Source organism: Hippoglossus stenolepis, chromosome 5, assembly GCF_022539355.2.
Source record: "Hippoglossus stenolepis isolate QCI-W04-F060 chromosome 5, HSTE1.2, whole genome shotgun sequence".
Classification (NCBI taxonomy): domain Eukaryota; kingdom Metazoa; phylum Chordata; class Actinopteri; order Pleuronectiformes; family Pleuronectidae; genus Hippoglossus; species Hippoglossus stenolepis.
Window position 1 is genome coordinate 11,364,813 of NC_061487.1, and position 60,539 is coordinate 11,425,351.

The following is a 60,539-nucleotide window of genomic DNA, read 5'->3' on the forward strand; positions in this document are numbered from 1 at the left end:
CCAAAAATGACGCCCCCTCATTTCAGCTTCACGGCTCGATTTTCCTTTCACTGTTCTATGATTGGATGTGTGTGTTTGTCGGCTGATTTTTTTGTCACTGCACTCGACAGATTTAGTGCTGAAAGACCTATTTGTTATATGACAAAAAAATGCCTTTAGAATCACACTCTTAAAAACAATTTGTTTAAGAGTGTGTCTAAAAAGGTTATGATTTAATTATATGACCGACGAAAACTAAACTTCACCTTTTCAAACACACCATCCCACCAGTGGAACACTTTTGCCAGGGTTGCTCTACTTTAGGTGTGTTTTGGTCTCTGCTGCACTCAGTCTTCACTCGGCCGTCACTAATTATACATTGTTTGAAAGCATGAAGTGTCCGGATTCTATAGTGAATGGTCTGTAAATAGTCTGTATTTTTATAGCAGCTTTTCTAGTCTTGATGACCACTCAAAGCGCTTTACAGTCCAGTTTATTGCCATTCACAGATTCATACGGTGCATCTATGGGCAGCACTTTTTCTATGACACTTCGGCATGCAGATGGGGAAGACTGGGATCAAACCGTTGATCTTCTGGGTAGAGGACGAATGTTCTACAGCCACATCCGCTATCTTCACAAAACATTTCACTTTGTGCAAATGTTTTTTACACAAAAGGTGCAAACTATAGCCCTGTATTTCCGTTTTTATGCTGAAAAAATAGACCGGAAATAACCCAAATAATAAATATCCCCTTTAAATTATGCTACTTCCATGTTTGTGTGTCTAACTTTTTTCAGTATCACATTCTGACTTATCTCTTTCAAAGGAGCTGGAGGTAATGGATGCAATGAAAAGGCATGAAGAACGGAAACCTTTTTTTGGGGGGGTACATCATTTTTAGGCTTGCGCACAGAAATTGGTGTCTGGTAACTGTTTACTGGAATATCTCAAAACTGAGAGACACTTTTATTATTTGAAATTAGCAACAGAAAAGGATTTGCCAAATAATAATTTTTCAAATAATGATTGGATTATTTTATTTTATAAGTAAATGAACAAACATTTACAATAGTTTCTTATTCATATTTGATAGTAAAAGTCAGCACACTAATTTATAAATAAATTATAATCGTAAGTGGTATTGGTTTACAAGATATAGCCCACTGCACTTGCACTGGCACGTGGACTGTTGTTTTACAGCTATGGTTGGATCTTTGAATATGTGTGTCTGTGTGTGTGGGTGTGTGTGTTAAGTAATCTAATGAAGAGACATGTACTTTTACAGTTTTAGTTTGGCAACAGAAAATTATTTGACAAATAATAATTTTCATATGACGTTTTGAAGTAAAAAATACTAAACATTCCCAATTTGTTTACATCTCAAATGTGACGTTTCGCTGCTACTCTTGGTCGTTTTGTCGTATGCGATAGTAAAACTGAATATCTTCACCTTGTTACTTTGGGCCTTAGGTAAATAATCAGCACATTAATCTATAAATAAATTATAAAGATAACTTAGCACTCAGCAAGCGGACAGCATCTCAGAATCACACTAACGGTTTCACGAATGTGTGCGTGAGAATACAGGAAGGAAAAAAAAGGGAGTGATGGGTTTTCTTCAGGCCTCTGAGGTGTGTAACAACTCGTAGGGAATGACAGAGGTAAGTGGGGCTCTCCTGGGACTGGGGATTAGTGTGGAACCCTTACCTTAGCCCTGTGAATCACTGCTAATGGCTTACGCGAGAGGGTAGTACAGAGGTAGACACATTTAGATTGAGACTTCCAGTTCTGTAACACTGCACACTGCAGCATATTTCTCCTGTTAGTGCGCCGCAGAAACGCCTAAGACAACTTAGTGCACAGTGGATGGTTTAAGTCCCCCCCAACCAAAATGAGCGTACACCAGCAGATCCTTAAAAATTTATTGAAGTTAATGTAAGATGAAATCATAAGTGATATAAGAAGAAAAAAAATAACCCTTGCATAGATCACAGACCATGCCTTTGTCATCATCAGACAAACTGAACACATTGTAGCATAATCCTCAGTAAACACAACATGATGGATCAGATAACACAATCAGAGTTTGGTTTTCGTGTGCATGAAAAGAAGAAGAGTTCAACAGTCCCTTTGCAAGTTTTTCTCCAAAAAACGTCCCTACCAGTGATTTAAATGTGCGTTCTCGACAGAAAAAGACAAACTCAGCCATCGCACATTAAACACAGACCAGATCTTCTCACTTGAAGTCACCTTTGGCGAGAGAGGTACACAACAACAATCCCGACATTTGATCCCGTCCAGTGCCTCCTCAGCAGGCAGAGAGCAGTCCAGCATCACGACCTTCAGCAAACAAGAAATGCCTTAAAAAACCAATGTGGTACAGACAAGGGTGTGTGGCACAGGCCCTGTTTGGACATGACAGGCATGTTTCTCACAACACGGTATCACTACAGTCTAGACTGAGATAGGAATGGGGGGGCGAAATGTCACTGGAGCGAGCGCTTCAGTCGTAGAATAGAGATAGAGTTTGAGAAACTATAGCCCTTGATGTCCTCGCTCACATTCAGAGCCTAAGCGAGCACAAGCTGAACATCCGCACACGCTGGGCACGGCTCGGATGCCCAGCGTCGTCTTGGTGATGAGGTCGGTGCTAAGGTGCTTTTTAAGAAATCCTGCGGAGGACACGTTTCACGACACAACTCCTGAACAGGGCCTTTTACACAAAGCCTTGGTGCAGATGAAAGCAAGGGTTTCTTTTCTTTTTTTTGTTTTGAAATGATGCAACTGTTTTATAGTTGATCCACAGTTTGAAAAGCTCATGCAGTCTTCCGTCGACCATGCAGTTTTTTGTGATCAGTAGGTTCCTGTAGAGATACTTTAAAGCAGTAGGTTCAGCAAGAGACTGGAAACAATGGGAACATGGTGTTTGAATGAATCCTCTATTTTTTTTTATCTAGAAACCAAAAAGAAAAACCATTTGTATTTTTTAGTACACTTATAGTCCATATCATTTATTGTATAACAATTGATCATAATACAGTAGTTTCATTATCATGGCTTGCCAGTGGAACAAACTATCTTTGATATATTCCAGTGTATGGCATGTTCTTCCTAAATCAGTCATGTTACAGTGCCACCAAAAAAAAAAAAAAAAGGAAAATAAAAACACACATTAAAGTTGTTTTTCATACATAATTGCAGTATATAGTGGTTACTGTTCTCTATCTTATTGTAGCTAAATTGCATTTTGTTCTCGTTTTTTCTCAGTTTAAATGAATGTCATTTTTTCTTAGATCTTCTCGCTTTTGTTTCTTTGCAGAAGCGTAACATCTGACAGTAACTTCAAAGAAATGAATATGTAAAAACAATTTAGGCACCTTCTCTGACGTTCACTCGTGCGGCCGTTCAGTCCAGTGAACCGATAATAGATCCTCTCTAAGTGCATTATGGGCCGTTCCTTTGGGACTTCGTTACAAGGTTCGGCCTTTGTTCCTATAACTGCAAAAACGACTGGAGTCTGACTTGCGGGGTTCATGGGGACTGCCACTATTACAAAGCTTTTGTTTTGATTTTTTTTCCCGTGATTCTCCTAACAAAAAGTCGGCCTTCTACACTTTAACCCCGTTGACCTTACAAAAATCACAGAGCAGAGAGCAAGAGGTTGGTACATAAACAGCCCTGTTGTGAGTATCTGTCAAGTGATCACAGTTCCTCTGACATTCAAAATAGATTTGTTTTTCATTACATATATATTTATTTATTTTTTTTTACAAAAAAGCGTCTAAGAAACTGGTTATTCTGTTAATCTATTGCTGTTAAAGAATGCATGTTTCTTTTTTTGGGTAATTTAATGCATAGCACCATCCGTACATGCCCTCACAGCGGGAAAGCAACAGCGCTGCAAATGTGAGGGGTGTCATATCTATTTTCTTCACCTCATGTGAGCTGTGGCATGCAGGACATGTTACACATATCACCTACTTTCCAGCATCAGTCATCCGAGATGACCAAGGCCAACAATTTCCTGATAGCTGCATTTATGAGTCGACTATAATTATCTTGAATCACCCTATATATATGTATATCTATGCAGACACAGATATATATAGTATCAAATATATGGTATTGGGTGTTATTGGCGTCCTTCTGTATGAGAAACTCTACACAAGCTGAAGATCCCTGACACAGATGTGTCTTTTTTTGCTCCTGTGATAAGATACTGACATTGAGCAAGGCTCTTAAATTGTTACCTCGCCTGAGGCAGACACCCTTCAGCCGTACAGTACAAAGATCAGTTTCAAATGAAATTATAAACAGTTCCCTATACTAACCAACCACCAATAACAAAAACCGTCAGGAACAAGAATCACAGAGTCTCGTCGAAAACAATTAATGAAAGCTTCAGATAATATGTGATGGTGACAGGACAACGATGGTGGTCCTGCAGTAGCACCACAAAAGATAGCCATTGCACCAACAGAAACGACTATGACATTCAAGTAGCACTGCAGCAGAGCTTTGTTTTTCACAGGACCTTGTCAGGAGATTGCTAAATCTAAAACAAAAAGGGCGTACGGTACAAAATCTTACCGTCGTTAGAATGAATTTGTCTTAATACTGAGTGTAGATTGATGTACAGTAGCTGGAGATTTTCAAGTAGTTGTTACAATTTGTCCCCGTCTATATCTGCAGTCAGCCTGTTTGGGACAATGTGCTGAGAAACAACACACTACGTGTGAGCAAGCACGGTGACAAGGAAAGAAAATCTAACTAGCAAAAAAAAAAAGACTTAGGCAACAGAACGAAATGACTGTGCAAAAAGTCGGGCTGCGCTTTGGATTGCACGATGACAGATTTAAAAACTACATCAAACTTCCATCTACTCTCTCTCCCACACGTGTTGAAACATAACACAGTGACTTTATACACCACTGTTTCAAAGAAAGCAACATATAAAACAGGCAACCTCGCTTAACTCTCTAATGATGAATGTTCTGATTGTGCGTAGCTTTAAGTGAACAAAAGGAGCAGGATTCGGGTACACTATTTGTCCTAAGTGCTTGTGTAAAAAGGCTATGCTTTGGGACTCTCACATTCAATATTGCATGACTGCTGTTTACACTTAAGGTTCCATTTTGCATTATGGTATAGGAAGCCCTGCATTGAAGCTTGCAGCTCTGCAGCAAGTTTGCAATGACCTCGCTGAGGTAGAGACCCTGAAAGGATGCATGGTGCACAAACAAAAAAAAACAACAGACATGAATAAAAGATGCTGAAAACCGATGGATATTCCCTTTTGACTTGAATTGGTAAACATGCAGAGTACAATACATTGCTGCTTAAGGGCATAATTAAGTGCATGAAAACTGGGTTGTGCATGACAGCTATGGATCATCTATTTTTTACATTTTTGACCACAATCAGCTTCTAATTCCACCTTGCTTATCTGGCATCATTAACATCCTAACCAACAGTGTTTCCACACTTAAACAGAAGGTGAACCAGCTCCGCTCAACCTCACAAATACCATTGTACACAGAGGCACTTTCACTGGTCCTGTTGGTAAAAGGGATAAAGGCACTAGCAACTAATGTCAGAAGAATTCTCAATGATATGAAGTTGAATGTGGTGATGATCTTTTTTGAGTGGATTCCAAACAAAAATGCACTAAAATTTGAAATGGAGATGGAAGCATGACTAATAATTTTCTTCTTCGTAGAAGGTCCATGCACTGCACTATTGATGTAATACTGTAATTGGTGCTTATTTATGAATATATGCATTTTTGATAATATTTATTCCGTTTCTTTGTCTACTTTTAAAATTAGAAACTCTGCATCCTCAGGGTGGGTTCGGATATATTCGATCGCAATTCAGAAACATCCAGAATTTGATTTCCGTAGTTTCCCTGACAATAGGGCACTGCAGAGTGCCTGAATTGCAACAAGCTGTATACTCATGTCATGCATTAAATATACCAGGATACAAAAGTACCTTAGTCAATAGACCATAATGCAGGTTAATTTTTTCATGCTATGATCTCATTTTATGTACTGTTCCCTTAAGATTTAACATTCAGTTTCTATACTTCTAAATGAGTAGCATTTCAAATGAAAAACTCATCCAGTGCACTCGGTATGAAAACAGATGAGAAGGGGAGGTGGATGGAGGCAGGTATCCAAAAGAACATCCTTTCCATTACGTGAGATATGTCACATGCATGCCGATATCAAAATGGAAAGTCTCTAATCATGCTTGTGTGAAGCTCACTTTATCATTGTGCTGTGTTGCATCTAAAGGGCATGACATTGAATCACTTGGTGATATCACATTTACAGCCACTGCTGGAAAACAGCAGCATTGCGGATGTCCGTGAAGCGAGTAGATCACCATCTGTTTACATCCAAACAAGAAGAGATCAGTCTTCCTCCTATAAGGTGCTTTGCTGAATAGTAGATCCAGTGTAGGAAGAGAGGAGGGAGGAGGGCGTGTGTGAAGAGGAAAGGGGGGGTCACCTAACTTCTTGGCGCTTACCACTTGACTGCAGATGCTTGCATGTCTCTGCAGACGTTTCTGGTGCATTGTGCAACTTGCTGTAATGTTATCTGTACTCCATGCATAAGATTTTAATTGTCACGCTGTCGTCTGATAAGACAGTGTGTGTTCTGCATCCTCCAGGGAGCCGTTTATATGCGCAGTAATCGATGGTTTCTTTTTGATAAACCTATATAGTTGTAGGATCAGAGGAATTAATTATTCTAACTACCTGTCATACACTCTAACAGCTTTGTTTTTTCTGTTTCCTTTCTATTTAGCTGAGCATAGTTGTAGGCCTAATGCCATAGAGCGCTTTGAGGAGGTAAATGAAGCATTCCTAACTGATGGTCTACTCCACAGTCCAATAGAGATCCCAAAGTTTCTAACTAGTGTCTAAACATCTGTAAGCAGCTTGCTTTTATTTACACAGTTTTGGTTGGCTATAGTGCAATTGCCAGTTCTGAGATTTGCCTCCCTAAAGTTGTCGATGCTATTGTTTATGTCTCCATCAATCTCCATGTACTCCGACTTGCTGACAGTGGATGAACTGCGGCGACTGGAATTGGTTTCGGAGGGGAGGTTGGGATTGCTGACATTGAGCAGCTGGGCCTGCTCTTCTCCTTCTGTCTCCCTGTGGTAGAAGTAGTTGAAGTTGGACACAATGACAGGCACTGGGAGTGCGATTGTCAACACTCCAGCGATGGCGCACAGAGATCCTACAATCTTGCCTCCTATAGTAACCGGGACCATGTCCCCATAGCCCACAGTTGTCATAGACACAACGGCCCACCAAAATGCATCTGGGATGCTGCCAAATTGGGTTCCCTCCTCCTCTGCCTCTGCAAAGAAGACAGCGCTTGAGAACAAGATGACTCCAATGAACAGAAAGAAGATCAGCAATCCCAGCTCTCGCATGCTGGCCTTGAGGGTCTGCCCCAAAATCTGAAGTCCTTTGGAGTGTCGTGACAGCTTGAAGATCCTGAACACCCTGACCAGACGGATCACCCTGAGTATGGCCAGAGAGGTTGCCTGCTCCCCCATCCCCTCGTTGTCGGGATCCTCAGCCAGCTCAGTGCCAAGTGTGATGAAGTAAGGGATGATAGCCACAATGTCGATCATGTTCATCATGTTCTTGAAGAAGGCCGGTTTACTTGGGCACGCCAGAAAACGTACTATCAACTCAAAGGAGAACCAGATTATGCAGAGTGTCTCAATGAGAAAGAAGGGGTCAGTAAGGATATTTGGCTTGATATAAATAGTAGTGTTCCCCACTATTCGAATTGTTACATCCTCTTTCAGCATTGGTAAAGTCTCTAAACAAAATATGACGATTGAAATCAGGATCACCATCACAGACACAATGGCGATCCCTCTGGCGGGGCCCGAGCTTTCTGGATGCTCAAAGAGGAGCCACATCTGACGCTGGAACTCCCTCTCAGGCAAAGGCCGCACTTCCTCCCTGATGAAACCCTCATCCTCACGAAACCTCTCCATCGCGTCCACTCCCAGCTCATAAAACTTGATTTCCTCTGAGAACATATCCAAAGGGACGTTCACTGGTCTTCTCAGCCGACCCCCTGACTGGTAGTAGTAGAGGATGGCATCAAAGCTGGGGCGGTTTCTGTCAAAGAAGTACTCATTTCTCAGAGGGTCAAAGTACCGCATCCGCTTTTTGGGGTTGCCTAGCAACGTTTCTGGAAACTGGGAGAGAGTTTTCAACTGTGTCTCAAACCGGAGACCCGCTATGTTGATCACCACCCTCTCGCAGCATTCGTGGTCATTATGGTCTGGGGGGTAGGTGTCCTGAGGGTGACCAGGGACAGCCGAGGTCTCGTCCATGTTATCTCCTGCTACAACGGTCATTTTTGTAGGAGGAGGAGGTGAAGACGAGGAAGAGGAGGAGGAGTTGTGTTGGGTTTTCGGTTAGTCTGACTGAGCAGGCATTCAGGTTCGGGGGGAAATTTTCCACTCCTCAGCTTCCCACACCCCTTAAATTGTTGGAGACGTCCCCAGGTACAAGGGGGTTGGTTGGCTGCTCTGCCTCAGTGCGGCTCCACTGCGGTTCTCGCTGACTTGACCATTGCTGCTCTCCAGTGCATCTGCTGCTGTTGTTACTGCTGCCTCTGTCACCCAGAGAGAGAGAGAGAGGGAGGGAGAGACAGAGGGAGAGGGAGGAAATAATGGGATGAAACTGCCAAGATATTTGCTGGCTCAGCATTTTCTGCAGTTTATTTATTTATCCGTTTACTTCTATCAGCCCACATTTAGTGCAACCACCCGATAGTGTATGTAAAATATATTATTCCGAGGATCAATTTGTCATATTTCTACAATATAGGTATTTACAATCTTTTAATTTGGGAGTTCACGAATGTTTTGATCTATATTGTATTTTACACATGATCTTTAAATTCCTTTACTTAATGGCTGTGGCATTCTCTGCTACATTCCTTTGACATTTCTGTATAGATTTTTACTTAAGTTTGTCATATGTGTTTGTGTTTTAAAGGAGCATAGCAGTGATTTATCCTATGCCACTCTCTCCAGTCTGACGCATAATATACTGGCATTATAGCAACTGATGTTTCTATATGCGCAAAGCCTTTAGGCCTAATGCAGGGTAAAATACTCACATCTCATCTTAAGAAAGAGGGAGAACATTAGAATAGTAGTAAATCATCTTTACATTAACAGCGGCTGTCAATTCAAATAATCCATGATGGCTACATTGTGTAAGTCAGCAGTTCTCACCGTGGGTTGATCTTGGAAGGTCTTGAATGCGTCTCATCCTCGGGTAATATCATCCAACAGCAGGACACCAGTGGGTATCATGTGGCAACTTTACATTGCACCTTCCGAGGAGAAAAGCCTAGAGCCTCACTGTGGTCATCATCACCATCCCGTGTCCCGTCAAAGTGCCCTCATAGGTCTGAACGCCTTGTGAGAAATCAGGCAAGTCTATAATGAGGAAAGCCTGAGATGGAAATGCAGCGAGAAGAGAAGGGTTGCAAAGCTGCAGCAGCGTCCGTAAAGTTGCTCGCTTGGCGGCACGGTGGTGTGAGCAGCTTTACAGTAGAGGCTGTACCGCAGGAGAAAATCTTGCGCAGCAGTTCAGGGGGGGAGAGATACATTATGGGGCAACAAGCGAGCCCTTGACATTTCCAGACATCACTGCATCAGCAGAAATCTGCTGCCTCCTGCGAGTATGGACGCGATGACGAGCTGGAGTGTGTTTCTCGGAGAGCGGAATTTTACGCATCCCCCCCCCCAAAAAAAAAAAACGGAGAGTGGAGAGACGAGTCAAGTGCAGCAGCAGCGAGGTCCAAATGTTTTCTCCAGAATGTCAAGCATGTTGTGATGTGCATTTTACATGCAAGTGCAAGGGAGGTGAGGGGAAAAGAGAGGAGGGGAGAGGAGAGGAGAGGAAAGGAGGAGAGGGGAGGGCAGCAGCAGGAGGAGGAGGAGGAGGAGTTGGAGGGTTTCGACGCAATGCAGACCGGCTCTACTAAAGCACGCCGACTCAACTTCTCCACACACACCACAAAAACAAGAGCGCCCGCGCAGTGCCAGCTCTGGCGCAATGGACCGCAAAGAGAGACAGGAGCTCTGAATCATACACTGGGCAGCATCTGAGACCATCTGCCAATCACAGACCAGTCTATTGTCGATCAGTAAGGGAAGAAATCATCACCTTGTCATCATATCACTCCTGAATGATCGTTGGATGTGTCAAGGACCGATGTGCGCTACAGTCATTCAGTATTTTTTATATACTAATGAGCAGTAAATCAAGGGGTAACAAGCCAAGTGCCTCTAGAGAACCTAACCAAGTGCAGTAAAATCCTAACCGTGCAATATTATCATGTGCAATGTTATAATGTGCAATATAACTGAGCACACATACTCATATGTGTTATATACATGTCATACTATGAATTCCTTGTCTTCTCTGTATCTATTTATCAGACTATAATGTGTCTATACTTGTCTGTGAGTTGTGTTATACCATTTGTACCACTGGGATACTTAATTGTACACCATGCAACAACAATAAAGGCATTGCATTTTTTTTTTAATCGTCCACATTGTGTCCGCAGGTCAGCTTGTCAGTGCAGGTCTGTGCTCATGTCTGTGCTCACTTTATGATGCTGACTAAGTTATCACATCCTCTCAGCCATTAACCTGCTACATTTGGCCCCAGAAGACACATTTGGAACGATTGCAAGGAATGTTACAAATACTGATCTGTATGTTTTTGACTTCAAGCCGTGAAGCTATAGGAAATGAGTGAAAATAACATAACATAAATAACATAAACGGTGGTTTAGAATGTACTTTCTCCAAACAGGCCATGGATATAAACCACAACATTAGAACCTGTCACCTGTCTTAATGCTGTGAGTTGGAATTTAGTAGACTATCCTCTGCAGAGGCCGGATCACTTTCAGCACCACGGACAGCGCAGATGATTGGGTCACCTCAGGAAACCACAATTCAGTAAAACTCGAGAACATACGCACATTATAACAGTAAAAATAAAATCATGGTAGTGTTTGGTTTATCATGGCCTTACGACAGTGAGCTGAACTAACTCAGAACAAACGTTGTCTGACTTTCTAAAAAACACATTCCAGATCAAAATCAGGTGATCAGACCTCTGTCTTATTTGTTAAAATGTTCCTCCTCCATTCCTCACAATGACATTTTATTAACTTAATTGTTTTAGTGGCAAGACGACCTTGCCTCTGCCACCACCGAGCACCAACAGCGATATACATCAGTGTGTTGAACTAATCAATGTGCATGGACTTGAACTGACTTGCTGTTTCTCTGAGTCTTATCCATTTCATTGGGATCATGAAAAAATAACGAGGGGTATGTTCTCTGATCCATCATTTATTTATAAAAAGAATTAAGTTAAGTTCACATACATGTTTAAATTAGAAAAATAAATATTTTATTACATTTAAAATTCACAATGCATGTGCGTCATGCAGACATTGCACTATAATGCTTTTGTTGTATACAGCGAGCTGCAGTGTAAGCTGAATGATTGTAACAACACAGAAGCAGGTTGCGGCTCCAACTTTGCATTGTAAGCTGCATAAGAAAAGAGGAAGTTCAGAAGTTTTACAAAACAACATTATGTACACAAGGCCTTTTATACAGCTACAAAAAGAGCGTGGTCATTTTAAAAGCCTACACAAAAGAATGTCGTTTTTTTCTATGGCTGATACACAAAATGTCCACTGCGGCAGACTAAACTTTTCCCAAGGGTTTCCACTGTGAGGTCTCTGTAGGCTACATCACTGGCAATGCAAGAATAATCCATGAGAAAATGATCCAGTGTTTCGGAGGAGAGGAGAATGCCCCACTAGTATTTTAAGCGAACAACAAGCTTCACTTAATCGCCTCTTGCCTCCTGGAAGTAAGCAGAAAACAAAACTCACTATGTTGACATTGGGGGGTGAGAGAAAGCAGTCAGATATCCGAGCTTAGATCACCATCACAGGCATCCGAATGCATACTTAGTCAAAGAGCATGGCCTCAGGAGGCTTAAGCCAGAATTCCGAGCAGGCAAGCTGCAACAGAGCAAAGATATTCCAGTTTATGTCTTAATTTTGCACTCTGAGCTTCCTGAGCTGTCTGCAGGGATGTGTTTCATCCACAGAGTGGCGCTCAGAGCTCATTTATTCTGACCACTGGCGGCACATTACAAGCTCCAAGAAAGAAAAAAAAAATGGGCTGCAGATGACGTAGTATTTTTAGACATGTGAGACTTGTTATATTTAGAGGAAATCTATCATGTGATAACGAGATATGTGTATTTTTATTATGGGTCATTGGTGTCTTCATTATGAAAAACAGACCATAAACCTGAACGCAGTATCCTGAGTGTTAGAGCCTCGTTTAAGGCAACAACCTGCAAGTTGATGCAGAGGCAAACAACCTAATTTAAGAAGGTTTCTATCCGAAATCGAAGCGGTTTTACTAACTTTGACCGCACGATACTTAAGTGCAAATTAGGTTTTCATCGTTCCAATTATGCCAGGACGCCATGCTGCGTAATAGAAGAAGCTACTAGTGTTTATGTACAAGGACACACTGGGCACGAACACATCGGAGGCTTGAACGCAGCAGGACAAGAGAGTTGAACAAGTGCCAGTGTGCTCATGCACATGGCAGCAGCCACCTATCCACAGTGCACACGGCGCAACCCCGACACACAGTTAATGGAAATGTGTCTTAGTTCGCCATGCGCTGCAGTGTGGAGCGTTGGATGCCTCGTGCGTCATTGGCACTTTTACGCACGCCTGGTCTGTCCTCTCCTACTCTTCTCAATGCTTTGGGATCATGTAGTTCATATTGACATTTCTTTATGGGTAAACAAATAAAAAAAACACCTGCCCCTGTCACGTATGGAGGCGTGTGATGGCTACATTTTACTGCTGCAGGCCCAATTTAAATAATCCATCTGTTTTATTGCGTGCCTCATGGGTTCCCACATGTTTTTATTTAAGGTTTCCCGAGTATAATATTTAAGTCCACAGCTTCCCTCTGCATGTTTCCACTAGTCGCTCCAATATGAGAAATATGTGAGAAGTGGAGGAATGATTTTCTCATACGGTGAATTAAGATAACGTGAATTCCTCATGAAGGTATTTGTAAAAACGAATTTCTGAGGCTCCACGTTTGGAGACCACTGTAGACAGCATGCGTAAAAGCACCAGGAGCATCCGTCGTGGAGAAGCATTAACTGCGTGTCTACTGGAAGACAAAAAAAAACACATTTTCTTTATACAACTGTCAGTTTCCCCGTGTATGTCTCGAGTGGGTTTATCTTTGGATGTGCCGGAGGGTCCAGGTCGTCGCTCTCCTGAAAGGACTCAGTTTTGGAGAGCGACTGGATACTTTTGTTTGAATCACACTCAACAAATGAGGGCTGTTGCTGATGCCCACAGGTCACGTGCACGAACTGAACGTTTTCCTCCTCCTCCTTTTCTCTGTGGTAGAAATAATTGAAATTGGACACTATAACTGGGACCGGTAAAGCAATAGTGAGTACTCCAGCGATTGCGCACAAAGATCCAACGACTTTCCCCCAAATGGTGGAGGGACACATGTCTCCATAACCAACCGTGGTCATTGTCACCACAGCCCACCAGAACGCATCAGGTATACTTGTAAATTCAGATTCGGGGTCTTCTGCTTCTGCGAAATAAACAGAACTGGAGAATAAGACCACGCCGATGAGAAGGAAGAATATGAGCAGCCCCAGCTCCCTGAGGCTGGCGTGGAGCGTCTGGCCGAGGATCTGGAGGCCCTTGGAGTGCCGGGAGAGTTTAAAAATCCTGAAAACGCGGACCAGACGGATGACCCTTAGTATGGCCAGAGACGCAGCCTGCTGACTGCTGCCCTGATGCTCTGCGAGATCCAGGCCCAGGGTGATGAAGTACGGAGCTATGGCCACAACATCGATGAGGTTCATGAGGTTTTTAAAGAAAGCTGCTTTGCTGGGACACGAAAGGAACCTCATGGTGAATTCAAAAGAGAACCACACGATGCAAAGGGTCTCAATCACGAAAAACGGGTCTGTGAATGGGCTGGGCACTTTACCTTGTGCGCTTCCATTAGCCGTGTTGCTGTTGTCCGGCTGTGGAGGGACGTCTCTGAACTCGGGTAGTGTCTCCAAGCAGAATATAACAATGGATATCAAAATAACCATAACTGACACGATGGCAATTATCCGTGCAGGTCCTGAACTCTCTGGATACTCGAAGAGGAGCCAGAACTGGCGCTGGTACTCGTTGTTGGGCAGCGTCTGGTCCTCCTCCCTCGCCAAGCCCTCGTCCTCTTTGAAAAGGTCCACGGCCTCATCCTCGAGTTCATAAAACTTGATTTCCTCCAGGAAAATGTCCACAGGCACGCTCACGGGCCTCCGCAGCCGCCCACCCGACTGGTAATAATAGAGGATGGCGTCAAAGCTCGGCCTGTTCCTGTCAAAGAAGTACTCGTTTCTCAGCGGGTCGAAGAAGCGCATCCTTTTGCGCGGGTCTCCCAGGAGCGTGGCCGGGAAGCGGGAGAGGGTCTTTAGCTGCGTCTCAAAGCGCAGACCTGAGATGTTGATGAACACCCTCTCGCTGCACTCCTGGTCCGCCGGCTCCAAGTCGGCAGCATCTTGCAACAAAGGAGTAACGACCACAGTCTCGTCGTGGTTCTCCTGGGACACCACAGTCATCTTTTTACCCCTCCGAGGGTAAACCCCTCACTCACCTCCTCGGTGTCTCCCTCTTGCCCTTTAGCCCGTGCGTCCTCCCGGCTCTCTTTCTCATGTAGCCGCCCCAGATTCAGGTCTTTTTTGCTCCACCGAGTCTGTCGATAATCCAAAGTCGTTGCTCCGTTGTTGATTTACACCGTCCTTTAGTCAGATTAGTGCCTCTGAACTGTCAACTTTCAATGGTGCAGACAGATCTCCACTTGCATAAGCAATACCGATGGCTGGAGATGGCTATCATATTCACACCATTTTAAACTCCAAAGCCCTCCCCAAGTTGGAAGACCAGATGACACTTGCTGCTGCTGCTGTCCCTCTCACACTCACTCACTTCGATGTAGCACTGCAGTGTTTTCCAAGTGACCATGTCGCCTTACAAGTGTATTATTTTAAAATCCAACTGCAAGTTATTAATACTTTAAATAAAATTCGCTTTTAAAAAGTCCTCAATCCTTGTTTTGTTCAGAGAGAGTTCAAATATGTTTTCAGATCCAGAGTCTGCTCCGAAATGAAGAGTCTCACCCTGCAGGTCCCTCATTCATGAAATCATGGGGCTATTCCTGTCACAAGGGGAACCTCCAGGACGCAGCGTCTACTTTGGGTCACAGCCCACAGATTTAGAAACAGTACAAGAGAACATGATAAACATATATTATATAAGCATATATTTTGGTTCTTTTCCCAAGTATTAAATGCATCTTGAAATAGATACGATGAAATGACTTGAGTGTTCTGAGGCTCAGAGCAGCCTGTGACCAGGGTCCCTTCTGGACCTGGCCAGTGGAAACTGCTGGTTTGACTGACACTTGAGTAGCCAGAGAGGATAGTGTCTTCAGGAAGCCTCAGCCAAAATAACATTCACTGGTCATCGCACTTAAAGGGATCAATTGTACAACCTGGAACACATGGACCCCCATAAGACAAGTGACCTGGCCTTGGGGTCACAGAGGTGTAAAAAAAAAAAACAGCTGCAGTTATTTCTAGTCTTATTAGTCCTTTTCAGACTCTGCTGCTAAGACAAATTTGAAAGTGTCAACTATTAGTCACATTAGAGTTTAATTATTTTTCTTCTCTTTAAGATTCAATGCTAATATGTCTAAAAGATGTGGCCCCAGTGTGCAGGGTCAAGTTATATGTGCGCCGCAGCATTGTGGTCTTTTTATAGGTCAGTTTATTCCACCTTCATTGCCTTCATAAAGCTGTAGGCTGTCACTTACGTCAGTCACGTCAGTTGTAGACACAGGAGAACAACAATAATAGCACGAGGGTGCTAATCAGTGTTACTTAAACCAACTAGTACGGTTTGCATTATTACACAGACGAGGGTGATCATTGGCGAGTACAAGCTGCCATCACTAACTTTCAGGGCAGAGAGAAGGTTTTTTTGCAATCAGGTTAAAAAGCACTGCTTCCCAAAGGAGCACATTTTTATGGTCCTTCCATCACTGAACAAAGGGTTGGATTCCAGAGTCAAATGTCAGTGTCAGGACACGGTGCCGCCTGCTGTTAATTTGTTAGCATATAGCGTTCAGCAAATGACTGTCTGGGTCAAGCCAAGGTGTCAGGCCTCGACTGTATCCAAGGAAACAAACAATAACAAACAAGCTGAGGAATGGACATGTGACTCGCATACATCAGTCAAAGTGAAAGAGAGGAATATAAGATGTCATGGTCTACAATGGCCTCCCTCTGTCACCTCTAGTTATTATATTATTATTATCTTAAATTCAGCAGTATTTCAATCCCATCTTTGTATTTACAACAGCCTTACTTCAGCACAATATTCACGTCATCTCATTTGATCATTTGATAACAGAATTGCAATATTTACTACTTTGTATACTCTGCTGCCACGTGCACGTTTCCACCATCCATCCATTTCTCTTGACATGTACAGTACATGTCAAGAGAAATGTATACTCTGCTGCCACGTGCACGTTTCCACCATCCATCCATTTCTCTTGACATGTTCAGTACATGCTCACTTAAACAGTGACCGCATGTACTGAGACGTAGCCTGGGAGACACATGCCATAAAAGCCTGCAGGGTGCATGAATGCTGACAGCGAGGAACCTCCCATCGTTATTAATGGCTCGACCTATGAATGCAGGAGACCCCCATGGTAACAAGACACTGTGCGTTCACTCACAGCGAGGAAAACATCTGCTTTCTCATCATTCTTCAGAACGAGAGAAAATCAGTGACTGACATTGATTTAATATCTGACTTAATCTTGGTTTAATCTTCAGAACTGTTTAATGTGTGATTAATGATGTTATTTTTATATTTTGAGATAATTGCGTTAACTTGATTACTCAGTTTTTACTTATGTAGTGTCTTTGAGTATTGTTAAAAGCTCTATCTACTCAAAATATATTATTATCATTATCATTATTATTGTTATTCGTTGCGATATTGTCACAATAAACACTCCCCTTAGTCAAGACGATCTCTGTCACAATAGCATGATGAAATCAATGATGTCAATAAAATAATTATTTATAACATATATAATTGTTCTAATAATAAACAGTTATCACAGTGCCTTGATATTCACAAACACATAAACCTTGTATCTTTAGAACCAGCCAAGGTTTATTACCATTTTTATTATGGAAAAATTCATTGACCCTATGATTTGACTGGATTATACATTGCCATTATATCAATTTAATAATTAGTTATATTATGACAATTTAAAATCTAATAATAAACAATTATCCCAATGTTGTGACATTATTTGTTTAGAAGGAGACAATTTGTAACATTTTAAGATGAAAAACATTCATTGTTTTTCAAATTTTATAGAAAATAAGGACAAAACCTCATCTACGGACAAGTTTTCTTTTTGATTATGATTTGATTTGTATGATTTGACTGGTTAATAACTCAAAATATTAATTTTAAAAAATGTGTTTAAATATATTCTTATAATTCCAAATTCTAATAATGACCTTAATGTGATATTTTAAAACACAATAACTTTATTTCTTTAGAAGCAGCCAATATTTTTTTGACCCTTTTCATTAAGTGAACTTCATCCTCTCGAGCTCATCTTTGTCTAAATATAGACAGGATGAGGTTCCTTCCCAACCCATTACACCGTGAAGTAACCACACCACCAACTTGTGTCAGTGACTCCCTTTGGCTTTCACCTCCTCCAGATCCCCAGGCCAAGTATTTGCAAAGTGTGTGTGTGTGTGTGTGTTTGTGTGAGTGTGTGTATTACTGCAAGTGTGTATCAGGCATTGTTATTAGTGTAATTGGTGAATGAACACATGTGCATATCATGTTTGTGTGAGAGTGTGTTATCCATTGAGACAGTTTTTTTAAAGGTCAGCAACACTAGTCAACAGCTCCTTCAGATCACATCATTCTAGTGCCAACTACTCTGCTCGAAATGAAATAGGGGGTAACTGACCCAGTCTGAGGTGCACTCCGGTGATGACAGCGTCTCAGACACTGGAATGAGTCTATTGAGGTGAAGCTAAATCCGGCATGCCTCGGATTCAAGATGCTTCACATAAAGTTTCAAGATGAAGAAGAATCACTTGCGGTAAATTCTAATAACATTTTACCAAAAGCAAAGGACGGAGGTGGAAAAATAAATAATCGAGACTGGTTTAAACTATGTATTAGCTTTATTATATTTACAGTACATGATTTGTACATCAATGTGTTTATGCTTCAATTTGTCAGGAATTCAGTTCAGTTTGATCGATTAGCCAAGAACAGACAGGATTAGGTCATTGATTACCAATTTCTCTCCTGATTTTCGGTAAAGTTTCTATACCAGGGCTGCAGGTAATGATTATGATTAAGTAACAATAAATAATAGGTACTAGATCATCTAAACATCTAAAAAACCTTCACATTAAACTACATTTAATCTGGTTTTAATCTTAACACTATAACATGGCTCATACTGAATTTACCGATAATGATATGTATATTTGACAGTTTTAAAACTACATTAGTGATTTCAACTGATAGTAATTTTGTTTTATAAAAGTGTAGCCTACATCAACAAATATTTTTTTAAATGAGTCTTTATATTTGGTCGATTTCTTTTTACCTTGACACGTACATTTTTGAGTTGAAACGTGAACTTGCCAGAGCTGTGTGCATATGTGTATTTTCTGTATTGCAGCTTTTTTAATTAACTGATAAAGTCAATAATACAAATATGTTTGCAATAGGCTTAACTTGTATCACCTTTGGTAGAGTACAGCATAACTGAATACCTAGATTTGTTTTGACCTCAAATGATCAATGCTGAAGATCTTTGCTTTCGCTGTGACGATGATGCTGAGTCAGTGAAACAGTGACAAAGTCTTCCTCTCTGTGTGGATCACAGTTTATCTTGTAGTCTCAGTGAGGAGTGTGTGCAGCTGCAACTAATTAATAGTGTGAAAGTTTTGGCCTAATGGAGTCTAAGCTGTGATTATGCTGTCCCCCCATTGCCCGCTCTGCACACGGTCTCCTCACCCAGAGGTGTCTGAACCCAGGGCTTCCACTCTTGAAAGCAGACACTTCCTGGGTTTTGATAGCCACCAATTTTAGCCCGCTATCATCTTAACTTGAAGTTCATGCTGTTGCTGATAGGTAACAGGGCATGCAGCAAGAGATGAAACTGGATACCTCCGATCCGGAGAGCAGGGCAGGAATTACCTCCCATCCCACACCTCCCTCGGATTATCATTTCACCCCTTGATCAAGCCTTTCCCTTTTTTAGTAGACTGCGTCGTCCGCCATCCAGGCCGGGGGCAGTTGCAGGGGGATCAGTTCGCAGAAGAACCACACGTGGGTTATTAATCAAAGATGACTTCAAAGGTCTCAAAGTTTCATTTTGTTGATAACTTTGTTCATGTGATTCAGTGACGTGCGGGTGACTTTTTCAGATTGGCATGCAGAGCTGGAGAACCAACCCCCTGTGTAAAAACGAGTGCAATGTCAACTGATCTTCGTAGTCAAGTGCAGTTTGAGAAGCACACGTGTCTATACCTAGCTACAGCGAATCAGCAGTTCAAATCACAGGATTGTCCACGATGCACATGTGCAAACGTCTAAAAAATGCTGCCCTCTCATCTTCACCAGGCCCAGCCACGCCCACAAAAATGGCAGGAATGTTAGGTGGTAGTTGGCTGCTAGTCAACCTAGCTTCCAAAGATAGTAGTCTACTGCTGCCACCAGGGGGCACTACATTTAAAGATGAATGCAAATAGGCAACATCAAATCTTTTATGGGGCCGAACCATAGATTTAGTATAATAACAGATGTTAAGAGAGGTATCTCTTCCACTCAGGTTTCGCTCCCACTTAGTTTCTGCTTTGACTGGTCAAACACTGAACGCTGTGCTTGTTCTGTCATGACGCCACTGACTGTGTTGGCATTTGGTTGAACAGCCGCCACCGGGCTGATTGAGTTTCTGTTGACCTGTATCAGGCTAATGTGTGTGGAGTCATACCACTGTTTTTTCAAAAGAAAAATAATAGCGAATTACATGGGTTTACTCTCCACACTGAGATTTACACCCATTTACTGTAGTTACTGTAAGAAATGGAAACCTTTGCAATTGATTTCTATTACACGTCTGTAATGGTGTTAACAAAAAAAGGTAGTGTTGATTTTACTTGCCTCTTATTTGAGCGTCTCTTTACTAGGCTAAATTTTGCTGCTATAGGCCAAAGTAACCACCCACTATTTATAAGCACTCTTGATGTCTAAGAACAGTTCAACTCACAATCTGGTCACCAGCTCAATGTCGTGTATATATATATATATATATACATTTGGATTTTGCTGGACTGAAAAAATCCCTGTTCAACAACCCACCTACCAAACACAAGTTCAGCCCGAGAATCTTAGAAAGGATAATTGATACAATATCTGCTGACACTCGTTCTTGCAGGTCTATGCTTCACTCATGACTGTTTTTTATTCTTGGCAAGAAGTTGAAGACTTTACAGCCAAATTATTAAAAAAAACATTGTGACTGTAAAAACAATTTCAAAAATCATTTGAATATGTGCAGGTTTTCCACTTTCTGATTATTTTCTTTATAGTAAGAGTCATATTGACACTAGCTTTTACAAGGCCTCACTTGTTCTTTAAGCTCAGTTTACTCAGTGTTAACTCCAACGTTTTTTTGTCTGTCACCTGCCATGTCTCCACATGTTACAGGGAGCTCTACAACGTAAACAGACTGCTGAACCGTGATATTAGGTCAGGCTGTGGCTGGTGCCGACCATCTGGACAGCAAATTGTTGCCACGTGTCTGATAGCGTTTCTCGATGCCTGGGCGTCTTGATATACTTTTACCTTGACCCTACTTATAAATACATCTCTCTCTACATCCATGTCCTCACAAACAAGGCCAATGCAAACCACGGAGGCCTATTTTCTTTCCTGTGTCTGTAAATTTGTTTTTATTTATTTATTCTCAACTGCTGCTGCCGCTGGGGAATTCCGTTATTCTGCAGCCTACTTTAATTCTAACAAGACAGTTTGTTTTTGAGCACCGACGATATGTTGATTCCTCATTCACCTTGCTGCTAAACTGGTTTTAAGATGACGACAACTCATACTGACTTGATCTATATATGGAGGATGCTGTTGCCATAATGAATTTCATACATTTCTTCATCCTTCAACCTACTTTCATGCAACAGTTATCTTCCATATGCCCCCTACATTTCAGCCAAAACTAATAAAAAGTTTTGGGGAATATTTGAGATGAAGCTTTAATGTGTTTAATATTTCATTTTCAGCCTATATTCCTTTTGGAGAGGTCATGTGCTTCAACTGCGGTGAATATAGCCCATTAAAATAGGCCCATAGATCTGTATTAAGAATTTATTCTCTTGTTTGTGTCTGTGTAGAAGCTGTATTTTCAGCTTTCACCATAGCTGTAATTTAATCCAGCTCAAGAGCAACCCTCTGCCGTGGAACCTCAGAGACTCCTATAAATAAACAGGCAACGCTCCTTCAACACTTGCCTATATGGCACATGGAATGATTAGCTCATGGCAGGAGACCTCTGATCTTACAGTGTGTAGCCACAACTATTTTCTGTCAGCTATGTGCATTGCTCAACTCCTGGAGTTTGTCAAGAATGTGGTCTCCTAGGAATTCACAAAATTTTGTCAGCCTATACTGTATGTTGGCCTTATATAGATTCTTTAATGAATGTTACATTTTTTAAATTAATTACAATAAAAACACCTCGATGTAATTGCAATTGCTTTGAATTGCAGTTGAGCGGAGGTATAAAGTGGTACAATATGAAAATACTCAAGTACACAAACCTCAAATGTAATAGTACTTTAATGTTCTGCCATTGGCTTTTAGTTGACATGGCCAACATGATTATCCCATTTGATTCACATGTCTGGTCATCTAATTTTTCTATCTCTACATTTGTTTCTAAGAACTCTGGATCTTTACATGTCATGCTGGATTTTCTACATTAGCCATTTGTCCTTTGCTGTTTTGTGTTTTGTCTTGTAGCAAGCTTGTATTACCTTGAAGTCTTAAACCATATGTCTACTGGAAGAATTAAGAACCAAAAGAGGAGCTACATGTGTCATGCTAAAAGAGGCTAGATTTGTAGCTATTAGTTTAATTATAATGATATAAAGTTTTGGCTAACCTACATGCTAACGACCCATGGAGTTTTAAGAGTTAACAATTGACCGTTAACATTCCCGGTATAAATCAAATGGTTAAGAATTCAATCAAGTGACCCCCTGTTGTTTTGATGGATCAGCCTATTTTTTTGAACACTTAAACAAACTTTCAGCATTTTCATTTTGTTGCTGTGATTGGGTGAAACAGCGCCCCCTCTGGATTACATTTTTAGGATTTTGATTATCTGGCGAGTTGTTATAATTTCGTCCAGTTTTTGTATTGATAAGATGGTTTTCATATATGGAAATGCTAAACTATAGCTAATACTACGGTATCTGAGATAACTATATGCACCCTGCAAATCAAGAAAACACATGCAAATAGAAAAAACGTGCAAATTAAGAAAACAATTTCATCAATTTGACAACACATGCGCTGCAAAAAGTCACAACAAGTGCAAATACAGAAACGCCAGGGGACCCAAAGATGTGATGAACCTGACTCTAGTTCATAATAGTTAAGGTGGGCTAGTTTTGGAGTCATACACACAATACATGATATGATACACAATGTTTAAGATTTAATGGTTACATATACAAAGGATAATCGTACCTCTGGTTTCCATACACCCGCTTTTTAGGTTTTGTGTCACGTTAATCCAGTGCTATTGTCTGTACATCCACAAGTAGATTAGAGAAAACGGGAACTGCCAGTATAATTCGGCGCACTTAATTTCCCATAAATAATTATCGGCTTAAAATGGTTGTAGTCCTCCGCTCAACTCACTGAATCCACACCATCAATAGAACAATTTACTCTCAAGAGTCTCTGAAGAAAAAGTACGAGAGTCAAACCAGGCAACACTAGAGGTCACCGTCTACAGCCAGGTGATGTTGATTTGTGTCTTTAAATCACCAAACTCGTCTCTTTCGATTCTGGGAAAGTTACGTTAATATCGTCTCACGCCAATGGAACTACTGAACGTTAGGTAGCAGCCAATTAGTACGAGTTTCCTAGCTTTTCTTTGACTAAACATTACTAGCGGTGTTGAGCTAACAGTGTTAAGCTAACGTGTTACGCCAACAGCGACGATTAGCTTTAGCCTTTAGCGCCAACCACTGCTGCATGTACCAAATGATATTGAAAAGAAAGAGAGCTGGGTAATGTCAGTGCAGTCGTTTGTGGCTGAAATGTTTTGTGAACACCTCTCCGCCATGACTGGGACAGTGGTCTTCAGGTACAGGTAGGTGAGACAGACAATCTCCCAATGCTAATAAGTATTCAGCTTTAATAATTGACCTTATAACAAAAACTTGGTATGCAGTGCTGTATTTGTAAATACCATAATCGTCATATTTGTGTTTTGAAGTGAACATACACTTACCAATCACTTTATTAGGAACACACATGCAACTGCTTATGCCTGCAATTTCCCATTCAACCAATCACGTGGCAGCAGTGCAATATACAGGTCAGGATTTGATCTGTTTGTGCATTTTGTTTCATTTTCATCTGAGCACGATTAAGATTAAGATCTAAACGTCATGGAGCAGTTGAATAAGTCAGACATGTGATCTTTGTGTGATACTAGTACTTCTAACTCTTTGTTTTATCTAGCAGACTGGCCTCACCGCTGCTTGCTTGTGTTTGCTTGCTCTGTGAATTACCCTGGGTTGTTACTGGTAGGAAATGTGCTATACAAATAAATCTGCTTTGCCTTATACTTTTTTGCACCACTGCTAATACGTATTCTTAATAATAATAGGGATGCAGCTGAGGATTATTCTTGATTATTTTGAATATTTTTATAGACAGATTTTTTGATCAAGGAAATAGTCTGCAGATTAATCATTAGTTGTTTAGTCGATAAAATGTTTAGATAAAAAATTGTATTTACAGATTCCCTAAGGCTACATCTATATCTTAATTTTCCAAATTAATCTAATCAATAGTCCAAAACCCCAAAGCACATAATGGAGGCTGACATCTGAGAATATTTGTACTTCTTGTTTGAAAAATGACTGAAACTGTTAATCAGTGGAGTACAATGTTCTGAGTCACCATGTCAAGAGGACTGACCCTTTTACAAAAACTTGAACTTAAAATGTATTTAGATCTATTAAACTCAAACGTTTACTTTCTTTATTGAGAAAGTCCAATATTGGGACGTAAACAGATTCTTCACTCTTGCTGATCAAGTATAATATCTAATTAAAAACGGTGGCTGCCATCCTCATCATCTTGATTATTTTCGATCCGTGTGAAAAGGCTGCTTCATGTAGTGGCTGCATAGAGATAGGCCACCGGGTAATTGAATTACATTCTGGCAGGAGCTACAGTGTAGATGTTCTCGACATTAAAGTAATTTTTATTCTGTGTCATCTGAGGGGTTTCATGACTCAGCATTATCGTTGGCAAACACTGACTTAAGGATCATTTTACTCTCCTGACGAACATGCTGACTAGAGAAACTTTTGTTGTATGACATCCACAAAGTATTTTGCATTTGATATGAAGATGCTAGAGTAAGTACAAAATGCTGCTATACCATCACCTTAAAATTCCCTGGACAAAATGTTTGATAGAATGAAAACCCAGAAATCCTTTTTGTTGTTTTATTTGTAATGAGTGTCACAGAAGTCACACATAAGTTCAGTGACAGTGATTCTTGTCAAAAATGAAATAGCAGCAAGAGCGTAAAGGTGACGGTGGAGTTGCACATCACCTAATAATGTATTATGTGATTATTGATTTAATATTAACTGATTATAGCTTGAGTTAAAAAGTGAAACTTACTTAAATATCAGCTTCTCCTATGCTAACACAAATTGTATGTTATCAAACTCTCAGAAGATAATAGAGCCCTGCTTGATTGATTTTCTATGAAAAGCAGGTAGAGAGAAGCACATGAGAGCAAGGTTCAAAATAAAAGAACTGTGATTGGATACGGTGGAAAATCACAGGGCTGTAACCTGCCGCACATCTCTAAATAAACAAGTCAAGAGTCTTGTTTTGACAGCACATATTTTCATGGTGATCGACAAGCATTGGTCTGCCCACAAACACCAGTTTCTGGCAGCTGTTAGTGGCCCCTAGTGGTAATGTAGTAGTACTGTAATGTGCTAATAGATACAGTGAATGTGTGTTGAGGTTTCAAAGTAAAATTCAACCAATATTTTGTTGGTAAAAAGTGCATAATTAACATTGGGCAACTCAGTTGAGGTGTCTGAGAAAACATTTCATTTACAGTATTTATGAGACGAATATCTTTTATAGTTTTTTCGTTTGCGTCACTTGCTTTGTTCAGAGGTCGCAGATTGATCTCTTCACTCTGAAGTTTACATTCAGTGAGATAGAGGAGCAAGAGGAGAGCATGTGTGCTTTATTGCTTCACTATATCCAACATGCTGATGGGCTACGACCGCTCTGTACGAGTCCGGCCAGCTGCCCTTGCTGTACGCTAAGGAGAAGGCCAAAAGTCAGGGGGCTACAGAGGGAGGGGCGGGTGGTCTCCTATTACTGCAGTGGCTGCCAGAACTCAGCCAACCTTGTTATTCTCTTTCTGAATCCCTCCGCTTTCTGACTTCACACCTGCTACACAGCTCCCCAATTACACCTCGCCTCTGCAAACTTTACACCTACAGGTGTGGGTTTATCTGGTGTGTGTGTGCTGTTGTGTGTTTGTGTTACTGTAATGACCCCCCCCAATGGATAGCCACCAGCTCATGGGGATTAAGCAAATTTTTAAAGCAGGAGTTATCACTAAAACACTGTTTGTCATTTCTCAGATTTTCATTTGATTCGATAAAGAGCATATGATCCACCCACTAGTCAATAGGTTATTGGATGATGTTACGTCATACTGGGTAAAGTTTGAATAAATAGTTGATAAATTAATTAGTTGAATGAAGAACAGCAGTGACTACTAATAATCAGATGCTGTTTTATGTTGTTTTTCTAGCAAAAAGGATCAATATTGTGAGGATTTGCTGTTTTGTTGTCTTATGTGATCGCAATTTGAATATCACACAACTTTTTGCATTTTAGCGATGGTTCATTTATTAATTACTAAATAATACAAAACAGAGAAAGCGTTGAACCAAATTTACCTATAAATAATAATAACTTCATGAAAATGTAAGTAAAAAAATTTTAAAAAATCCAATAACAGCTGTAATTAGTAGAGAACTCTTATATTTCGTAAATTACAGTTATGACTCTCAGAGTTCCTGCATTGTAATCAGAATTTGTCTGATTGGTCTTCACAATGTCTTTACATGTACATTTAGTTGCTGTATGGTGTTCACCGCCGGCAGATTTATAATCACAACAAATCGGACCCATTCAGTACCTTTTCTTCAATTGACACTCAGCAATTTGAATAATAAATGAATACCTTTGCATGAATACCCTGAATTTGCAGTGAAACAATAATAATCACACGGTTAGAGATCAAAACCTTGTAATTTCATCCAGTGTGAGTTACTGAGTCGTCCCCTTTGATGGCTTACTTAAACAGCATAAACCGGTGGTTTTTCATTACTAGTTATGTGGTGTCATACTAGTGCATCGTGCTGTGTGGCTCATATTTAATGGCCACCCTCTGCCAAAGTAACAAAACCTGCTGAATGATTTGATGCATCTTGGAAGTATGACTGCCCTGTGACAGTTTATTTGTCATATGAGCAGGTGTGATGGACAAAACACGGCTCTATTCAGTGTTTAATTTGAAAAATCTTTTTAAAACAAAGTTCCCTCTCACCCACATTTTAGCCAGCAAATCATTCCATCAAGTCATATAAACCTCTGTTACTGTAACAGTACAGTTCAAGTATAGTTAATTTTCTACATGCTGCATCTTAATGGATATTTATTTCATTATTTGTATTTATTTGAGAGAATATTTATTTAGTTATTTTACTTATGTCAAAAGACATGTTTTTCAAAAGACAGAAAACCTCAGCATTAATTAAATGGTCATTATATTATTCCAGTTTTGCATTACAGTGAACTTACATAGTTTCCCTTTAAATATATTTCGGACATTTTGATAATTCCTGCTACATTTTGCAGAGGATAGTTAATGTCTTCATAAAAGTCTTAAAAAAACACCAATTTATTCTTCAAAAAAGGAAAAGTTGTCCCTAATGATGTAAAGGAAATGAGCTGAATTTAAAAACTGTCTGTGGTGATGCTGATGACCTGCGGCTGCACTCTGTTCTTGTTACAACTGAAGAGCCAGGCTGCCCTCCTGTGGCGGTAGCGCTTAGAAAGCAGCACATAGAGCACAGGGTTGACACAGGGGTGCAGGTATTGGAGCAAAGTACAGATAAAGTAGAACATCTCCCAAGCCTGTCCATGACGATACAGTCCCATGTATACACACAGCTCCAACACGTAACCAGGCAGCCAGCACACTGAGAAGGTGGCAGCAGCCAAGAACACCAGGACGGAGGCTCGGCGGGTGTTCCTGGCACTGGACACTGACATTACAGGGCTCTTGTGGAGGAAAAGACCCAGGCGGACATAGTTGAAGGCAATGACCAGCATCGGAACAAAGTAGTAAAGTACAAACTGGCTTAGGACCACTTGGTAATGGTGCTCATGAATGGTTGGAAGGCAGAAGGAGAAGTTTGCCAGGCCTGGGCTCAAGCTCTCTTTGGTGGCAAACATTCGCAGTGGCAGGCTGATGAAGAAGCTAAGGGCCCAGACCAGGACAAACATGAGAATGACCAGGTCCATGTTGGGTGGCTGGTACGGGTTGGTGATGATCATGGCACGGGTCATGGAGACGGCACACAGTGAATAGGTGCTGGCCGCCAGGCTAAAAGCGAGCAGGAACTGGTAGACCTTGCAGGAGGTGTCGCCCAGAGGCCAGGAGTGGCTGACCGCAGAGTGCAGGGTGAAGGGGATGAGCAGGAGGGTGAGGAAGTCGGCCAGAGTCATGCTGAGGAGGAGGATGTCAAGGCGGTTCTTGCGTAGAGTGTTGTACTTTGCAAACAGGGAAAAGACCAGCAGGTTGGCACAGAGCCCAATGCCCAGGATCACTCCACAGGTACAGGCAAAGATCAGTCCATAAGTGTTAGGGATAGCCATTTTATCTGGAGCTTCACATCACCCTTTTGAGGGAGAAAAATTAATTACTTTTCATTGTCATTATTTGTTTGTTGATTCATTTAACAGGGACAGTGCACTTGTTGTTAGCTGAACTTGTGTTAGCCAAGAGGCTTTTCATCTAGTCCCTGAACAGATGTTACCCAAATGAAACTGAAAAAGAATCAAATTTAAACTGCTAATTCAATTATTATATGCATATGGTAATATTCATGTAAATATAAACATTCAGGACACCATTGTATTACATTGACAGGTGCTATCTAAAACATGCAACACAGCACCTCGTAATAAAACCTAACAAACAAATAAAATGAGGGAATTCAGTGGACTAAAAGACATCGTTGGTTTCTTATTGTAATTTTATTAGCAAAAACTCCTCACGTTTACTGGTTGCAGCTTTGTCTTTGGGTTGTGGATTTTTAAAGGAAAACATGTGGAGACATAATCTTGGGCTCATAATGTTTTTTTTCTTACAAATTTACAAAAATTAAATGAGAAAATAATCAGTTGATTCATAATGAAAATGACCATTACTCCTAGTAAAACAGGAGAATTACACAATATCATTAAATACTTTGCAAGGCAAACATTACATAACAATATGCTTATGAACAAAATGTCTTTTGATTATTATTCTGACTCAACTTGCAGCTTTTTTCAGCTATATTGATTTAACATTAGAAACAAATTAATAGCATTATAAAATGGCAGCACTTCTATTATTTTGACAAACTCACCACTGTCTTTCGTCAAAGCATCGTCCTCTAGCTCATGTTTGTGAGTGGACTACCCTCATAATGTAAACAGGAGTGTCCTCTTTTACTGGTGTCCATCCTGTTAAACTGGACTGAAGCAGGCAGAGGTGGCAGCCTCTCAGGGCTCATTACAAAGTGTGATTACTGAATGTGGAGGGAGGAAAGGCAAACATCACTCGCGTCAAATTGATTCTGGTTGACTAGGTTTAAAGAGAAACGGCCTCTCACCTGCTGCTGAGACAACTGTGACGTGCATCACCTGCCTGTTTTGGGATTATTGTCAGAGGATGTATTTGGATGTTTAGTTCTTGAGTCATTGTAAAACTCTCCTACCCCCTCAATGGAAATAGTTCATGAAATCAACATCCCTATCCTTGCCTCAGATTGACTTCTGCTGGGTCTCCTTTCATGCACAGGGAAATCCTTCCATCCAGGATGCAGCGGCGTCCTCTAGTCTTTGATCAGTCCAATAAAAAACGCATGCAATTTCACTCCCCTGGCTACCCATGGCCACCCAAATCAAATTCTAGTCACTCATACTTGCCTATACAGACTGACTTCTGGGTCTGCACCCATGTACTTGACCTCAGTCATACAGGTGTAATGCTCCTTCTCAGCCACTGCGTTCCTCTAAGAAACATCCTTTCACCATCCCTACACACAAGGAAATCATAGTCCAGACTGTTCTTGTTTGTGGTTCCCCAGTTGTGGAAGGAACTACTAAATCAGTACTTCCCCTAGGATTTTTTTTCAGGCCTGGTGGTACTCGCCACATAAAAAGACAGAATCGTGAGGCGCATAGAGCGGAAAAAAGGAGGTGCTGAAACTTTACTTTTAATAAAAATAATCACAGAAATAGTTAATTGCATAAAAATAAGCTGTGTAAGCTATGACCTTTGCAAAAATGCCTCATCGTGAACAGAGTAAGTTTGATTCATTGCTGCACCATGGCATCATTATTTCATTGGCATTATTGTTTTGTGTTGTTATTGAAATATATTTTTGGGCCTGGCAGCCTGCTAGTCACCATAGGGGCAACCTGACCTGCTTGAGCTCATCTCTCCTGAGAGCACCTCCTCTCCTAACACCCCAACATTCCTTACTTGCACTTACTGTACACTTCTTTACCTAATCTCCTGCACTTTGCCGTATTGAACAGATTCAGTATAAGTTCTTAATTCAGTGTTTCTACTGTACTGAAGCTTTAGTGTTGTCCCTCAGTTGTTTGTCACTTTGGATAAAAGCATCTGCCAAATGAGTAAAAGTAAATAAAAGTTGGTCACGCTCCACAGAAAAAAGATTCCGTCCATTGATTCATTCTGTGTTCCTCCCCTGCTCTGAAGATATTAATGTCTCTGTCCATTGTTGGATTGATTTCTTCGGTGTGAGCTGCAGGCTCCTGGCGGCAGCTTTATCAGGCTTTCCACAGCATTTATGATTATGTCAGCTAATGGCCTATGGTGTACACTGCTGCTCTTAGCACAGGATATAGCAGACGCTGATGCATTTGCTAACCCCTCCATTACCAGTTTCTGTGCCATCCAGTCGGCAGCTGTTAAAAATGCCACATGTTCTCAAGTGGGACATTAACAGCTGCACTGTGTTCTGCTTTTGCCGAAAAGTCAACAAAAACATAATTTTTGCAACCCATACAAATAAGGTTACAGGTCATGATAAAATATACAAGACTGTAGCACAAAAACTAAAAGGAGGTTGACTTGCTGAGTTCTAAAGTATCTATACAAATCAAGCAATTTGAAGGGGTCATATTGGGCTCTTACAAATTATGGGTTTTCTTTATATTGTACTGACCAACCAAATGAAAATAATCATCAGATTATCAATAATGAAATTACAATTTCAATCCTAGTCCCCTCCATATAGCAACTTCAGGTTTGTACAATTAAAATAGACTGTAGACAAGTAAGCACTCTATTGGCCCTGTGATGGGCTGGCGACCTGTCAAGGACGTACCCCTCCACCTGCCCAATGTCAGCTAGGATTGGTTCTCGTCCCCTAAAACCCTTTAAGAATAAGGGTTATAGATAATGAATGAATGGACTAACAGAGAAGTACTACTCAAATTTTGGATGAAGGAGGGCAAGTTACACCTGAGACCACTAGTGCTTAAAATATGCACTCATAGGACAATAAGTTTTGTACTTGTCATAAATGATAAAGTGCATCACATTCATTTGACAGATGCTTTTTACCGACACTCATTGGGAGCAATTCAGGATTCAGTCTGGAGAGGAACCATCAGCTGCCCCATCAATGATTGATCCTCTTTACCAGATACGCCACGTCATATAAATGGTTTGACTTAATGAGATAGGACTGGTGAACAAAGACACCACAAATCAAAAATATTTCTAATGGCTACATTTTTAATGTTTTTATAACTGGAAACATGTACAGTATGTTCTCAGTGCAAGTGAAGAACATGAAATGAATCTGACGGTCCCTGACTGGGGCTAATTCTATAAAAATATAACCTATGATGCAGAATGATGAGAATGGGTTTGATGAAGCATCCAATAAGTTACAAGTCCATGAGGGATTTAAGGAGGGAGAGGAAAGCACGTCCATCAAAACAGAAACATCAAAATAAAACGCAACCACAAAAGAACATTTACAGGATATAACTAAAGTGCATTATGGAATTTAGTCAGCAGCACCATGATACATTCACAAAATAAATATACACTTTCAAAGTGAAATAAATTATGTCAGCACAGTTCAAACAGATGTATTAAATGAACAGTTTGTAACTGTAAGTCCATGATAGTCAACGGAGCCGAACTAAAGTAGACCACTCAGCATCCAGATGTTTGAAGAAACATTATATTCAGGCAATAAATACTTCCTTCTATGCTCTACCTGTGCACACTGTTTAGAGATTATAACATACTGTGTGCTTTGTTTTGAATTTAGTCAGGGCTAAAGAGGCGTGAAAATTATCCAAATAAATATGGACCTAAGAAGATGTTACGATGAAACTCCAGGATGTATGGGATGAGATTGCTTTAAAATGGTACACAGATAGCAAATATTATCATACAAGCACAGCCCCGGGCTCCTTATATGACTGTTACTGAGTCCGCTGTGGTTCCAGTCTGTCAGACCTCAGTCCAGCTGGAGTAGTGTCAGTATCTTAGTGCAGTACCATATAAAGGCTATTAGGAGTCTCTGAACCAAGCTACTGCATCCTTCATGGTTCCTTTGTTGTGATTGTGGTAGACCGTGCCCGCCTCCGCCTCTTGTCATTCTCCCTGCGCCGGCCTAACCTCACCTTTTTTTTCCGTTTTGTGGCCACTTTTAGTGGCTGGTCCTTATAAGCCAGTTCCTTGTTGGTCTCCTGGGGCAAGTTTGGGCCCTCTTTGTCCAGCCTGAATCTGTCAGGCAGGTTTTTGGTGGCCCCTGGGGGCTTTTGGTGTAGAGCATTCCCACTGAAGGTTTGGCTCGGAGTTCTACTTTGCACAGGTGGTGCTTGCTCATCGGCCGTGTGCACCTCCTCCAGCAGCTCCTGCAGCCACATGCGACGCTTGAACTCCTGCAAGGATCGGCCCTTGTCATGCATCAGCTGGGCGTGACTCACTGATCTCCTCCTTTAAACAAAGAAAGTCATCATGAGCATCATAAATGAGTTAAAATTCATAGAAAACATTTTTTCGTAGTCTGTTACAAATCTGCTGTGATATCTGTTCTGTAATTTCTAAATTCTGTCTGTGATACAATCAAATTAGTAATTTCTGAATTTTCCTATTTTAGATTTTTGTCCCTTGTTGTCTTATCATGCCAGACTGTGGAGTTGAGTTTATGTGTGGAGCAGTTAGGCTCCATTAAAGCTCACAGTACAGTAGGTGGCAGCATTAACAAGTTTCTGAGAGCCATCCGGAGTCTGAGCTTAAGACCCTCGAACAAGCCAGAGCTGAAACAGCAAAAAACCTCCTGTATCCTACTCAATCTATTCAGATCTGTTGTTTTGATTTCTAAATCAGGAAATAGGAATTTATTTGTGTATGCTTAACTAGCTTCTAAATATTCCTTCATTTTCACAATCCCATATTGCATACAATTCATTTATTTGTTTATGCTTTTTAAAATCAATGTTAAAAAATAACTCACGTTCTGCTACTAAGTGCATCAACTGGTCTCCCATCAAGAGTCACTGGGGAGCACAGCAAGAACACAGCCAGACTCCACTGATGAAGCAGGACTATTGAACACATCCTTAAGCCAAAGATCTGAAGAACACAAGTAACATTATATTAGTCACTTTTTTTTAATAAAGCAAATTTAATTAATCCAAATTTTGGTTTATGAATTGATACTAAATTCTTTAGTCATTTATTAGTTTATGTTGCTTGTGTAAAAACAACAGTTCCTGAGTAGGTAAGATTTCTCAGGTGGCATAAACAGTTAAGAAGAGAGTTGGACTTACATGATGTAAATTGGTACAGTGAAAATCCACTAAAAGCTCAGTCGGCACGCTCTTTAGAGATGATCTTGTTGCAAAAATTAATTTACAAATCATTCAGAAAAATTACTCAGCCAAATGCAATTTGGCCAGTTCAAAACTTGTGTCCAGATCCATTGGTGTGAAGACAGCCTGGGGAAATCCCCCCGTCAGTGTGCTCCATTCATTTGCCTCCCAACAGTGTGTGTTGAGCTATTTATTTCTCCTCAGCGTCCCAATTAAAAGAGGGATAAAGATAGAAACCAGTAGCACATGAGCTGCAGAGCTGCAACTCCTCTCAGTCCTCAGCGGTAGTCTCACGGGCTCGTTCAGTCCAGCACTGTGAGCGAGCCTGTGTGAGAGAGGCACTGAGAGAAAGCCAAACTCCTCTTTGGGTGAAGATGCAGGCACTACCTTCGCTTGTACCCATTAACTCCAGTCCCAACACCCTCCCAGAACTCCCAACCCTCGCCTCTCTCCCCACAACCCCTCAACATACACCTGCTGTGACAAGAAGGTGGCGCCCACGCAGCATCCAATCCAACCTATAACAAAGAGCATATTTACCATGGGCTTGGAAATTTTGGGATTTTTAATCTATTTCAAATTGCAGCAGTGTCTACTTGAAGTGTATGAATAACTCATTTGGAGGTCAGAAATGACAGGTGTGCACCAATGGAGGTAATCATTGGTTACCAAGCAGAGAGTGTACAGTATGAGGGGAGGGGCAGGGTTACTCCAAAGTAAACAGCCAGGCCAACCACTTTCCCAGGGGAGAATGACCATAACCTCAGAGAAACCTAACCCACAGCCTCTCACTGCAGACCTTTCAGTTCACCTCCACTCTGCCTCAGCAAACCAGCTAACCACCGAATGGTTACAGTGGGCTCTGAGGTATCTCTGATATTCGGCTAATAAGGAAAGTGGAGAGCTTTGCATTGAGGCAGCCGTACACAATCCCGAGTTCACTGTATGTTCAGGCACTGAGCCCAATATTTAAAGGGCCACTATGTAGGATTTAGAGGGATCTATTGGCAGAAATAAAATAGAATTAATAGTTATGTTTTAATTTGTGTATAATCACTTGAAACTAAGAATTGTTGTCTTTTTGGTATTTTAGAATGACCCCTTCATATGAGGAGGGGCCTCATCCACCATGTCGCCCCACCATGTTTCTACAGTAGTGCACGACGGACAAAGTAAAATCTTACAGGCGCGGAAAGTAAAGGGGCGAGAGGAAGGGTATTGGGTTGGTTGCAATCTGCAACCTCACCACTAGATACCACTAAGACCTATAAATGGGACATTTCAAGAATTCAGCTGTGAATGTAACACATGTGCTAAAGGTCGTGGTCTAATGTAAGAGGTGACTCTGGAGCTACAAGTGAATGTATTTTTAGTATCACATTGATTGACAGAATACTACTTAACAAGTGTAGTAGTATATGTAACAAAGGGATGGCTGAATTTGTTTTTCTTGTAAAGCTTTACAGTTGAACATGGTTAAAAAATTTGCTGAATTACCTCACTAGTAGTTTTGCATATATCCCATATAAAGTTTTTTTTTAATATTTAAATTTAAATTGTGATTTTAATCTGGCAGTTCGCCCTGCACTTTATATTGTAATTGTATTGCTAAAATGGGAAATATGATTTTAATTTTGTTGTAACTTGATCAACGTAGAAATAAAATACTTAGTTTGTTGTCATATTGTACATTTTACGTGGAATATATGAGACAAGAAACTGAACTGAGGTGAATTTGTGACAGACATTTGTTCATAACTAACAAAAGAGGCTGTACCTGGACACAGCAGTGCTTTGAGCAAAGTGCTAACATCAACATGCACACAATAACACTACTAACACGCTGTGAAACTGATGTCTAATACAAGACTCTGCCAATGTTTGAACTTATAAGTGAAGCCCATAAACTCTGCATGTTGTTCCACCTGAGGAACTCTGGGATCTTGACTCACACAGTTGGCCAGGTCTTTCCACAGCTCTCAGAGTGAGATGAATGAGTTGGTTCAAAGGGATCTCTGCCTAAATTATAATTGGACTTGAATGAAAAATAACAATTAATATGAAAATGGGTATTAGTGTATGTGTGCTCAGGTTTTGCAGGAGTCTGTGGTTTTAGTCTGTTTAGGTTCGGAAGCAGCTTGTTCTCAACCCAGTGTAAAGTTCCTGTGATTCATTTCTGAGTCATGACCCCACTTTTGGAAAACAATAGAACAACATGTGTTAATGAAGTTAGCACATGTTGTTGTGTATTTATTATGTCTCTGTACAAAATACCACAGGTTTTCCGCATGGTCTTAAAGTAAAAAAGTCTTAAATGTCTTAAATTTATAAAAAATATAATGCAGTAGGTATTGAATATGTTTAGGTAGCTCTTATTATGGTCAATTGGATTAAGAGGACTTAACCTCTCTATGTCTAATTATGTTAATGTTCATTTAACGCTTCTTACGTCACACTTAATAGTTAGTTTAATAATAAAAAGTTTTGTTTGTTTGTTTTTAGAAAAATGCTTTGGTGGCATGCATAGTTTGTAATGTTTCCATATGTTGCAGCTCTTAGATACAGATATTAGCACGCTGTAATAAAACTGCTAACAAGACCAACATTGAACTGATAGTCGACACCTCAGTCAGAATTTATTTCAGTACACTCCACTTAACTGTGGGAAAGACGATTGACACCTATTGTCTCAGCCTGTATTTAAGGGGAAAACGTGTTGTTTCCAGGCTTTTTCTCTACTCTTCATCTTATCTTTATTTACAGGGAAGTATTCTGGGACTCAGATATTCCTTCACATCCATGGAATTTGACAAAGGTCATAAATAACATTCATTATGCTCTTAAAAAGTCTGAAATTTAACTTGTTGAGACCAGCAGAAACCCTTTACAACTACCATCTATACTTATACTTTATACCTACACTCAATCTGCATTTCTCATTATCTATTATTCCTTATGTAGCTCAGTGTTTGTCTGTCTCTTGGTCAATCACAGATCAATATATTCTAAATATCCCCCCAGGGTGAATTGTGATCCCCCTTTTGATCCCCTGACTTTTCACATGTTTTTTTTTTTAGAATTTGTATTAATTCATTTTGTACCAAGGGTTTAGTGCTATAGAATGTTAACATGCTAACAAGCCAATCTAAAAATAGTGAACACGTTAAACATTAAACCTTCTAGATGTCAGCATGTTAGCATTGTCATTGTGGCCGTGTTAGCATGCTCATCTCAAACAATACTGCAGCCTCACAGAGATGGAGCTGCAGCCATGTACCTTTTTTCCATTTATTTTATTTATTTTTTAAACTATTGAATCTCTTTTTTAAAATCTTAGGTAAACATTGAAATAGATAAATGTTTCCACTGTAATATGAAAACACTGTGTCTTTGTCTATTTTAGGGATTTATTATAACCTTGTGTGCTGATCAAGATGAATACAGTCCATTCAAAGACCTGAGTCACTTCTGTGGTTACTGTACCTTCTCGCACTGTTTTACAGGATGGAATTACTTGCATTTCTCCTCATGAATAAAGCTCATAAATTATTTGTGTGAGCTGTGATGAGTAGTAGAATCACTTCAGGCGAGACTGCAGAGCAGTTGGTGGTAAATTACTTAAGAGAGGGCTCAGTATTTTACAAGCAGTCATGATTCAATACTGCAAGGGGTCCAGAAGGGGTTTGGGGTTGGGACAAATATATGGCAGACCCCCCTGCTGTCTCCAAAACTCAGCTTTCTTCTGTTTCCAACGTGTCTGCCCCAAACTTCCAACACTTTAACATTTGGTAGGAAAAAAATACCTCATCTGATTCCATTCTGTAAAGACTTTACCTGCAAAAAAATATGAAGAAAAAAAAAAAATCCCATTTCCTGGCAGACGGCAGCATATGGAACAGGAGCCAGGAAAGCTGCTTTTGATTCATGCTAAATTGCACTCTCAACACAGAACAGTATTCCTGTGCGTTTTTCATCCCTTTCACACTGCACCTACTTCACGTTCACACATACAGTACACACCATACACCCACCCACCCCAGTTTCAAAGAATTTGTACCCGCCTGTTCTGAGCAGCCAGCTCATACACACTCTGCATCCAGAGAAACACCCTCATTCCACGTTTAAATTCAGCATCTATTTTTGGATGTGATGTACCCTATTCACTATATTGGCCCACCCAATTATGTCATAAACCCTCTCTAGTCGCAGCAACAGTTCCTTTTGTTGTGGAGTTACACTCACAGTCACTGTGTACTTGGCGAGTACATTACAATTCTGTCTGTGCCAGTAAGACGGTGTTAAGCTGTAAGTATGCTCCATTATTATTTTATTACTGTGTCATGGCACCACTCCCCTTAAACTCTTAGCACTGTTCCAGCTTGAAGTGAAATTTGAACGTTGCACAAAAGTGAAGGCATGTGCTCTAAAAACATCCAGTACATGTTTCGAAAATTCAGTGCTGTTTCAGTTGAACATGCCATTCAGTTGTCATATGTAACCGTATATATATCCAGCTGTAAAGAACAGAATCAGAGGTTTTACAGTGTATTTGATAATATTCTCTTTATGATGCAGTCGGGGCTTTGATTGCTCACCATTTGTCCACGTGAGAACTTTGGGTTTGTTATCCTGGAAAACCTCACTTGAAAAATGAGTTTAGCAGAATTACTTTCCCCTCTTAATGGTTTTTTAACGGTGAGTTATTGTAGGGGCTATTTGAATTAGTTCATGTGAGGCATGCTTTATAATGTCATGTTGTGGGCAGTTGGAAGAGTTTCCTGCTAATCATCCACACCTACCAATCATAACTGTCATCCCAGGAATGTGCTTTATTCCTCTGGACCCTCTTCTTGGTCAGCTATTTCCAACAGCTCAGCTACTGAGGCGGGCGAAAGTTAAAATTGATGCACTCTGTTCTCTTTTCAATCCGTGGTTTATTGGAGCCTAAATCATGCCACTTTGCAAAAAACCTGCGTGCTCGACAATGACCTGTTGAAGGAAAGAGAGCTGTTTGTCAAATTTACATGTAAACATGAACAATTTACTGAGAACTGCAGTTGAGTTACTGTAAAATCTCCAGCTGACTATCTTAAAAGGGATTTATAAATAACTCTGTATATGTTCATCAGTTATCTGTGCTGTGTATGAAATCACTGCAATCACTACATTTTGTGCTGAGGCTACAATGTGTTGAATACTGTATTTTTCCTTTGGGATGATACAGACCTGTGACTTGTTAAGATCAAAGAATAATTTAGAAGTTATTTTTTAATTATAATTTTAGTTAAATACCTGTAGTCAGCCACATAATGACAGCAGATATATTCTGATGTCAGCAATGACAATTAAAACTCCATGTGCTAAGAAAGGGATTAAATGAGAGAAGATGTATTTATTTTTGTTAAAACATTTTTGGAGCATATGAATGAATGAATAGAACTTAATTGTCCACCAATGGTAGAAAATTGCCTTCGGCTCACCAGTACAACATAAAATCAGACAAACAGATGGAAGGACAATACAATTGAAAACATATTTAATTGGTTAAAAAGTGTCAGTAACTCATTTATTTTATCATACCAGCATCAAATGATAGATGAGAAAACAATGTAAAGATAATTCACCCATTTTAATGAACCTACAGAGATCTCATTTTAGCTCATTGTGTAGCTGCAGTGTGGTTTGTAAACTCACTGTCTTGGTTCACTCTCACCTGTCATTTTTAACCACAGGAAACAGAAATTTAGAGACTAGCTAGTGAAAGTAGTTGAACATTCATTAGCTAAAAAACAGATACTGCCTTCAGGAGTTGGTAGAGACCAAAAACGGAGCAAAAGGTGATGGAGATCTAACTAAATGATGATGATACATATTTTTTTTGCGCTGCTTTCAAGCGATCAAATTAATCAGAACTGCAGTGTTGTTTGAACAAAATAAGCACCAGTAAACTGTAGTTTATGTTGGTCATGATCCATCAATGCACAATGTGGATCCAACTGATAAAATGTATTTCTAATACTTAAAACATACATTTTATATCGCACATCCATTGTATTACGTACAATTTTATAGGTTGTAAACGAATGTTTCCAACAGTTAATGCAGACTTTTAGGTTTTGAGCCAAAATGCACAATGAGAAGTTTAGTCAGGATGTCAGAGAAGGGTCACTGATCTGTACTTTAAGAGGCGTACATCCTGAACATTACCTAATTCCTGCTCAGGGTTAGCCAAACATGGCCTCCTTCGTCACGCATTTATTTGATCTGAAGGTAGCTGCAAGATTTGTCTGTTTCTGTTTCTGCTGCATGATATATGATAATCCTCCTCAGGTTGTGCTCTGGGGCTGATTTTCAACTACTTTTTTTTTTATGTTAACCATAAATGTCAAGCTATTGGAGACAGTGAGTCGGGGAGGTCCAACCAGGACAAAAGCATGTTGTCCAGACTCGGTCTAGAGCACAGGTACATTAAATCATTATTTTTCAGACAGGAAATATCTGCCACTGGACGTTTTGCCTGTAAAATGTATTTCTAAGATGAAATGATTCCATCCTGGCACAGCTCTGCTCTCATCTGAAATGGTGGGTTATTAAACTCAGTGTTCGAGCTTGTTTCTAGTGAAAACCTGAAATGTTGTTCATCTTGTGATTCAACTGTGTTTGATGATTGAAAAAGTAGAAAAACAACTCTGAAGTGTGAGTCTTTGGCCCACCACATTAGCATTTCTCTGTGGGCAGATGTTGATGGTAGGGTGTCTGACTGTGGCCAACCTTTCTGCAGTGGCCCTGTGCTCTGGGCTCTGTGGAAGGGAGGGGGAGGTTAGGGCCCCTTCTTGCTCCGTATTTGCCCCCCCTAACCCAAACCACAAGCTGCCCCTCGTCTGATGCCCCCTTCTCACCCACCTGACCTCAAGAGGCAGACCCCAAGCCAGCTGGAAAGGGTCTGAAACCCCACACAGCCACCACCGATAGCCGCCACCCTCCTGCCCCTGACCTATCACCCAAAACATTACCATAAACTTCTGCGTGGCTGCCAAGCATCACACAGGGCAGAGCGCACAGTGAGACTCGTCCATGTAAAGATAGCTCTGTCTGAGGGCAGAAAGTGGAGCTGGTGGACAGGGTAAGCGCTCTTGGTAATGATGTGCATTTTACATGCGACATAAAACCCTCCGTGGTGTTTTATGTTTTGTGGCTTGTGGTGATGCCGTGGCATTGCCTGTGGAACAGACTCCTGCCCGCTGCAACAACTACCGTGCAGTATTTGAGGCTGATGAAAAATGTGTCCGGCAGCGTGTTAAGCGTTTTGAAACATGCCACAAGTCTGCGTGCTGCACGTCTTTAACTCCCTTGACAAATCGTGCTGTTTTGCATTGCCTCAGCCCGAGCGAAAATTGAAGAATCAATAAAGGCCTGATTGAGAAGACCACACACACATGGTGTTACGGTAATGACGGCCCGAGTCTGTTTGTTTGCACAAGTGAAGAGCGGGCTCAAATCGTTAATGAGTGCTTTGCGTCCAGCGTGCAACCACAGCTAAGCCAGTGGGTCAACAAGGTTGGCCAGACTAACCACCGTGTGTGTGTGTGTGTGTAAGAGAGTGAGACTGTGTGTGTACTTCTGTCTGCATGTCAAAGAAAAGTAAAAAAAAAAGTTATTAAACAGAAACTTAAGTAATTTCAGAATTTGTCACATTTCCCTTGTTTTTGTGGAGTCTCAATTTGTGAGTCTTGCATCATCTATAATCACTCACTGTTTTGTTTCTTTATTTAAGGTCATTTTCTATTTACTTGTGCTCTGACACAGATACTTGTTAGTTGTTGTTTTCCCAGTGAAAAAATATCTATGAGACATTTCAGTGCATATTCAAACACTGAAAAAAAAGCTGCACTTGAAATTTCCAAATCGTTATAATGCATGGTGTGAGCCAAGTGCATTTCACGGACTCAACGCTGATCCATTTACTGTAAATGAGCTTGTCTCTGTTGGTTTCCTGACCAATTACTGTACAGTGAACTTAGGCCATGTATTTATTTATCCATAGGTTATTTTAAATGGAGTGCACTCAATGCAGAGGCCTTGCTGAGCGGTCTTGTTCTCCCAGCCTGCCCTGGGACATGCTAGCAGCGCTTGGCAGACGGACGTGGATGCTGAAGGCAGCCTCTGGACAGCTTTATCCTGCGCTGTGCGAGGCCACCCGCCTCGTGCTCACCAGGGCACAGTGACTGGCACGCCGTTCGTCGGCCTCAGTTTTCACCTCTCAATTTTCTGCTTCTCCCAGAAAACTGGAGAGCACTGTACACTTTCTAAACCTCTGCGACCATGAAAGGATATCGAGGCCAACCAGAGGATAGGAAGGCTCAAACTTGTGGTGGTCTGAAGTACAACATGTGTTGATGGACTGAAAATAAAAACTACAATTATTAATGATTGAATATTTTAGTTTCCTCATGTACGATTGGAGGTGAAATTGTCGATGAATAGATTAGTTGACTGACATTTAACTAATCTTTCGGCCAAAATATTTTTTAGTTCAGATGTGATGATTGGCTGATTTTCTTTAACAGTAAAATTAATCTTTGGGGGTTTTGGACAAATTGGCCAATAGTAAAAATAATTGCTGAACACGGCCATATTGAAGATGCTAACGTTTGGATGAATCATCATCCAGAAGAACCCATAGGAAAAAATTAGAAATGAAAGTGGGTCAGTGCAGTGGCTAATTGGACACACAAATAACATTTTATGGCTGTAGCAAAGCAAATTTCAGAAGGAGACACTTCATTGTGAGTCTGTGCTGGTGCTAAATAATGAAGGGATATGTCATGTTTGATGAGTTCTTATTAGTTGATTGGGTTCAGTATGTGGTCTTGTTTGGCCAAACTCTCTTAATAAAACCAACTGTTAAATCTGCAATATTCAAAGATGGTATTTGTTATTTTGCTGAAAATGCTTTCCAGTTAGTTTATAAAGCTAAAACTGGCAGCTGTGGTGAGCAGTGACATCATGTTGTTTTACTGAGGCTCACATCTTTTGTTACTGAAGATTTTGCCCAAACACAGACGGACAGACAGACAGACAGACAGACAGACAGGCAGACAGGCAGACAGGCAGACAGACATTTAAAATTACATGAGCTTGGTCATCTAAATATTTTATTCTCTCAGACACAATAAATGAGAGCAGCAGTAAAAAATGTCTACATGAGGGAGGACGACATTCATGGATACACAATGGTGGCTATATACCGGTTTCTCTATATTTGGTTAGCCCTGCTTGGTCCAACTACAAGTTTGCAGCTAGATTTATTGTAACTGCACCACATTATCACAGACGTCTGCCTCGTCCAATAACTTGGACGTATTGCGTTACTCTCTAGTATTTCAGGGATCGTTAATGTAGACTTTATCGCCACCTACTGGCCTGGCATGCTTGTTTGAGAAATTGTAATCGTTTTTGTGTTTTTGTTTGGAGGGAGATATTTTGGGAAACAAACGTTGTGTGAAAAACATTTTTTAAGTGGAGGGGGAAAATAACCATTCGTAATAATATCTGCAGTAGTGTAGATGAGGCCTAAATCAAATAAAACAGTTGTCAAAAAAAAAAATACAGTCTCTTTTACACAAACAGTGCATACAGTGAATGTATAGCTTTGTATAGATGTTGTTGAATTGTAACACTGCACAAACTGAGGTATTATGAGGCAGGCTCAGGAACATGTACAATAAATGCACACAACATAATGGTCATGCATCATGTTCTGCCCATTGAGCTGACAAAATGCAGTAGTGTTGCATAATGTTAAGTAATTAGTTTGGAATGGCACAGACCAGAGTGTAAAAGCTACACATTAGTCCTGTAAAGTTATCGGTAATGTTCCCTTTAAACAGTTGACAGATTGTTGTGGTTTTGCGTTGACCTTTACGTTGGTAAAACTTCTTCTGTAACTCTATATTTTTCAGAATGGTTCAAACAGAGAAAAATGTCCCCACCCTCTGAGCAAAAAGTCTAAAATAACTTTCTTTCACAAATTGGAAACATGTGCCTGGCCTTGATGATGTAAATGTTCAAAAGTGTTAATTCACTAATGAACAGTGAGTCCATTAGACATGCGATTACATAGTCTGGGCAGGAGATAAATCAACACTGAGTGTAACTCAAACATGGGCTCTGGCTAGGCGGCTTGTTTTCTGTCGGACTGTGGTTTTCCAACAGTCTAAAACCATGAAGCGGATTTGCTCACAACAGCCAACATATTTGTCCAATCTGCATCCCCTTGTAAAGCAAAGGAAGGAAGGCAGAGCTGTTTGTTTTGTGCTGCCCACGGTCTCGCAACCCTGTAACATAAGGCCAGGCTTTCATTGCCACTTCACTGCGTGAGCAAATGTGATTTGGCTCTTAAAAGTTTGTTTTGTAAGAGTTGTAAATAAAGCCGCACTGATTCATACCTGGATTCCCTTTCTCTCAGATGGGGTATGGCTGGTGTGCGTGGCTTTGGAAATACTGAGGCATGCTGAAAATGTTTATATTACACAGGAGAGTTAAGCTTGGTGGTGCAGATGGATTACAGGGGAAAAGAGCTGTTGTAGACCTTTAAAGTTCAGTGTTAATGGTGGGAGTGAAGTGGCTGTGTAGCTGTGATGTGTTCACTTCACAGGTCACCGGCTTTTCTGTCGATCAAGGGAAAGGGGGGATTCCCTGTACCACCCAAAAATAATGTTTTTACTCATTTTAAAGATGCAGTTTACAGCTGCGCTAATCAATATTTCATATTAACAGTGGATCACATGACCACTTGGGTAATGAAGCTCAGTGAAGAACACACAGAGTTCTCCTCAGCTCTGTGGAGCATTAAAGGGTCTTTCAGCTCAATGTTTTGTTTTTAAGCATACCCTATTTATAAAGATGGATGACCTGGCAACTCCCTAAAAGTGAAGCCAAAGTGTATCAATCTCCACCTGGTGGCTGACTGCAGTATAAGTCATAAATCCCGCCTCCTTCGTGTTAGCTGATGGAGCATGGAACAAACTGATCTCAAAAGACATGCACACATACTAGGGGTGTAACGGTACACAAATATCACGGTTTGGTACATATCTTGGTTTTGAGGTCATGGTTCGGTACTTTTTTAGTACAGTGAAACAAGGAACAGAGAGCATTAAACTGGCTAGGGCTGTGTCTCTCTTACCTAAAAAAAAGAACATTTTACAAAAGTAAAATAACAAAATAAATTTTCTAATAAATATCCATTAAGGTGCAGCATGTACAAAATTAACTGTACTGTTATTGTATTCTAATTATGATTATTATTATCAAAAATATGTATTCTCAAAAAAATGTACTTGTCCACATTGTTTGCACAAGGGGTGGCCGTGCTGGCACTAACAATGTGTGCGCTAAGGAGCACACTCTCAAGCTATACACGCTCACCAGCCTTATAAAGGGCTCGTATGACTTGCTGGCTGAAATGCTGACGTAAGGGAACGGGGCCTGAATTGTGAGACGAGATCAGCAAGTTACTGCTGCAGCAACTATGAGGAGGATAACACTGGACATTTAGACTGAAAACACATGGTGTACATGACGCCATTTCGAGTTGATTTTGAATGTCGGGGCTTACGGACACTTGGATGACACCTCAGGAGTAGTGTGGAGGCATTTTATGTTTTTTTTATGTTGTCTTTTTATGTTCGAAGAAGTGGTCCCCATTTACTTCAATTGTATCGGATTTGGCTGCAACACTGTTTACCCCTGAAACTCCAAAACTGTTTTGTGGACTCAAACACTTCAACCTAAACCAACACCAAGGAAGGCCGTCTGCCATACATGTTGTCAGCATGGAAGGAACAATGGCAAAAACTACCAATACTTCAAATCTGTGGTCCCGCAGGGTTCATCACCGTGTGCAGTATGAAACCACACAGAAGAAGCGGGAGCCTGAACCTCAGCAGGGGACAACAACTGCATCTCAGCCTACAATAAATTACATTTATCAGAAATAAGAAAAGTGGCAAAATTCAGATGACCGATCTAAACTAATGGACAAACTAATAACAGAGATGATAGTCTCTGACAACCAACCATTCACAAGTCTTTCTGATGTTGGCTTCAAGCGCCTCACCACGATATGCACTGAAATATCGAGAAGAAATAGTGAGAAATATTACCGCACCGAAAAGCTGTGAGAAATAAAATAAAAGCCCTGATCCGACCAGAAAACGCTGTCTACTGACTCTCCTTTACTACAGACTGCTGGTCTGGATCAACATAGTCACTGATGAGCCTAACATGTCACTTCATTGACAATGAATGGACCAGATAGCAGATTGTTTTACACACAAGGGTAATGCATTGATCCCACACTGGGGAATACATCAGACAGACATTCCTGAGCATGCTTGAGGATTGGAAAATAAGCAAAGACCGTGTAGCGCTTGTGCTTCGAGACAGGGGAGCCAACATGGTGAAGAGGACGAGGCTCGCGGAACACACACATTGCAACTTGTGGTGAATGATGATCTGTCAAGTCAAAGATCCGTCACAGATATTATTGCGATGCTTAAGAAATGTGCCACCCATTTCCACCACTTGAATCTTGCCAAGCAGCGTTTGAGGGCCATTCCGAAAGACCTTGGCCTACCAGAACACAACGTAATCCAGACTGTCCCAACGGGGTGGAACTCGAAGCTCCACGTGTTGCAAAGAGTGCTGGAGCAAAAGCATGCCCTTAACATCTACTCTGGTGAGCAAGGAGGATTTACATGTCCTGTTGCTTATCAGTGGGACATTGTGTCCAATTTGGTGACCCTAGAGGTGAGCCATAACAATTCATCAGCATCTTGCATCATTGACTGTGTCTGACTGTGCTGAAGATGCTCGATGATGATGATGAAGATGATGAAGGGCCCTCGACACAAGGCATCAGAATGCTCAGGCAAGTTATAAGGGAAAGCCTGATCAAACGTTTCTTAAAACTAGAAGAAACAAAAACTGTAGTGTTAGCATGTCTCTTGGGTCCTCAAAAAAAGAATCATGCATTCTCCTCTGGTGCTACATTGACCAAGGCCAAAGAATGGCTGAAAGAGGATGTGGAAGATGCCACACAAGAGACCCGTCAAGAAGAGCATCCGGCTACAGAGGAAATAAGTGTGGAAGAGCAGGCGGCTGCCGATGTAAAGGTGAAGGTGAAGGATATCTTTATTATCCCCGAGGGGCAATTTGTTTTACAAATGTACCCATGAGAGAGACAAAGGCAACAAAGAGAAGAGACATCTTGTCATAGTCGTATTGATGAGATGTTCAGTTCTCTGCTAGGACCCCACACTCGTGAGCCGTTGGCCAATGCCTGCCTTGAGGATGAGTTACATCTGTACTTCAAGGACCTGGCTTTAAATGACGTCATCGGTACGAGATTTTAGCAAATTAATCATAAACAACATGCTGTTGTGTTTTCAGTCTGTTCTGCTGCCCCCAAGGGGCCAAGAAAATTACTTATTAATGCAGTGACGAATATTTTGATAAAAAACAAAAGCCAGGAGAGAAAAAGAAAATCACAGGGGGAGGTAAAAACAGTAAAAGATGTGGAAGGATTTATTTTAACAACTCCACAGCTGTAGATATCTGTTCCCAATCAGGACTTTTTGCGTAGGTAGGAGCACACCAGCACTCCTCTACAGTAACGAGTGTGTGTGTGTGTGTGTGTGTGTGTGTGTGTGTGTGTGTGTGTGTGTGTGTGTGTGTGTGTGTGTGTGTGTGTGTGTGTGTGTGTGTGTGTGTGTGTGTGTGTGTGTGTGTGTGTGTGTGTGTGTGTGTGTGCGTGTGTGTGTGGGCAGGCATGCCTGAGGTTGCTGAGCCTCGGCCTTCTCCTCAACATTAATAAGGACTTCCTTCCTACCAGACAGAGTCAAACACCTGATCACTTACCAAGGAGGACATGCCCACGCATCCCTCAGAGCTGGCAGCCTGCAGCCTCTAATAAGGATCGGCCTGTGTTCTTTAGCTGCCCATCAATCAAAATGTTCGCATGTCGGACATCCATACGCAAATCATGTTTTCTCTCCTTACTCCACCCTCAATGTGTGAATGTGTTTGTGTGCAAGTTTAGACTTAGATATCATGGGTGGGAGCTAAGAAATCCAGAGAGACAGAACAAGAAACAATCCCTCTCATACATATGCCACTTTAAAAATTACAGCTTCTTCTCCCATGGCAATAAAGTTTGGCTTCTTTTTAAAAACGTCGAGCCAAGATACACCTTGTGAAATGTGCATTTTTATGATGTGCATAACCCGTTATTTGTCCTCCTTAAATATCAGTTTTTAAGTGGTTTTTCTGTAATAGAGTTAGAGTAGCTTGTCACAACTGACTCAAGAACACATCAACAGAGTCCTGAGGCTGGACTGGAATTATTTGGCCATAGCAAAAGATAAGTTAGTGAACAGAAAATTGTTGAATTTGTTACAGTAGAATTTGGAAGTACCCCTGAGTCCAAAGCTAAAATGTTGTGATCAAATGATCACTTTCAACTTGATAGCAGATATCTCCGGTGATGGCTGCCCTGAATCTGACTGTTTTATGGATCAAATTCTATCAACATACCTGCCGGGAACACAATGCTTCAGCAGCAAGAGCTGTCAGTTTGTGGTTCCCACAGCGAAAAGAGAACAAAGTATCCTTCAGATTAAATGGAAACCTAGTGTCCTTCACTCCTTCAGCCCAGATGTTTATTATCATGAAACTCAGCATATTCAAATATGTCTATTATAGACCGACCAACATCATCTGGTCTTTATGTTCTGTACCCAGCAGAATCAACGGATAGTACTCGAGTACTTTCCATTGACATAAGATCTGCAGTCTCTGTGGATGCCTTCAAAAAGAACCTTTGCCTACTTCTCCTTCTTTCTGTCTTTGTTGTTTAATTTGAACAACTGCATTCTTGTGAAGCACTTTGTGACCTGGTGTTATATTAAAAAAACTTTACTCACTTACTTGGTTAAACTGAGCATTTAAGGATGCTCAGGATTACTAATGAAGCACAGGAAAATGTGCTCACAAAGTACAATTGTACAAGGTATTCTAACTCAACATTGAGCAGAAAGCCGTTGTGCCATTTATACCCTTTGTATTGGCACATCATGTTTTGCAAACTGTGCTTCTTGTCAAATTGTCTGTAGTGTCGCCAAATATTTAATTTGTAGCAAAGCATGGAACATGCTGCTCTTCCTCCTCCATGATAATCTATGACTCACCCGACATGGCCTCCAACTCTGGCAAGACTTGGTCGAGAGACTTGAGAAGAGTTGGAAACTGGCAACAGTTGAGATTAGAGAGAGAGAAACAGTTTAGAAAGGAATAAGTACTCAGTCTAAATTAAAAATTATTGATACCCTACTAATAATTATAAATATATGTAAATAGGTTATGTAAATAGACCTGTGCAGTGCTCATGGTTTGCCTTGTGTTTGTTTGGTTCGCTCTGGAGTTTATGAGACATGTATTTAAACAGAGCAACAGAGACAAGCAAACACACACACGTGCTGTTCAGACCATAGACTGTATATACTGAAAAGATTGCTGCTCCCCAAAAATGAAGCCAAAACATCTCAATCACCACCTGGTGGCTGGATGCAGTATAGGTCATAAATCCCACCTCCTTCATGTTAGTGGATGAGACATGAGCCCAAATAAAAAGTCAAAGTACACAACACAACAATTTGTTTAAAATATTCCAAACTATGGTTTCCTGCACTACAAAAAGCATCTTCTATTTGCACACATCCTTGTTGGCGACAGACGGCCATCTGTACGTCTGTTAATGTCAGGTAATCAGGTAGACTGCAGCTCAGGTGGTGGAGTTCGTGGTTTGATCACAAGCTCTACTTATCAAGATGTTAAAGTGTCAATGAATAAGAAAGCAAAATCACTCAAGTTGTCTGTGAAATGAATGTAATGTCGACATCCTAAATCTAAAATAAAATTATATAAATAACATTTGGCACTGCACTTATTAAAAAAGGCATTAAGTGCCTTAAAAGAGACCAGCATGTGTGCTACAAGAATAGAACAATTTAATATTATAGTTAAATACTGTATCTCCAGCCAGTCACCTCTTCGTCCAGAGAAACCTGGGCTTTGTGTCAGTTTGGAAAGGGTTTCAGAAGATAAATGTGTCACATAACATGGAGGACTGAACAAATAATTCTCTTTGGCTGTCTTACATTTTACATTGCAGTTACATTCCTGTTTGGTACTTGCTCTTCTACAGCGTGTTCGAGCTGAAACCGCAAAACTCAATGTCACTATCAAAGACAAACAAAACAAATCTTTATCGAGCTCATTTCCATACTGCCGTTTCTCTTTGAATATCCCTCTGTGTGGGTTTTCCACAGTACAAGTCTGAATATGTTCAGACCCTGCTATTCTACAGCACTAAGGTTCTCAGCTCTGTTTGATTAGGGCAACACACAGGAGGTCTACTGCCACGATGTTTTCTTTACCTGGGCCCATAACTCTTAAAAACACACAAACACTTGGGTTGTAAATGACCTGTTCATCACACAGTGACAGGAGAGGTGATTCTGGACTCTTGGTGGGCCAGGTGTGCAGATCAGGACAGCTGCGTCGTGCCAAGACCTGTTGGCATGGCGACGCAGGACCATGGAAAGTTCTGGACTCTGTCGCTGCTGGCAGGGCTGAGCTTCTGAGCGGGACCGGTGTTGGCTTTGCCTCCAGCTGTTTCTTTACAGACATGCTGAACGCCAGCAACAGCCAGGGGCCAAGATCAGCCCAGCGAGCCTGACCACACACAGCCCACTTACACACTATACACACACACACCCACAGTTAGACAAGCACACACAAACATCCAAGCATTTTCAGCAATTAGCTGGAATATATTTTCACACACAATTTTACTGGTATTATTTAATTTATACATATAGAGCTGCAACAATTTTAATTTTGCCTTGTAAAGCTGTTTGGAACTTTGTTTTGAAAAGTGCTATACAAATGAAATTGAGCAAACATGAGTGAACAAACATTTATTATTAATAGGATTCATATAAGGGATTATAAGAGTACAAAACATAGCAATACATTAAATAATGACAAGGTCCCCCTTCAAAGGTTTGTATATCATTAGTTCTTAAAACTGTGGATTGATTATTTTAGGATCAATGATAGGTTGGGTTTTTTTTGTGATGGTTGTGGACGAGGCCCATTCTTCTTGGCAAAAAGCCTCCAGTTTTCATAAATTCTTTGTTTGTCTTGCATCTCCCCCAAATTGTCTCAATGATATTTGGGTCAGGAGACGGCGATGGCCTCTCCAGAACCTGTGCTGTTTTCTGATGTAGCCACTAAAAACTTGATCTGCCCTGGTCAATGTTGACCACATCTATGCTGCTGTAGCTCACACACACGTCCACAAAACAACAGAGATCCCCCTCCATGCTTCACAGTAGGGATGGTGTACTTGTCGACCCCTGTCCAAACACAGCATTTATGGTTGTGACCATTAAGTTCACTTTTGGATTCATCCCTCCAGATGATTTTTTTCCAGAAGCTTTGAGGCTTGTCTAGGTGTTGTTTGGCAATTTTATGGGCTGTTTTGGCGCAGTATTGGCTTTTTTCTGGCAACTTGACTGTAGAGCCCATTTTTGTTCAAGTACCTCCTTACTGTGAATCTTAAAACAGCCACAGCACTTTTTTGCAGAGAAGCCTGTATTTCAACTGAGGTGGCATGTTGGGTTTTCTTTTATTCAGACTGGTTTTCCTGTTAGATGTGGCTGGGATCTTCTCTTGGTCTCCTTGACCATGGCTCGATTTCAACAGAATCCTAAATACTCCACTTCTTTATCAAAGTGTGAACACAACTAACACCATTTTCTAATATTTGGAAATATATTTGTATCCAAGTGCCTCCAGTGCTCTGTAGGTCTTCTCTTTGATTTATTACCTTTGCCAAGGAGGTTTTGTTTTCCTCTGCGTTTGTTTGTCTGTTTCTTACGCAAAAATTAGTAACCGATTTCGATGAATTTCATGGAGGGGGGAGGCATGACCCAATGAAGGCCCCATTACATTTTGGAGCAGATCCGTATAAAGCTTGTTATTTTTGAACAAGCGAGATAGAGTGTTAGCCTAGGTGGAGGTATGCCCTCGAAGTGCCCTTCTAGTTACAAGAGCGATTACCCGTGCATCTAAATCAGACAGTCCAGAGTTTCTCCACCTGTCACACATGAACAACACAGCAGGAGATGCTCCAGTCAGATGTTCTCATCTCAAGTCATCTCCTGAGTGTTCAGGTGAGGCGTGGCACAGCATGTGTTACTTTTAACAGTAGAAAATCTTGAGATGTTGGCAGTGAATCAAAGATATGGAAACATGCTGCTGTAATAACTGAATTTTATATATGATTATGATGAACAACGTTCTTCTATTTGTGCAACTATTTAGAAAAACACCATGATAGTAAAACATTTCTCATACAAAATTTTACAGATGGTAATTTTTCAGTTACAAAATATGCAAAACATGCTTTTTCAGTTAGTAACTAAGTATAATGTAACATTGTCCTTCACGGTACTTTAACGTTCCTGTAGTTGTAGCTAAGCACTATCAGTGAAGCCTGAAGCCTTTGATTGAGGTACATGTGGTGTCAGTGAATAATTGCTTTGTTGAAACAGTCCCACCACAGAAAAATAAATGTGCCATCTTTTGTTTTCCTTTTGTGGTAGACAGTAATTCATTGAGTAAAGAGAAATGTGAGGGAATTCTTTTGAGGCTTTTGTTTGCTAATTCATTACGTTCTCAGGACCAGGAAAAGTGGCTGCAGAAATTTATTGAAATCTATTTCAGTGGTGAAGTTGGCTGTGTTTCTTTGAGAGTTACGGCCTTTTTCAAACTTTCTAAGTGAGTTTTGGTCAATGAGGAGGCAAACTGCTGTTGTGGCTAAGCCTGGAGGGAGGAATGTGTAGGTTTGTGGCTGGGGGAAACCCACAGCCACAGGAACTGGTAGTAATGGTTTGCTGGAAACAAGGTATAGACTGATCAGCAGTCTTTTATGTTTAAAATGAAAACATGATCCCCATTCTTACTGAAAAGTGGACAAAACATATCCAGCAGAGCATAATATTGACTACCAGTTTGACCTGATGTGTCATGTGTCGATCAAAAGTAACTGAAGTTATAAAGAGAAATCCATTAAAGGAAGAAGAGACACTATATCTCCACTAGCAGCCACATCAATATTCCATAATCTATCACAGCTACAATACAAAAATATGCTTCCTGTCTTTCTTCTGCTGTCTCTCTAGATTAAACAATCAGCAGAATGCATTGCAATGTGAAGTATTCTGGGAAATGTAGGAAATCACAGAAGGAAGTTCAAGTCATTAATAGAAATGTGAGTTTTACCATAATTGCAGTTTCCAACTTTAACATCAACATCCAAGTAGCAATTATTAGAAGTATTAGTTATTATTAATACGGTACTGCTGGAAAACTAAACAAACATGGATGCCTCAGTTTAGCCAAAATAATTAAACTCAACTTTAATGAGTACAGTGCTACATTGTTAGATCTCATGTTAAAAACATTTCAGATGGATTGTTACCTCACAACCGAGTTTGGCACTGGCTCACTGTTTCCTCACAGCAAGGTTTGAATCCCAACCTGGCAATGGAGTTTGCATGTTCTGCCCATCTATATGTCTGTGTGGGTGTTCTCTATAGGGTCCACACACACCAAAAGGTGTGAATGTGAGTGTGCAGGTTTATTTGTATGTTGGCCCCGTGATACCCTGTCCTGGGTGTACACTGCCTTTCACCCAATGTCAGCTTGGATAAATAATGGATTGAACTCACAACAGTCTGTTGTTACTTCTGGCACTGTGGTTTTCTATATTTTTAAGTAAGCTTTTCTTAGTGGCGTTGAGTCACCAGTTGTTTAGGGTTAGAGTTTGAAGTGTGCATAGCTTCACCTGAAGCTCTGTACGTGGTCCAGCAGCTCGGTAGCCTGCTGAGATGAAGTATATCCTGACCGACTGAAAGACTTCCTCCCGTCTGTCCCCTCTCACTGGGAACAGAGTGGGTGGATATGGTTAGCAGCCGTCATAACAACTATTTTTCAAAATGAGCTCCAAATGACGACAAGTTTGGACGTATTGAATGCCTGACAACTTTTCCAGTCCAACTCTATGATGATGCCCCAACAGAGAATACGTCCATCAGTATGGAGGGAGGTTTTCGGAAATGGAGCAGACATCATCCATGAAAGCGACGTCTTGAGCATCTTACGCACAGCTGGACTTGTCTGGTTTCCTCAAGCTGTTAGATATTTTGACTAAATCATTATGTTGTCACTTCAATTTCAGCCTCACATATGGCATTATATGTCTTAATGCATGTGGTTACTACACTTATTACTTTAACAGCATGTCCATCAACTCGCAAAGCTTCAACAATAAACTGTCCATTTTCCATTTACCGTCTGCTGCTGCTGTTGTAAGTATATCTTTGCTTTCCATATCCACAGTGAGTGCCAGCACTCGTCCAGCCTTCCCCTCTGGTCTCATTTTGACACCTGAGGTTGCCATCTTGTAAGTCAGGAAAAAAGTAAGAGCTATAGCGAGGTGACAACAGTTTTTCCTCCTAGTTTACCTCCGTGCGCCACACCGAGTCTGACAAGCTGCTGAAAAATAGGACCGGGTCACGTTTCAGCCTCAAAAGAATGTGCAGTGGCTGTGAGTAACCCTGTGGTCTGCTTTGGCATGTTTGGTCTGGCTCTTAATAGTATCATGTAGTGTGCCGTGAAGGACCGGGGGCACGAACACCAAAGAGAAGTGCCGAGGGCGTTTCTACCTTGGACCATAATCGATGCCAAAACCTAATAGGAGCACTGTAATCAGTCTTCCCTCTAATATTAGCACCATGGCTCTTTTCTCCAGGGTGGCGGTTGGTGTGTTTGGCTCGGTGCATCCTCTTTGACCTTAAATTCAGTCCTGTGGCTTTGTAAAGCACCTCTTGGCATCATCAGCAGTCAGCACATTAGTAAAATACTGCTTTAACCTTGTATGTGATGCTTTTAACCGAGTGTAACACTGAAGATAGTGATACCTGTGATTTCAAAAACACCCTCAGTTTCACTACTAATCCTTTTTACCAGCATGGATTACTGAATTGATCCATTATGCTTCTCGGCATGTCAGATGTATTAACTTCCTGAGCTATTTTTTTTCACCATATGGTTTTATCATCGAACTCCGCTCAGGAAATCTCATGGCGCTGGTCTCTCTTTTATCAAAACCAGAAGGGCTGGAGATGGCGGGCACCGAGAAAAGGTCTGGTTACACAGAGAAATAAATTGTGTGTCCCACAAGGCCTGGACATGAACTTAAAGATAACTTGGTCAGTGCACTTCACATCATGGATGATATTCAATATCACCTCTATTGGCAATTGTTTCACCTCTTACTCTGCGGGGTTGCTTTCTATACTGTCGCACCTGTGCTGAATTAGCAGGAAAACTCATATCCTCGCCCCCAAAAGAGAAGAGCATGTCAATTTAACCAGAGGCTGATCTCTGGTCAATCAAGCCACCCAGTATGTGCTCTCACTATGAATTAGAATTAATACTGATATCCCCAGCAAGGCCAATATTTTTTTGTTCTGCCACTAAATGTCGGCGATTTATCATTTAAACATCCCAGGGTTTTGTGTAGGTTCTTTTGGACCTCGGGTTCAGTGGGTTTGATGCTCAGCCAGGGACAATATCGAATCCAGGCCAAGAGTCCAAGCTGTGAACGCTTGTCTGAGAGTTACCGTAAATCCTTCTGCTTGCACCACTAAGAAGCTAAGAAAGCCACAGCCCCGCTATTTGCCACCCCTGTGGTCCTTACAGGTAGCCACTGAGACTCCCCCAAATTATGATCTACATGTATAGGGGAGCAATGTGAGAACAGAGCTCAATGGATAAAGGGCCTACCTGTTGCCCCTTATTCTCCTCAGTGGATAAGGACTGGCGCTGTCAGTTTTCCTCCGAGTTGATTAATCTGGCACTTTATTGGATATGATCCTGATGATTAATGCCATATTATCGTGGCCCTCTGATAAAAAACATTCAGATTTCAGTTATTTCCTGGTTGAACATGATAGTTCTGGGTGTTATTCCTTAACACGCTAAACTTCTGAATGTGACAATTATACAATCCCATGTGCTCGATTAACCATTTACTCAAATACAACCTTTTATTTTAGTTATTTTCGTTCTATTCTATTTTCTGATTCCCCCTAATAATTTTGCATCTTGGTTTAATGGTCAAATGACTCGATGATTACAGATTACAGATGTGAATCATGGTGTTAATGATGTACACCCCGATTTCCCCGATGTTGCATTTTTTTTATTTTCTTTAATGAATTGGCATAATGTCAGTAAACATGTTAATGTTCTTAATTTAGACTTTTTTTTCAGATGGAAAATGGTCGGTCAGTGGGGTCCGGGAGGTGAAGTCCAACACTGTTCCCACCAGGAGTTCCCAGCAGGCTTCTGGGATCACACATCAAGGTCTGTCGCTGGCCCCCGACCCCTACCCAGGCCCCTGTGACGGGGTGGGGCCAAGATTGAGTGGGCCAGAGGAGGCAACACACCATAGCTGTGTGCAACTGCACAGTGAGTCCTTTCGCTCGTTGCCATGCTGTAGCTGACCGCAGGATTGCAGTGTTTACTTAAGAGCCGGTGCATAAGAGAAAGGCAGACCACCGGCAGTCACCACCCGCCGGGCCCTGGGCAGGACATGGGGCTCATCTGTGTTGAAAATGGCTCTGGAACCTGCCACCTCCCACAGGGCGAGCCTATATTTAGAAACAAACTGAAAAAGCTCTTCATTCTTAAAAAGCTGTTTAGGTTTCCATTGAGAAGGGGGTTCAGAGGAGGACGGGTGGTGATGCTGCTCTCATGTGGTCTGAGAGGTGCTTCTCTTTGCCCTGGACTCACCTGTACAAGATGTTTGTTACAACTTACACAGGATGGAAGTTTTCTAAGTCCTAAGGTCAGTTAGTTAAAAAGTTGTGAAAGAAGATGATAGGTCCCGGGAAATTAAATGGGAGATTGTTATATAATATAACAATGTCATACAGCATCCCAGCTGTTAGATCTGAAAGAAATCTAATTTCTTTACCTGATCCTTTGACATACTCTTATCACCTCCGCCAAGGTGGTCTTGTTTTCTTTGTTTTTTTTAGGGGGGGTGGTTGTTTAGCAGGGTTAAGCAAAAACTATTCAACCGATTTTCATAGATTTTTGTGGAGGGGTGGGGCATTACCCAAGGAAACAGACATTAAATTTGGAGCAGATTTGGATATATATATATATTTTTTTCACTTTCTTTAACATGGAGCTCTCCGATTGCTGTTCTAGTTACGTCTATAAGAGGAGGCTATATTTTTACAGGCAGTCAGAATAACATGAGAAACAGGTATCAAACCAACAAGAACAACAAAACAATATCTGATGGATATATTAGACTAGAACTGCGAGACAGAATTATTAATTCACAGTGGCAGAAAAATATCCACGCAATCCCTTTGCAAGCTCACCTTAAAAAACAGGCAATTCAGACCTTTAAGTGCTGGATAATTAAATAAAATGCCCTTTTAAACAGCCGCGATAGTTGTTTATCAGAAAATGTGATTTAGGTCCTGTCTCAAAAGAATCCCTTTAAGCATCTGAATGTTGAATATTTTTGATTTATTTGCTTAAGAAATCATCTTACACGTTTCCTTTCTCATGGATATGATGATTTGCTGAGTCTGTCTTTTTCTGTTTGCATGCTGTTCTACTCTTCCCACCTCTCAACGTCTCATTGAACTCGGGAGGAAGGCAAATCCAAGACAGGACATGCGTATTACATGTTTTCATTTGCCCTTATATATGCCTCAACACTGAAACAATCCCCCTTTTCATGCCCATGGTTTCATTCAGTGGGTGGTGAGAGCACGACTATGATTGGGGATGAGGGAACTGGGTGATTTTTTTCCAAGGTGAGCACCTCATGGGAGATGACTGTTCGCTGCCATTAGTTTAAGTGCAGGAGTGTCAGTTAACCCGACACTGGCACCAGGAATACTTAATGCCAGATGGAGGGAGCTGTCCTTGATGTCTTAACAAGCAGGCGTAGAGAAACAAGCCTTTATTCAGTGTGAGAGAACGTAGAAAAAATTGATAACTTAGCAAGGTTACCACAAAGTGTACGTTAAATCCCACATAGGAAAGGGAGGGATAAAGGAGATTGAACGGGGTGGGGAGGGGCAAAAGTCCAAACTGGATAAAAACACAGTTTGGATGTTGCTGACTGTTATTTTTTATTGCGTTCAAAATACGCAGGAATATAAAACAAAGCAGTGGTTGTCACGCTGAAGGGTCTAGCTGCTTAAGAGGTGTCAAATTATTGTACCTCAGCTGGATACATCGGCATTGGAAGCCAGGGGGTGAGAAAAGAGCCAAACCCAGTAGACTTTGGCATATTTGTCCTTCACCGCTGGCACGGATGAGCCACGCTGTGAGACTACAGAGTATCGATAGGCCCCCGGCGTTTTACTACCCAAAAACTATGAGCTGCCACAAGAGCCGAACCATCAAAACTGCCTCCTGGGATGACAGTAAACATGACGACAAGTGCTTTTTCCACACAGTCCACTTCCTAGTCCCCTGACCAAACAATTCTGATGTAGGTCCAGCTAAAGAGCGGTCCATTTAGGCAAAGAGACGGTGGGAGGCCTAGAAGTTTCAGTTTTCACATTTGAATAAATAAGATCATATCAGCTGACGTACCAGGTTTTGGGGAAAGCGTCCTAGCTGCAGTTGACACAGAGCTAAGAGCGATTACTTAAAATAACTTGACACAAGAAAGCCCCTAAACCGACCAGTGAGGAAATTACAAACCCAGTCATGTCAGTCTATGGAAGCACCTCCTATAAAGGTCCCCAAAGAGCTTTCTTGTTGTCAGCTTTGATAAAACCCACTCCCTTTTCTTTTTTGTACTTAATTGAATATTGAGCTTGAGTCCTGCCTATGATTGCAATAAAATGCTGAATGCACTGAGCTGTTGGCATCTTAACCTGATCTGGCACTTGTAATTACGAGTGCTGCGGAGTCTCTGTTGATTGTCTACTCCTCATTCATTAGTTAAAGTTAAAGCTGACAGTCTCCAATGATGCTTCAGTAAGAGGCCTGTGAGCTCAGAGCCCAGGCATTCGGGAAGCAGAGGAAATGGTTTAGGGGCATGGCGGTGTCACAACCGACCCATCACAGGAGGCTTTTTGAGAACTCTTTGGCTCTTCCTATACTGGTCCGGTACCAGTGCTCAACCATGTGGACCAATAACCTAAGAAGAGGCAGGTCTGTTGAGATCTTTGGCCACGTTAAGCAGGGAAATATTTCTTTCCTGTTAACTCAAGGGTCTGGCAGTCACTTGTTTTAGTTTGCCACCTCTCTTCTAGTTGTGAGCCACCGGCCATTCGGTTCAGTAATGACAGGCACGGAATTAAAGTCCTTCCTGTGATGAACCGTGAGCAAAGTCAAATATGTGATATCTCAAATCTTATAGTGTTGAGTTTTGACACTATATTGTTCTGCAGTGTCATTGTCCCTTTACTAAGATAATATGTATATAGTATAGAGTACCTGAAACGTGGGGGGCAGGTCTATTCTTGGGGCCAGTGGATAGGGTTGGCCACACTGTTTAGGAGCAGAAACGAGATGTGTTTCTGGCCATTTGATGAAAGTAAGTCTGGTATTCATTCTTGTGTTAACTCCTGAGGGACATATCTTGCTCTTGCTCTAAAATGTACCACTGACCTCTAGGTTCAAAAGCTTGTTGATGACTTTACCTGCTGTTTGGTGCTGAGTGGATTTTGTGCAGCGAGTTTTTAGCAGCTGCCTTTTGTGGCTGAACACAACTCCGCTGAGCTGTGAGAGTCAACCAGAACAGTAAAGGTGACCGACCCCTTTCACATTACACATAGTCCATAGTTGATATTAAAATATTGATAGCAGCTTTAACTAGAATGGCACTCAGTGCATAGCGCCGCCAAGGCCCAACAATCTGAAACCATGTTAAAATTTTCTACGTTTAGATTTTTATTTGGATGCACCAAATTACACACACACTCCATTAGCATTATTCCCTGGGAAATCAGTGAAAATGTCAAAACACCCTTTCTCAAAAGGTTAGGGACAATTATTGAAAAATTCCTAGATCCATGCCAAAATGTAATGCTTTCTTTCTCAACCCATGTTCCGCCAATTTTCGCAGAAATCTGTGCTGTAGTTTTTGCGTAATTCTGTTGACAAACAAATAAATACACCAACCAACAAGCTAACAAACGGACAGGAGTGAAAACATGACCTCCTTGATGAAGTTAACTTCTCTCACTGCTCATTGTTTCTGAGATGTCCTGAATTGAGAAGTGGAAAAATATTATCTACAGCAGTGAAGCTCCTTATTGTATCTGCAGTGGCCCAACAGCAGCTGCAGAAGAGGCTCTAACAGATCACATTCGTGTTCATTATTTTGTGTCAATGTGATACATTTCAAGAAGATAGATGAGGGTTTTTAGCCCAAATGATCCAACATGACATCCCATGGGTGCCTCACCGTGGCCTTAATAGATATTCTCTATTCACGATAAGTTCATACACAGTAGTTTGCCTGAAGTTCAGTGAGGACATGAGCAAGTGTGTCTTTGTACTCAATGGCC

The 60,539-nt window shown here is 41.0% G+C and overlaps 4 protein-coding genes across 4 annotated transcripts; all 4 read right to left on the reverse strand.

Moving 5' to 3' along the window:
* Positions 1 to 1,891: 1,891 nt before the first annotated feature.
* LOC118109328 (potassium voltage-gated channel subfamily A member 1) lies at positions 1,892 to 11,266 on the reverse strand. The gene is made up of 2 exons (XM_035156375.2): positions 9,272 to 11,266; positions 1,892 to 8,643 (listed from the first exon to the last, which is right to left on the reverse strand). Exon 2 carries the CDS (start codon positions 8,381 to 8,383, stop codon positions 6,914 to 6,916), a length of 1,470 nt encoding a protein of 489 aa, XP_035012266.1. The 5' UTR covers positions 8,384 to 8,643; positions 9,272 to 11,266; the 3' UTR covers positions 1,892 to 6,913.
* A 132-nt stretch (positions 11,267 to 11,398) lies between these two features.
* LOC118109329 (shaker-related potassium channel tsha2) lies at positions 11,399 to 15,541 on the reverse strand. Its single transcript, XM_035156377.2, has one exon. It carries the CDS (start codon positions 14,757 to 14,759, stop codon positions 13,317 to 13,319), a length of 1,443 nt encoding a protein of 480 aa, XP_035012268.1. The 5' UTR covers positions 14,760 to 15,541; the 3' UTR covers positions 11,399 to 13,316.
* Positions 15,542 to 27,597: 12,056 nt separating this feature from the next.
* On the reverse strand, positions 27,598 to 28,521 carry LOC118109424 (galanin receptor 2b). The gene has a single exon (XM_035156531.1). The coding sequence runs from the start codon at positions 28,519 to 28,521 to the stop codon at positions 27,598 to 27,600; it is 924 nt and encodes a 307-aa protein (XP_035012422.1).
* A 3,143-nt stretch (positions 28,522 to 31,664) lies between these two features.
* LOC118110186 (parathyroid hormone-related protein) lies at positions 31,665 to 34,188 on the reverse strand. Its single transcript, XM_035157850.2, has 3 exons — positions 33,742 to 34,188; positions 33,426 to 33,544; positions 31,665 to 32,905 (listed from the first exon to the last, which is right to left on the reverse strand). The coding sequence occupies exons 1-3, from the start codon at positions 33,832 to 33,834 to the stop codon at positions 32,509 to 32,511; spliced, it is 609 nt and encodes a 202-aa protein (XP_035013741.1). The 5' UTR covers positions 33,835 to 34,188; the 3' UTR covers positions 31,665 to 32,508.
* Positions 34,189 to 60,539: the final 26,351 nt, after the last annotated feature.

Bases quoted from the DNA above. Each gene is read 5' to 3' on its own strand.
- LOC118109328 (XM_035156375.2), bottom strand. From the start codon at position 8,383: ATGACCGTTGTAGCAGGAGATAACATGGACGAGACCTCGGCTGTCCCT.
- LOC118110186 (XM_035157850.2), bottom strand. From the start codon at position 33,834: ATGATTTGTAAATTAATTTTTGCAACAAGATCATCTCTAAAGAGCGTG. The intron at 33,545-33,741 runs GTAAGTCCAACT...TGTGTTCTTCAG, and splicing joins ACTGTACCAATTTACATCAT to ATCTTTGGCTTAAGGATGTG. The intron at 32,906-33,425 runs GTGAGTTATTTT...CTTTGTTTAAAG, and splicing joins GATGCACTTAGTAGCAGAAC to GAGGAGATCAGTGAGTCACG.
- LOC118109424 (XM_035156531.1), bottom strand. From the start codon at position 28,521: ATGGCTATCCCTAACACTTATGGACTGATCTTTGCCTGTACCTGTGGA.
- LOC118109329 (XM_035156377.2), bottom strand. From the start codon at position 14,759: ATGACTGTGGTGTCCCAGGAGAACCACGACGAGACTGTGGTCGTTACT.